The sequence below is a fragment of the Taudactylus pleione genome, unplaced genomic scaffold (genome assembly GCF_031769625.1).
Source record: "Taudactylus pleione unplaced genomic scaffold, aTauple2 ptg000223l, whole genome shotgun sequence".
Classification (NCBI taxonomy): Eukaryota; Metazoa; Chordata; class Amphibia; order Anura; family Myobatrachidae; genus Taudactylus; species Taudactylus pleione.
Genome location: NW_028284625.1, coordinates 845,195 through 917,283, shown reverse-complemented (window position 1 = coordinate 917,283; position 72,089 = coordinate 845,195).

Genomic DNA, 72,089 nt, shown 5'->3' with positions numbered 1-72,089 from the left:
AGCTCCCATCGACTATAATACATATTTTAAAATGATATGCATTGCCTGGAAACATTTTTATAAATAATATAATTCCCAATTGTGTAAAAAAATTACATATAGTATAAACATTTAAAACTAATGCATTTGAAAATAGCCTTTAACTAAAGTGATACTTTATTTTTATTAATTAGGGACCACTATCCCTGAAGTGGTTACATTTTTAAAGTAAAATGCAGAAAAAGTTATTTTTTATAAAGTAGGATTGTGTACCCACCTGCAGAGTAAGGAACATTTGATAATGTGTGCTATGTGCGGCCTTCAAACAACAAACATTTTTTGATGTTGTCAAGGCCATTACCACATAATAGATGTTGTTTATTCTCCTTTCTGATGCATATTTTTCAAAAGTTAAATGTACTGTATTACAAAACCTTCAACAGCACTGACTGTTTACATTTCTTTTTCCTCAGCTGTTGCATCAAGCCATATGGCTCCTGCAAAAAGGCATAGCACTGAATTGAGGGCACAGGAGGCTGGTGAGTACGTAACAACAAAGAATACACTGAACTTTGCCTACATCCCCATGGGTCAGTAGTCCCCAGTAATCTAAGTACAATGTAACAGAACATTTTTTTTACCTAAATTGTGACATCAATGTATGTAAACATGATATAAGTCAATTAGGACACAAACAGATCAGTATTTTTAGTATTGTCATACTTAGAACACTGATATGTAAAGTAGATTTTTTTTTATGAAAGGGCCCCTGTAAAAAAGTTGTTTGTGCATAAATTTAATGGAGTCCCTACTGAATGCACCTGTCATCATGCATGGATATGTTTAACACATGTATGCATTATTAGGTGTGTGAAATTTCTAGGAGCAGTATTTATTGTAGAGTACAAATATGTTTACAGAGCAATTTTATTTGCTATCCAGGTCCTGCACATCATCTCTCTCACCTCCACCACTTCCCAGACCACCATTATCTCTTTCCTCCACTGCTACCCACACCACCATCATCTCTTTCCTCCACCGCTACCCACACCACCAGAGCCTGTGGTTCAGGCCACACAAATTGCCCTGGTGTCTTATTATTCTGGAGAGGAGGAGCAGGAGGATGCTGACACAATCATCCTAAATCCCATTTATACACCAGCCCACAGCCCACCCACACAGCAGCAACAAAGGCCAATGGCCACACCACCAACCACAACCCGAAGTGTGGAGGAGCTTGTGTCCTCCCTGTACAGTTTTAGGGAGCACTAGATGTAATTCATGGACCATCAAAGCCACCAAATGGATGTGATTGTCCATCAACTGCAGAAATTGAACAACACCACAGCGGTTTCACAAGCCGTGGCAGCAGCTTGTTTCCCACTGGCTCGGGACCTACACTGACTCAGAATCCAGTTCTGCTGATTACCAAGCACCGGGGATGCTGCAGAGAGTGACTCATACTCCATATGCTGCTAATTGACTGCTCCTACTATTTGTAGCTTCCAGATTCATTCCCCCTTGTCGGTTATAGAGTTTCCTCCTACAGCTCGGTCTGGTTGTTCCAGCTATCCTCCGTGATTGTCTACACTTCAGCTGCTGCTTCTATTTAACACTCTACGTCTCCCTCCATGCTGCCTTCCAGGCTTCAGCAGATAGCTCAATTATTCAAGACTGTTGTTCCACTCTGCTCTGATTGCTGTTTGCTTGCTGTCTGTTTTCACCATCCACATGCTGTGCTCAGTGTATATGCAGGCCCAAGCCTTTGGGTCAGTGCTTCCTCTGTATAACCAGCAGCTACAGGTTTCTCAGCCCTACTGTGTGTAATCAAACTGTACATTTACACCTGAACTATTCACCATCCACATGCTATGCTCAGTGTATGCAGGCCCAAGCCTTTGGGTCCATGCTTCCTCTGTATAATCTGCAGCTACAGTTTTCTCAGCCCTACTGTGTGTAATCAAACTGTACATTTACACCTGAACTATTTTTCAGAATGTGTTATCCTGTCCTCCTGGCAGGCAACTCATCTAGCCAAGAAATCCTGCCCTCCTGACAGGCAACTCATCTACACAACTATATCCAGAGTGCTGGAAATGTGTGTAGTAGACACCAGCGCACCCTGCCTGTTGTGCTAGAAGGATATAGTCAATGGTGTGTGTACAATACTGATTATGACAAGAAGACTTATGTAGGGAAAATGTTGTCTTTTATTGATAAAAGCAACTTGCGGGTGTTAGATTACTGGCTATCCTGTTCCCGACGTAGCCAATCCTGACAGACACCGCTGTTTGTCAGTCACCTTCTGGATATATACACTGCTCAGATGTCTATATATCTGTATGATGCAGTGTGGGCAGTGATGCAAACACAAGGAAGGGGGGGGAGAAATGGGGGTTGGAAGTTCTGGTAGGTGCAGTGGGCCCTGCGACCTCAGGGGCTGGGCTGAGAGTGAATGTAGTTAAATATGTCCATGAGTGCTATGCGAGGTGTGTGAGTAGTGTTCTGGTAGGGCGGCGTCCCGACTCCCCCAGGTGCACAGTACTCACCCTCAAGCATCCTCTATGACCACCTCCTGGTGGCCTCCGGTGGACGTATCGGCTGTCTTCCTCTTCTAGTCCTTGAGCTCTCTGGCACGGCGCACCCTCCGAGTGCTAACGAAGAGAGGGAGCTCCACGCTGCTGTGGCGCGAGACTTCCGAGTCCCACGATCTTGCGAGATCACGCGGTCTCCGGGCTGTACCAACTAGTGCTGCGGCTCAACTCAGAGGGGGGCAGGCTGAGGAGACTGATGGACAGTGCTAAACAGGGGTAATGAGGTGGTGTGGATCCAACGCGTTTCTGCCTTCTTAGAGGCCTTTCTCAAGGATAACTGTCATGTTATGCCCTCGTGTTATAAAGCTGCTGCTGGCCAATCAAATGGAGGAATGACATGCAAGGGTGTGTGTGCAACGAGATGTGCTGATTGGTCCTTGAACATTAGGTCTTAGTCTCCTAAGGTGTGCGTTCAACACACAATGCATGTTTCTCATAATAAGAGAATAAATATAAATGTAAATGTCCTGCGTAAAGACAGGAGAAGGGGACAAAGGTGAACAGATGAAAAAACATTAGTATCTTTTTCATGGTGCTAGGTAGGAATTCAAGGCGAATAGGGGAGAAAAAATGGAAGGGGGGCAAAGGGGGAGAAGACGACATCCACCCTCCCTCAATAGTACCCATATGTTGTGTATTAGGGGTCACTATTAGCCTCTGTCTGCTCTTATTCATATTTTATCATAATGATAATAAAGATAATAAAGATAATAAAGAAAACCTCATTCTACAGTAAGTGTTCATATCAATGCTCCCAGGTTGAAATCGATGTTCAAACCCAAAGGAGACATCGTTTTAAGTAAAAAAATCCTTTTCATTTCTGCTCTATTGATAACATCAGTGTGGTTACCACCTCTCCAGTTGAGTTTTGGTTGTTCCAAAGTTACAAATTCCAGAGAGGCAGGGTTAGAATGATGATAATCTTTAAAGTGATTGGAAACACTATGCTGGGCGAAACCTATTCTGATGTTCCGTATATGTTCGTAGATTCTGACCTTCCGTGCCCTTGTGGTCCTACCTACGTATTCCTTCCCACACCCACATCTTAATATGTAAATGACCCCTTTGGATTCACAGGAAAGATCTTGTTTAATCATGTAAGTGTCATTGGTTGTAGTTGACGTTATTGAAGTAATTTTCTTTGATGTTATACGTGTTGTCCTGCAACCCATACACCTCCCACAATAGTGAAAGCCTGTCTGGTGTGTTGCGAATGATAATTTAGATTGCGTCGGTTCGATATGACTCTAGACTAGTTTTCGTTTAATGTCAGGGGCTTTTTTAAAAACCACTTTAGGTTTGTCTGAGAGTATCTCCTGTAGGTCCTTATCCTGAAGAAGTATATCCCAATGTTTGGATAGAGCCTTCTTTATATGAGAGGAATGAATATTATATTGCGTGATGAAGTATGTCTCTTGTATGCCAGTGGTTGCAAAGTCTTTTTTTTGGCTTAATAAGGTGGTCCTGTTAGTATCCTTAATCTCATTGAATGCTGCGTGAACAAGTGATTTATTGTACATTTTGTCAGTTAATTGTTTTTCCATTATTTCACCATACTTAATATAATCAGTTTGTTTTGAACAGTTCCTTTTGATACTATGTATATGGAAAGGTTCAGAAGAATCAGTAAGGGAATTTTTGGAATATATCTCCATTAATAACAAAAATCTTGTATTTAGCACTGATATTAGTCAAAAGAAAGTCAATTTCCTGGATTTAGAGATCTTTGTTGAGAAAAACTCCATACAGACAAGAATATACAGTAAGGAGGTTGATGTAAACAGCTACATCTTGGCCACTAGTGCACACCACAAAACATGGATAGACAATATTCCTAAAGGTCAATTTAAACGTATCAAAAGGAACTGTTCAAAACAAACTGATTATATTAAGTATGGTGAAATAATGGAAAAACAATTCACTGACAAAATGTACAATAAATCACTTGTTCACGCAGCATTCAATGAGATTAAGGATACTAACAGGGCCACCTTATTAAGCCAAAAAAAAAAATTTGCAACCACTGGCATACAAGAGACATACTTCATCACGCAATATAATACTCATTCCTCTCATATAAAGAAGGCTCTATCCAAACATTGGGATATACTTCTTCAGGATAAGGACCTACAGGGGATACTCTCAGACAAACCTAAAGTGGTTTTTAAAAAAGCCCCTGACATTAAACGAAAACTGGTCAAGAGTCATATCGAACCCACGAGTCAGACGCAATCTAAATTATCATTCGCAACACTCCAGACAGGCTTTTACTATTGTGGGAGGTGTATGGGTTGCAGGACAACACGTATAACATCAAAGAAAATTACTTCAATAACGTCAACTACAACCAATGACACTTACATGATTAAACAAGATCTTTCCTGTGAATCCAAAGCGGTCATTTACCTATTAAGATGTGGGTGCGGGAAGGAATACGTAGGTAAGACCACAAGGGCACTGAAGGTCAGAATCTACGAACATATACGGAACATCAGAATAGGTTTCGCCCAGCATAGTGTTTCCAATCACTTTAAAGATTATCATCATTCTAACCCTGCCTCTCTGGAATTTGTAACTTTGGAACAACCAAAACTCAACTGGAGAGGTGGTAACCACACTGATGTTATCAATAGAGCAGAAATGAAATGGATTTTTTTACTTAAAACGATGTCTCCTTTGGGTTTGAACATCGATTTCAACCTGGGAGCATTGATATGAACACTTACTGTAGAATGAGGTTTTCTTTATTATCTTTATTATCTTTATTATCATTATGATAAAATATGAATAAGAGCAGACAGAGGCTAATAGTGATCCCTAATACACAACATATGGGTACTATTGAGGGAGGTTGGATGTCGTCTACTCCCCATTTCCCCCCCCCTTCCATTTTTTCTCCCCTATTCGCCTTGAATTCCTACCTAGCACCATGAAAAAGATACTAATGTCTTTTCATCTGTTCACCTTTGTCCCCTTCTCCTGTCTTTACGCAGGACATTTACATTTATATTTATTCTCTTATTATGAGAAACATGCATTGTGTGTTGAACACACACCTTAGGAGACTAAGACCTAATGTTCAAGGACCAATCGGCAAATCTCGTTGCACACACACCCTTGCATGTCATTCCTCCATTTGATTGGCCAGCAGCAGCTTTATAACACGAGGACATAACATGACAGTTATCCTTGAGAAAGGCCACTTGGAAGGCAGAAACACGTTGGGTCCACACCACCTCATTACCCCTGTTTAGCACTGTCCATCAGTCTCCTCAGCCTGCCCCCCTCTGAGTTGAGCCGCAGCACTAGTTGGTACAGCCCGGAGACCGCGTTATCTCGCGAGATCGCGGGACCCGGAAGTCTCGCGCCACAGCAGAGTGGAGCTCCCTCTCTTCGTTAGCACTCGGAGGGTGCGCCGCGCCAGAGAGCTCCAGGACCAGAAGAGGAAGACAGCCGATACGTCCACCGGAGGCCACCAGGAGGTGGTCATAGAGGACGCTTGAGGGTGAGTTCTGTGCACCTGGGGGAGTCGGGACGCCGCCCTACCAGAACACTACTCACACACCTCGCGTAGCACTCATGGACATATTTAACTACAGTCACTCTCTGCCCAGCCCCTGAGGTCGCGGGGCCCACCGCACCTACCAGAACTTACAACCCCCATTTCTCCCCCCCCCTTCCTTGTGTTTGCATCACCGCCCACACTGCATCATACAGATATATAGACATCTGAGCAGTGTATATATCCAGAAGTTGACTGACAAACAGCGGTGTCTGTCAGGATTGGCTACATCAGGAACAGGATAGCCAGTAATCTAACACCCGCAAGTTGCTTTTATCAATAAAAGACAACATTTTCCCTACATAAGTCTTCTTGTCATTATCAGTATTGTACACACACCACTGACTATATCCTTCTAGCACAACAGGCAGGGTGCGCTGGTGTCTACTACACACATTTCTGAATCAGGGCGGGCTTCTTTTTTTTAGTTGTGGCATCCTGGCCACTTGCATACCTGTGTGTGACCACCCACAGCTATTGCAAGCGGCCAGGAAGATGGTCGCGATGGTCAAGACCATCGCGACCATCGGGCTTGCGAAAAGACCCTTGGGGTAGGGTCTCATGGCCGCAAGCCCCAGAGAGCTTCTGGCTCTAATAGAGCTGGAAGCTCTCTCACTGACATCACTGGTGATGTCAGTGGGGCCGCCCACATACGGCAGGCATTCGCTTGGGAACGTCTCCATTTGTGAAGCCACCCCCCGGCCACGCCTACAAAACAGGGCGAGCTGTTGATCAACATCGACAGCCGCCCCTTTTGTAGTGAGCCACGGAGCGAGTGCTTTTTGCGCTCGCTCCGGGGCTCGCGCACGCCGCGCGTGCGCACTGGGCCACCATCGACCCACTTACGAGTGCTATGCACTTGCGAGCGGGTCTGAATCAGGCCCTCAGTATTTTATTGTGCTGCAAAGGGAGCTGGTGGAACAAAGAGCTATTAGGGAAGCATCCTCAACCTGAGGGTGCGCCGCGCCAGAGAGCTCCAGGACCAGAAGAGGAAGACAGCCGATACGTCCACCGGAGGCCACCAGGAGGTGGTCATAGAGGACGCTTGAGGGTGAGTTCTGTGCACCTGGGGGAGTCAGGACGCCGCCCTACCAGAACACTACTCACACACCTCGCGTAGCACTCATGGACATATTTAACTACAGTCACTCTCAGCCCAGCCCCTGAGGTCGCGGGGCCCACCGCACCTACCAGAACTTACAACCCCCATTTCTCCCCCCCCTTCCTTGTGTTTGCATCACCGCCCACACTGCATCATACAGATATATAGACATCTGAGCAGTGTATATATCCAGAAGGTGACTGACAAACAGCGGTGTCTGTCAGGATTGGCTACATCAGGAACAGGATAGCCAGTAATCTAACACCCGCAAGTTGCTTTTATCAATAAAAGACAACATTTTCCCTACATAAGTCTTCTTGTCATTATCAGTATTGTACACACACCACTGACTATATCCTTCTAGCACAACAGGCAGGGTGCGCTGGTGTCTACTACACACATTTCCAGCACGCTGGATATAGTTGTGATGTTTTTTGCCTTATCAGATACTCCACGTGGGCCTTAGGACCGCTGACGACATCTAGCTGCCCCTACCTTTTTTTAATCTGCATCATATATACTACGGCTCAGAGCCCTTGTCTCGCAATATTTACCAGGCAACTCATCTTGCCAAGAAATCCTGCCCTCCTGGCAGGCAACTCACCTAGCAAAGAAATCCTGCCCTCCTGGCAGGCAACTCATCTAGCCAAGAAATCCTGCCCTCCTGGCAGGCAACTCATCTAGCTAAGAAATCCTGCCCTCTTGGCAGGCAACTCATCTAGCAAAGTTATCCTGCCCTCCTGGCAGGCAACTCATCTAGCCAAGAAATCCTGCCCTCCTGGCAGGCAACTCTTGTAGCCAAGAAATCCTGCCCTCTTGACAGGCAACTCATCTAGCCAAGAAATCCTGCCCTCCTGGCAGGCAACTCATCTAACCAAGTTATCCTGATTATCTGGTGAGACACTTTTCCATAACAAGCGGTGGCCCAGGGGACCCATACACAGATGGCCAGCAAAATAAATCAAGTTTGTTTGAGCTCACACAGGCCATGCCTGAGCAGACACAGGCCCTGTGAGAACAGATGCATGCCTTCCGGAACCAGTCTCAGGGCCTGATTCAGAGGCACTCGCAAAAAGCGAGTGCTCGTTCTGAATCAGGGCGGGCTTCTTTTTTTTAGTTGTGGCATCCTGGCCACTTGCATACCTGTGGGTGACCACCCACAGCTATTGCAAGCGGCCAGGAAGATGGTCGCGATGGTCAAGACCATCGCGACCATCGGGCTTGCAACGAGACCCTTGGGGTAGGGTCTCATGGCCGCAAGCCCCAGAGAGCTTCTGGCTCTAAAAGAGATGGAAGCTCTCTCACTGACATCACTGGTGATGTCAGTGGGGCCGCCCACATATGGCAGGCATTCGCTTGGGAATGTCTCCATTTGTGAAGCCACCCCCCGGCCACGCCTACAAAACAGGCCGAGCTGTCGATCAACATCGACAGCCGCCCCTTTTGTAGTGAGCCACGGAGCGAGTGCTTTTTGCGCTCGCTCCGGGGCTCGCGCACGCCGCGCGTGCGCACTGGGCCACCATCGACCCGCTTACGAGTGCTATGCACTTGCGAGCGGGTCTGAATCAGGCCCTCAGTATTTTATTGTGCTGCAAAGGGAGCTGGTGGAACAAAGAGCTATTAGGGAAGCATCCTCAACCTGAACAGCAGGCTCTCAGCCAGCAGCCCCCAAACGGTGACAAACCTTAGTCCCCTGAGGCATAGTGCCCATACATGGGAAGGTACAGTTAAAGGTTCAGAGAGAGAAAGAGGCACTTTGGCCTCACAATATTTTTTTTAATATTTCCTTTATTTGCAGATTTTTTTTGTTTAATCAGAATTTTTTGTTTAGTAAACAGTGTTAAAAAAAATTGGTCGGTCTTTGTTTATAAAGTAAAGATGGCCACACATCTAAAGATTATCTGTCCAACCAGCCAACTAGTTGATTGTTGGAATGAAAATCTGGAAAGGTATGAAAGCAAATGACAATCAGCAATTTGCTCCCAAATGCCGGAAAATGGCCAAAAACTGTTGTTTGAACAAAATGCTTAGATCAAACATTAACAAACTTGTCTGAACGACCATTTTCATCTGTTTTCTGGCATTTAGGAGTAAATTGCTGATTGTCATTTACTCCCATGCATTACCAAATTTTAATTCCAATCAATCAACTAGTTGGCTGGTTTGACAAATAATCTTTAGATGTGTGGCCAGCTTTAGTTAAGTTATTAGCATGAATTGCTTTGCCATTTTTGTAAATTTGTTCTTTTATTGTTGATGTAGCTACACTATTTAGGGGTACATCATACTGTAGGTAATGGGTTTGTCACATTTACATGTAGGTACACTACTTATAAGGGTTACATTATTTTAAACTGATTTGTTAAGTTAGATATGATAATTAGAAATGTTTATTTAATGTAACTGTGCTTTTACAGTGTATTTTTGTTTTTCAAAGTGTCACATATATCTTACCTATTTGAACCAGGTCTATTTTTTAGAGAGTATTTCGTAATGTTTAAGTAGAGTTGTATGCACAAAATTGATAAAAACATCTGGTTGCGAATTTGTAAAATACAAGTTTGCATGTTCTCGGACACTATTATATTGGTCATGATTTCAAGATGTGTGGGTTTAGCACTAAACTCGCACATTTTAAAAATTTGAACCCTATTATATTTGGTCCCAAATGTTAGTCACAAACAGAGAAGAAGCCACAAAGAAGCATCCGTCTGCATATTATTTTTCAAACTGAACCCATACAGTAATTCCTGGGCCACCTTTTAATGATCTCTGAAATTCAGGAATCTCTATATCACATTTTCAGCACACTTTACACTTTGTGGGCTGAATGTTATACTGTGTATATATCAAACAGAAGAAAGAAATAATAGCAGCACAGGTCTGCAGACAGAAGGCCTGATTCATTACTAGAGTAGAGATGAGCGGGTCCGGTTCTCTGAGAACTGGACACACCCGAACTTCCAGATCAGAGACGAGAACTGAGCTAGGCTCAGGTTTTCCTGTCTGACTTGGATCCGAAAACAAGGCAAAATGCCTCATCCTCCCGCTGTCGGATTCTCACGGGTTTTGTATTATATAAAGGTCCCCATAATCGGCACCTTTCCCTTCAGTTGTAGAGAGAGAAGCTCGCAGATGTAGTCAATCACTGTAAGGCACTCAGTGTGTGAGTCCAGTCTGGATCTTGGCCTGAAGACTGCCGCTAATGTTAGCCGCCGGGACTGAAGTCTGCTCATTCCCACGAGAAGACAGTAGTGCAATGTAACAGCATGCAGTAACATGCTGTTACATTGTATCAGGGGCCCGTCTTGGATTTCTGCAGAGAACATTGTGGGACATAAAGGTGAGTATTGGATCTTTTTTTACAGGTAAATCATGGGGATACTTTGACAAGTGGACGTGAACATCTGGAAACAGGTGAGTATGTATGTGTATTTATGTATGCATTAAAGCTTTATTATCACTGTGTGTTGTGTGTTTTTTTAACCATTTCTTTACAGGTGAACTACAGGTACCAGTGAGCCTTAATGCCCTGCATGCTGGTACTTGTGGTTCTCAAAGAACTAGCATGCGGGGAAGCTTGCTGGGACCTGTAGTTCCACTGAAAATACAATGTTGAAAAATCTATATTTTACACTACACGTGACCTAACACAATCAACCCACCACCCAGGGGTGGTGGGGATAGTCCCGGGCTATCAGCCTAGGCCAGGGGTGCCCTGGAGAGGGTGACCCCTTTATTGGGGGGGTCACCAACTTCCCAGGGATCTCTGGCCTGGGCTTACTAATGGTCAGGGTTGATGCTGTGGCTGGGGGGCCCAGTGAAAGGGCACCCCTTGCTGTGGCATCAGCCCCCCATTAGAAAGGGTCCAGGGCTGAGTTTAAATATACGGTGGAGCTCACGTAATTTTTTTTCTCTGTATATTTAAAACCAGGTCTGTCCCTGCTGCCTTGTGCTGGTTCTTACATTATAGGGGATCCCTACACATCATTTTCCCTGTAATGTTAAGAACCTTGACAGACTGGCAAGCACGGGGCTGGTTAGTGATTTTGGGGTGGACCTCACATCTTTTTTTTTACAAATGAACCCTATTATTACAAGTTACAGAAAGATACTTACACACATCACAATGATTTGTGTATGTTTCTGACCATCTCGCAGCTGAGGGAGTTGAGAGTTTGAAAAGTGATTTTGACAGAGAGTTTGCTCCTATCTCACCAAAGCTTGTCTTGGTAAATTTGAGAGATGTATGTTTTAGATGAAAAGTACTTCCAATTTGGCCTGATGGTGATAAGATTCGAGATTGCTATCTCACCCGAGGTTTACGAGTGAGATGAGAGAAATCTCTCTCTAACTCACCCGACTTTGCCTTTAGTAAATTTGCAAGCAGGGAATAAATGTATAAATCACCCACGATGGTCATCTCGACCTATCTCGATTCTTAGCAAATTAACCCCTAAGTGTTAGCACACTGTGTTATTCTTATTAATAAATAATTAATTTTGTGATACTGTAAGTGGTAGCACAGTGTGTTATTATTATTTATAAATAATTAATTTTGTGACATTAAGTGGTAGCACAGTGTGTTATTATTATTCTTAAATAATCTTGTGACACTGTAAGTGGCAGTGCAGTGTGTTATTCTTTTCTTATTCATAAAAAATCTTGTGACATTGTAGGTAATTGATATCGCAGGTACAAATTGACGTGTGTGCTGTACCCCACTTGATTTGTGTTTGTTGATATCGAGAACGATCAGTTGAGACTTGAGAGGAGAGCTGGAACCACATACTAGTGCTGGAGCAGCTGCCAGTGCTACCAGTCATGATGATACTAGTCCATCTACATCATCTACTAAAGCCGATGCCCATAGGCATAAAGAGCATAAGTCAGGGCATCTAAAATCAAGAACCAATCTTTTATACTGGTAAAGAAGAAAACATCAAAGAGAAAGTTAGCTACAGTAAGATATAAAATTGGCAATATGCCAGTTTCACCACATGAAGTGGCAAGGAAAGGCTAAGACCTTAGCTTTTATTTATGACTGGTGGTTCTGCCTTTTTATGATGATGTAAGCACAAGTGAACATGCTGACATAGAATTTGAGGATGTTTCTGTGGAAGTGTACCAGGATGAGTAGGGTATTTGTGTAGCTAACGCTAATGAGGATGTTGATGATGAGGATGTTGATGATGAGGATGTTGTTGATGAGGGTGTTGTATTTGTAAATTAGGCACCAGTGGATGAAACAATTGTTTCCCATGATAAGGCAAAGCCCATTGTCATGCATGGGCACAAGACAAACAACTTTGGTTGTGTTAACTCATCTGCATCACCAGTGGTTTTTTTTCTTGGCAGATGCACTTGCTGGAGAAACTAAAGGAGAAGCCACCGCTGCATCACGTGCCACTTGAGCTGACAATTTGCTTACCAACAACTCTTTGCATGTCTTCAGATCTGTGTCCATTGGGGAGAAAAACACAATGTCCTCATTCCTTCTGTGCTGAAAATCCACTCCCAGCAGCAGCAGGCATTATGCTCAAGGATTTTTAAGAAAGACACAATGTAAGACTAAAATAATAAATATAGCATTTTCTCTGTTTGGCTTTTCAGCATATCTGTGGTTAAGTGGACAGTGGGTACAATGGCATTTTGGAAGCCACCAATTACATTTTTTTATTTCCCTGATGGGGAATTGGGAAATGCTTTTCTAGTGAAGTGGAATCTTTGCAAATGATTGTATAACAATCATTCAATTGTTTTTGAAAGCACTACTAGTAGTCTTCCTGGTCCTCTTCTGGGATTAAAAACCACTCCCATCAGCAGCAGCAGGAATAGTGCTCAAATATTCTCAAGAAAGACAGAACATAAGAATTAAACCTTCAATCTTAAATCTTACATTTGCTCTGTTCGGCTTGTCCACATATCTGTGGTTAAATGGGCAGTGGGTACAACAGCATTTTGGAGGCCACTAATGAAGTTTTATTTTAATGTCCCTGTACAGGTTGGGAAATGCTTTTCCAGTGAAGTGGAATCTTTGCAAAGTATTGTCTAACAGTCAATTGTTTTTTAAAGCACTACTAGTAGTCTTCCTGGTCCTCTTCTGAGATGAAAATCCACTCCCAGAAGCAGCAGCAGACAAGATGCTCAAGGATTCTTATGGGGAAGGACTGATGTGAAAGAGCAAAATGTTTTATAAATGCCTCCATTCCTCCCCTCCCCTCCTCCCTCATAAATTTGCTTCAGAATCAAAAAATGAAATTAAATTTACTACCTTTCAATCTTTCCTGACCCTGCCTTCAACTGCATAGATACTCCAACTCCCTCAGGCCTCTTGAATAATAAAAACATTTGTTTCCTGATGTGCCATGTAGGAAGTTGAACTGCCACGTGTTTGTGCTGCCCACTGCTGCTGCTTAGCTTACTCAGCCAGCTAGCTTGGTGCAAATTTTAGGCCTAACCCAGATTAAAACAATATTGTGAGCAGTGAGGTGGTCAAAATTGACTGGAAACAAGTGGAAATTAATGTTATTGAGGTTAATAATACTGTAGGAACTAAAAAAAACCAAATGATGTGATTTTAGCAGATTTTATAATTTAAAAAAAAAAGATACAGATCCAAAACCAAAACCAACACTAAAATATGCAAGGGCAGTTTGGCAAAACCAAATCCAGATCCAAAACACAAGGCGATACAGAATCAAAATCAAGACTCAGGGGTCGGTGCACATCCCTATTCATGACCGATCGATATTGTAATCACAGCTGCAATTAAGCACACTGACCCACTACAAAAATATGCTAATGTTTGCAATCACAATGTCATCATAGCCTAACATAAGGATGCCCACTTCCCCTTACTCACATCCTTAATACATTGCAAGTATGCAAAACCATCAGTAACATCAAGTACCATTGCAGACTCATGCACAATTACAACAGGTCTGACCTTACTCATAAATTGCTAACCTCATCACATGCAGTGATAGCTCAAGCTGCGTATCCCATCACAGTGGCTAATTTATTCATACCTCTGTAACGGCATTCAAATGCACTGACACACCTGCGTTTCGCTGACCACCCCCGTCACCACCCCCAAATGGTCACTTCCTGTCAATTACTCTGCGATGGGTCTTGGTGGACACTGCAATCACAGTGTGATCACAGTGAAGCCTTTGCGTGTGCACACACTGCGATGCACGTGCAGTACGGAACAATCAACCACCTGTATGCATAATCGCAGTTGTGATCCATAATGAATCAGGCCCAAAATCTTCTAATACCCTCTCAACACATTTATTGATTTGTGACAACTAAGAAGGTTAATTTAAGTTGCCTTTTTTACTCAGAGTAAAAATTTTACTCAAATGTTATATCTGTAGTAGTTAGCAATTTCCTTATTACAGAATAAACTAAATTCTGACAAAAAACATTCTAAATATTTTAAGTCAGCATACACTTAATTTTCTAAATTGTCAACATCAACCTAAGTAATGCTCTATAAAATAAAATCCTCATGTATAATTAACCTTGGAAATATTTGATCAAAAAACATGACTACAGAAATTAGGCAAAATATTGGGTACATTTAATTATACATATATTTATACCTTACGCAGAGAATACTTACCCCCTGGATCTGGCATTCCACTATCGAACAGTGAGTGTTATATAAAAGACAAAGTAGGATGTGCTCACCTTTAGACTCTCTTGTTTGGTCAATAGGAGATGCCAGGTCCTCCAGTGGGTGTGTGTCTGGAAAGTTGAGGACAAGATCCTAAAATTATGTCTTTTAAATTAAAATGTAAATTTTACCATAAAAACTATTAGTCCAGAACTGAGGAAAAAAAATAATTGTATTTATTAAAATTAAAATCCAATGCATATAATACACATAATGCATGTTAATACATATATATATATATATATATAAGTCCAAATTCAGCCCAGCACTCCCCTCCAATATCCGCAGAAAGCTTGCTCCTGGTGCCCTCCACTGGGGTACGAATCCCCCACAATATAGAAATGAAGAACTGGCGGCACTCAGGAGACTTTTGTAGAAATAATGAAAAACTTAGTGCTTTTAATCAACTTGTACATGGCGCAATTTGAACAGACACACATTTTACCTCTGTTTGGGTCTAAAATTTTATTTTACAAACCCTATATTGATGATTTGTTTTTGACTTGGTTGGACTCTGAGGCTCAATTTATGGACATGGTCAGTTTTTTGAATAAATTGGATTCTCCTATAAAATTCACTAGTCAAATTCATCACTGTGAAATCAATTTTTTAGATGTCACAATTTATCGTGATGGTAGCACCCTTGGCACCACCCTCTACAGGAAGGACACGGATCGTAACACTTTCCTTTATTCTACAAGTCAGCATCCAAGCCATTTGAAAGAGAGTTTGCCAATTTCTCAATTTTTGCGTATCTTCAGGAATAACTCTTCAGCTCTACAAGCGGAAACACAGATTGCTGGCAAGACCCAGCGATTTTTGGAACGGGGTTATTTGGACATGACTTTACGCAGATGTCTATCTAAGGCAAAAATACAGCACTCACAGACAGGTCTGATTGAAAATCCCAGATTGGATTCAACAAGAATGCTATTTACGAGCACCTTTAATGCAACTTCACATTATGCTAACAAAATTGTTCGTAAACACTGGCCGATAATCAAGTCGGATTGTGAATTAGGAGCACTTGGTAAGAAGCCGCCTTTGTGTGCTTATCGATGTGGTCCCAATCTTTGGAATCTTCTAATGTGGCCCACTATGACACCAGAAGTTAGAGCTAACACTTGGCTGTGTAATTAGAAGCCGGGATGTTTCAAGTGTCCAGATTGCACAACCTGTCGGTCATTACTGACTGGGCCTACTTTTGCTCATCCGCACATGGCAGAAGGATAAGAATAAAACATAAGTTGCATTGTCTTATGGACATTATTATATACATTCTTATTTGTCCATGCGGACTTTATTATGTCGGGATGACAAAAAGATCCTTCAGGGAACAGATGGCGAATCATCGCTCATCCATCAGAATGGCACTAGACACACAGAGAACCGATAAACTTGTGGCATTACATTTTTTACAAGTTGGACATTCGGTCTCTAGTCTGAAATGCATGGTGATAGATCATATCCCTGTTTTGAGAAGAGGTGGTGACCGGGAAGTTGCTTTATGTAAATGTGAAGCAAGATGGATTTTTGAGTTAGATACTCTAGTTCCTAAGGGACTTAATGAATCCAATCCTCTTAACATTTTTTTTAAATGAATTACTCCTCTACATTCCTATGGGAGTTTTTTCATTTTTTCTTTTTTTGAATGACTTCTGTACATTATATTGTTTATATTATGCATGTTGTTTTTTTCTTATATGTTGGGTGTCATGTGATATGCTGACATATATACCGATATCTTCTTTTTAAAAAAAAACAATATTCTTTGCACTATAGGTATTCATTCATCTACATATTTTTTATATGATGTAATTATCCTCCCAACCATTAGGGGGTGTGATTAGTATTTCTGATTGTGCTGCATGCTCTCTATTTTTGGGGTAATGCATGCAGCTTGAGATGTTAGAGTTGTGGATCTCTATTATGATGGCTACTATATACACAGATCGGCGTTTCCTGTATGCTTGTGTAGGTGCCATTTATTTGTTGTGAGCGGCATGCCACTTTCGCGATTGTGCTTGTGTTCCACTGAGTTGGAGCGCATGTGACTTCTGGGTTGATTGGCTTTATTTCTAGTCATCTGTGTGCGATTTCCATTTGAGGGTATGTGTTCCATTGCTTTGGAATGCATGGAACTTCCGGTAATAGCACTTTCTCTTTCTTTTCTCATTTATTGATTTAATTTGGGAGTTATATCTAACGCTACCATAGCGATCATACTTAGCGCTATTGAGGGGTTTTCTTTACTGTTGTTCTGGATGTGTATATTTTGATTTATAATAGGTATACTGACTATGTCCCAGCAGGCTTTGTGTTCTGTGTGGGTGGAGTCTTGCCTAATAGATGTTGGTATATATGTCAGCCAGTGGTAGTGGTGTTCAGTCTATCCTTGGTTGTCAAGCTGTACATGTCTGCTGCTATGTCCTGATGAAGGTCCATCATTGGACTGAAATGTAGACTACTGCACTTTATGGCTCTATGCACTTTTCTTCCCTCAAGGATGGGTAATTAAATTAAACATTTTTTGTCAGCTACCTGGTGAGTGCTGATTCCAATTTGTTATATATAGAGTTATATATATACATATATAACTCTTCCGGTAGTGCGGCACTCAAGTACTCAATAAATACAACACGGTGATCTTCAAAGTTTCAGTTTATGTGATAAAGTGTCTTTAAGATTTAAAACAATACAGACATATTTATCTTATATAGTCCCTCCACCAACACCATGTGCAAATAATCAGCATCTCTGGCATCCTCGCCAGGGCCCATAGAGATGACATCATCAGCAGCCGCCGATGATGCTCCCACGTGCCTCCTGACAGCGCACACCACGTGACATAAACACACTCACCTAGCAACTGTAATAAACAAAGTCATGGCTATACTAATAATAGAGCACATAGGATCATTTAAAAACATTACAGCAATCTCTAACAACAGAATGTTTCATTAGGCACAGAACATCATTACATGGTTAGCAGACTAATTTACACAATTGTCAAGAGAAACAAACAAACTTGCATAGTATTAATTCCCACAAAGCACCTATGACACTTGGTGTGCAAACCGAGACTCACTTGCAGCCAATCTATATAGGGGATACCAAAACCATAGAGGACTTACGGGAATTTAAACGTCATGCCCGGGAAATATAACCTGGAGAAATCCAAAGGGACCTCTGGTGAAAGCACCAGGAGAGACCACCAAAATCATGACCTAATTGGAACTAATGACAATCAAGCATAACAAAAGCTGGAAAAAGTCTATTGAATGACAACCTTCTAAGAGAAGATGTCCACATTCAAAACTATATCACGTCCACTCTTAATGTCATAGAAAACATGTTAATGGCAGATATTCATTAAGGCCCCGTGGGGCTATGACATCAAGTCTATAAATCCATTCTGCCTCATGTTTTAGAAGGGTTTTATCCTTAACTCCACCCCTAATTGGTTGGACCACATGGTCAATCATCCTATATCGAAGTGATGTCAATGGGTGGTTATTTTCCATAAAGTGATGGGCCACTGGTTGATCACTTCTTTTATCTAGTAGTGCTGCCCTATTCGAGGAGCGGTTGGCCGCCATTCTCTCCTTAAATTTTCTTTTGGTCTTGCCCACATAGGACAGACCACATGGACAAATAATTTGATAAATTACATAACAACTATTACATGTCAAATGATCGCGTATCGTATACCCCTTACCCATATGAGGATGATTGAATATGTTACCTGGGATCAAAAATTTGCATGTTACACAGCCACATCTAAAGCATCCCATCTGTTTCACTGCCAAAAAATGTTGTTTGGATGTTTTAAGGTTTTTTTTTAACTAAACTGGGTTTTTACTAAATGATCTCGTAAGTTTTTTCCCCTGGAATAACATTGCATTAGATCAACATTATTGAGGCCCAGATCCTGATCCATAGTGATCATTGGCCATAATTTTTTAGAAATGTTATTGATCTCTAGAGATAAATCATTATATCTTGTTACCCAAGGGAATTTATTTCTCTGCTTGTTTTTAATATTCTTTTGGAGTAATTGTTCCCTATTCATTTTTAAATGTCTCAATTTGGTGAATTCAAGATGTTGTCTACTATAACCCTGGGCCACAAATCTTTGTATCCTATTGTCAATCTGACATGTAGCTATATCGATGTCATTGTTTATTCTATGGACCCGGATCATTTGAGAGTATGGTAAACCTTGTTTTAAATTTCTAGGATGTGCACTTTGATAATGGAGAAGGAAATTCCAATCTGTTGGTTTGCTAAACTGAGTAGTATTAACCTTTTTAAAATTTCTACTAATCCTTACATCCAAGTAATCTATCTGTTCTTGACTCATTACATAAGTAAACTTTACTGGGCAAGTAGTGCTGTTATGTGTCTCAATTAGGTTAACAAACTCAAGTTTTGATCCCCTCCACACAATCAACAGATCATCTATAAAACATAAATATTTTAGCTGTTATGTCTGCCTTCTGAATAAATAATGTATCCTCAATACAAAACAAATAAGTGTTGGCATAAGCTGCGGCCACTGATGAGCCCATTGCACACCCAGTTAGCTGTTGGTAGAATACATCATCCAACATTAAATAATTTTTCATTAGAATAAGCTCCAACAATTGTAAATAAACGGTCACATGTTCCAGATCAAAATCACTATTTTCCAACAACAATTTCTTTACAGCCCTTATTCCTTCAGAATGAGGGACAACTGTGTAAAGGCTAGTTACATCTGTCATTATGAATCATATTGACTCAGCTCCTAAATCAATTAATTGTAACTTGTTCAAAAGTGTGGTCTTGTCCAGCAAATATTGGGGTTTCTCTTGTATTAAAGGTTGTAGGATTGTATCCAAGAAAATTGAGGTTGGTTGAAACAAGGATCCCCTTGCCAAAATAATCAGTCATCCTGTGGGAGGGTTTATTCCCTTATGTACTTTTGGGAGGGTGTATAGAATAGGTGTAATAGGGCACTCTGGTAACAATATTGCAAACCTCTCATCATTAATTATAGATGCATCTCTCGCTATACATAGGATGTTGAACAATTCCTTTTCAAACATAGTAGTCAGATCCCCATTCAAAATCTGATACACCTTTTCATCACTCAGTTGATTTTTAATCTCCTGTACATAATCAAGGGTATCCTGTAGGATGATACTATTGCCCTTATCTGCAGGTCTAATAGTTATTCTGTTATTATTGGAAAGTGCATGTAGCGCTTGTCATTCCAATATTATTAAATTAGGATATATCATCTTGTTCTTTGTAACCTCATTCATAACCTCCTGGTCTAGGGATCTAATGAACATTTTAATTGTTGCATTCATTGACAAAGGTTCAAAGGTTGATCTGGTCTTCAGTTGTTTAAGTTGTTCTGGAATTTCATGTTGCTGCACTGTGGATTTTGGATTTTTATAATAATACTCTTTGAGTTTTACATTTCTCTGTAACCGGTGTTTTTCTTTTTGCCATTCGAATTTATTAAATGAACCAGACGGTACAAACGACAGACCCTTATTGAGCAGGCTAATTTCACTTGTGGTCAGACAATGGGATGATAAGTTAAAAATAATTTCCTCTGAGGTATTGGTGGTGAGGCAGTATGGATTTATAGACTTGATGTCATAGCCCCACGGGGCCTTACTGAATATCTGATGTTAACATGTTTTCTATGACATTAAGAGTTGACGTGGTATAGTTTTGGATGTGGATATCCTCTCTTTTGAAGGTTTTCATTCAATAGACTTTTTCCATCTTTTGTAATGTTTGATTGCCATTAGTTCCAATTAGGTCATGATTTTGGTGGTCTCTCCTGGTGTTTTCACCAGAGGTCCCTTTGGATTTCACCAGGTTATATTTCCTAGGCATGAAGTTTAAATTTTCGTAAGTCCTCTATGGTTTTGGTATCCCCTATATAGATTGGCTGCAAGTGAGTCTCGGTTTGCACACCAAGTGTCATAGGTGCTTTGTGGGATTTAATACTATTCAAGTTTGTTTCTCTTGACAATTGTGTAAATTTGATAGTTTGCTAACCATGTAATGATGTTCTGTGCCTAATGAAACATTCTGTTGTTAGAGATTGCTGTAATGTTTTTAAATGATCCTATGTGCTCTATTATTAGTATAGCCATGACTTTGTTTATTACAGTTGCTAGGTGATGGTGTTTATGTCATGTGGTGTGTGCTGTCAGGAGCACGTGGGAGCATCATCGGCGGCTGCTGATGACATCATCTCTATGGGCCCCGGTGAGGATGCCGGAGATGCCGATTATTTGCACATGGTGTTGGTGGTGGGACTATATAAGATAAATATGTCTGTATTGTTTTATATCCTGAAGAAAGTTTATCACATAAACTGAACCGTTGATGATCACCATGTTGTATTTATTGAGTACCTTAGTGCTGCACTACCAGAGGAGTTGTGAGTACTTACATTGTGGTGGCACTGGGCCAAGTTACTTGAAACAAATGGAGTGCCGGATTTTCTATTTTGTTGTATATACTGTGTATGTATATATATATATATATATACTGTATATAAATATATATATATATATGTATATATATATATACACTAGTTATCTGTTCAAGCCATATCATTATTGTATTACTTGATGTTGCTTTTGCTTTCATTTTCTCTTAATTTATATGTACTGTTTTTACACATCCATTTTTTTAAACTTCACCTATCTCTAAAATCTGCATTTTCCATATTTTAGATATTAAATATAATGTTCAAACTTTCATATAATTCACTAATACTTATTAAAATATATTTAGTCTCAATATATCTTTTTGTGTATTCAATATTATTATTACTGTGTTCAAATATAATTATTCTAACTGCATAGATTTAATGAAAAAATAGTCTAACAGATGCAGACACTTATATCAACTTTATCACATCTCAGGTATGGCAGCATAGCGGCACTGCCATAGACTAATGCGAGGAGTCGATGTTTGCCTTTCCTGTGTCCGATGCTGCATATGATTATGCTGATGCAGAAAGCTACGAATGCTCCATTGGGCATCTTAGTACAGCTTTATGTGGCTGTTGCATTTGCATATTTTTGCACATCCACAGCTGCGAAAAACACATCTGCAGCAGCATAAGCATACAAATCTGAATCAGGCCCATAGATCATAAATGCAAAGAAGAGAAACTGAAACAACCAAATATACTGGTGTGGAGTCTAAGGCCCGTATTTAATTTGAGCCGAGCCACGATAATTTAATGCGGCTCGGACTTAACGCTGCCTTCACCTGTTTTGTAGGCATTAAAGTATCGCGTGCGTGCCCGTGCATCCCGTATTCAATTTGAAAGTAGGCGAAAACTGGACCAGGCGATATTTGGATCGGTGATAGAAAAACAGGAATTTACGGGAAATAATCCTAGGACCCCCCTAAAGATGTCCAGACGTGGGTGATCACTATGGGTACCCCAGTATTTGGCTGCAAAAGAAAGTTGGGTTTTTAAATACCGTGGCAGGTGTTTTTTTTTCCTGACTTTGAAGAAGTGATGCAGAAGAGCATTTAGCTTATTTTTTTCATTTTTAAAAATGGTCCCATCAAATTTTGGGTACATGAAAATGGATACTAGCATATTTTTTTGTCCCAAAATGCATTTTTTTTAAATTCTGCAAAAATGAACCTGCCATGGGTATTTGAAACCCCAACTTCGTTCAGGAGTTAAAAAATTGGGGTACCTATAGTGATCCCCCATGTCTACACATCTTTAGGGGTGACCCTAGAATATTTCCCGAAAATTCCCAATGTGTTGTACCTGTAAAAAAAAAAGAAGTACATTTTTTTTTCAAAAATAACAAAGGGCCCCCCCCCAAAAAAAATCCAAACCAGCCCCAGGCATGTCAGCCAGTGATGGTTTCTAAAAACATGGTGAACAAAATGTGTAGGGTTCAACCGTATTGTTGTTCCACAAGTGCAAAATGGCAGGCATGCTGGCACTTGTAGTTCCACTATAAAACACAATCATTTTACATTGTTTGGCCCCCCATTACCCCCATACCCACAGAACCTGGGGTATGGGGAAGAGCCCGGGCTTCAGCATAAGCCTGTGGTGCTCAGGAGGGGGGAGGACCTTCTTTGGGGGTCCCCGACTCTCCCGAGATCACCGGCTTGCAGTGACCCATTTAGGGTGCTAATGCTTTGGACCTGGAGCCCCGGTGATTGGGTCTCTGGGCTGTGGCATTACACCCCAGTTGGTTGGGTCTGGTGCTGGTCTTAAATATAGGAGGATCCCCACTTTTTTTTTACCCCTATATTTAAAACCAGAACTGGTCCCTGCAGCCTTGGGTTGGTTTCTAAAATACGGTGGAACCCTACACATTTTGTTCCCCATATTTTTAGAAACCACCTCTGCTGGCAAGCCTGGGGCTGGTTTAGGTTTTGGGGGGGACCTTATGTCATTTTTTTTGTGATTTTTTACCTCGTTTTTTTACAGGTTAAACAAAACGGGAATTTTCGGAAAATATTCTAGGGACCGCCCTAAAGATGTGTAGACATAGGGGAGGACAAAGGGTACCCCCATTTCTAACTGCTGAAGGAAGTTGGGGTTTGTAATAGCCGTGGCAGGTGCGTAAATGCGGCTTTGACTCGGGTGATGCAGAAGAGCATTTAGAAGTTTTTTAGGGCAAAACAACTATGCCTATCACATTTGGGGCACTTGAAAATGGGATTCAGCATATGTTAAACTTGCTAAAGTGACCTAAAAAAACTGTGAAAAATCCACCTGCTGCAAACACCTGCAATAAAAAAAACACTTGGGGCATACTTGGGGACCCCTCCAGAGTCAAGTTTGCTAGTTTTTAAGTTTGTACCCCAACATTTTGTTTTTGCCCGCTTTTTCAAAGTACATTTTTGGGGTGTGCTTATGTTTTGTTTTGTTTTTGACACAAATTACCTTTTGGGGACTGTCTGAAGGCTGCACGGGGGTTCCTGAAATGTTGCACCCCAAAACCCCAATTCTGCACTTTTTAACACCTGCCATTCATAGGCGATACTTTACTGCCTATTACATTGCACTGACTTTCCACCTAGGCAGAAAGTCTTTCAAATTGAATACGGGGTAAAACTAAAACAGGCGATAATGACATCATCGGCAGTAAATTACCGTAAATGCAGACTTATTGCTTCAAGTTGAATACGGCCCTAAGTCTGGACCTTACTAGAGATCCACAAAAGAGCATTTGGACTTTAGTCATAGAGGAACAAGGTCACTGCTCACTGTAGTTGGTTCCAACCATAAAAACAATAAAGTACTTAGCTGGTATGAGGACTTTGCCTGGAAACACCTCCAATGGAAATGCAGGTATGGATGTGCTGCTGTCATGGAGACCAAACATCAAAGTTGAAGCGACACTGGAAGCAAACTTTACTGGAAAGTATAGTTCTGGAGCAGGACCATCAATGTTGACAAAATTGATAGTTATGCACTGGTTAAATGCAATGAGCATACTTTTATTGTGGTTGGTAGGTGATTCCCTGCATGAGTCATCAGTGCTGGAGGTTAGTGGTAACACTTAAGAGAAATGTTCTGTCATCTCGAGCCTGAGGCTGAACCCAGGTGGGTTCTATTGGAGAATTTGATTGGGAAGGCCAGCAATCAGTGACCTGCAGAGTGATTGGAAGCAGGCCAGTAATGTCCATGACTGCTGATATTGACACTACCTCCCTCAGAAGGATGTCCACCAGACACCAGAAAATCCTTTTATGGAGGACTTTCCACAGAAATTTCCTGATAACATGTGGAGCATTGACATCTTAAGCTGCCACCGAGGTTTGTTCCTACAGACCATATCCCTTCCAGTCTAACAGATATTACAGAGTGCCTCTGTATCTGTGGCCATCTAAAACCTACTTGATTTTATTATCTAAATGTGTTGTCAGCACAACTGGTGGTGGTGGTGTGTACTGAGAGGAATGTTTGTTGATAATAAGTTGATAATCAGCTAAAACACCCCCAGGTTGATAAGATGGGTAATTTTGGAAGGAACTATGTACCTGGGAGCAAATTTCATAGAGGATCCTGAAGATGAATGTTCCTGGTTGACAACCAGACTTTGTCTGCAACCATGGGCCATTCCTTCTCCTTTATCAGACACTGTTTTATATGCAGATAAGGATTTAGCCAGCAGTTACTTGACACTAGCCTAAATGTAGTGGAGCTGCTGGTGTTCACTACTGGTACTTCTAATTTTGACATGACATGAGGTTTGGGAATTCAGGGTTGGTGCCCATGGAGATCAAAAACTGGTGTGGATCCTGTACTTGAGTGGTAGACTAGGTTATGGGTAAATTCTGCTCATGGGAAAGAGTCTACCTAGTCCTGAGATGTACATTTGCAGTAATGTCTTGAGGTCCTAGTTCACCCTCTCAATCTGACCATTAGAATGAGGTTTATGTGCTGAGGAGAAATAAGTTATATTCCCACCTGCTTGCAGATCACACTCAAGGTAAAGCCTGTGAACTGATGTGATGTCCATGGGGCAACTGTGGAGATTTCCTGAATAAATATTCATGTCAACTCCATGGCAGTGGGTATGCACTTGAGTGGGTATAAAGTGGGCTTCCTTGGTGAACTGATCCACTATAACCCATATGGTGTTACACTTCTTAGATGTTTGCAGCTCACTGATAAAATCCATGGAGATGATGGACCAGGGTTGACTTACAATTGGGAGTGGCTGCAGATGTCCTTGGGTCTTCATCCTTGGGATCTTATCATAGGCAGGAATATATTACTGCACATTTCTTGAGAGAGTCAGTCACTAGTAAGATCTGGAGAGAAAGTGGGTAATTTTCTGGGTCCTGGGATATCCCAAAAATTGTGATGTGTGGGCCAAGAGGAGTAATCTAGGTCTTAGCCATTTTGGCATGAATTATCTGCTGGGTGGAACTTCTGTTGAAATAGTAGCAGTAACTGCTAATGTACTAGTTGGGTGGTTTGGGCTTTACATCCTCAACTCTGTACTTGTTGTTGAACGAGTGGGATAGAGCATCTACTTTGGTGTACCGATAGCCTTGCTGAACAGTGATAATGATTTGGAACCTGGAAAAGAACAGTGAACAACATGCTTGTCTTGGTTTCAGTATGCTGGCTGACTGCAGATATGCCAGGCTTTTGTGATATGTAAATACAATCACTGGGTGTAAGGCCCACTCTTGCAGATGTTTACACACCTTGAGTGTCAGTTTATTAGTTAGAAGTTCCTTGTCCAAACTTCTGTAGTTCCTGTCTGCAGGCAGTATTTTGTTAAATTATAACCTTAGAAGTGAAGCTTCCCTGTGGCATCCTGCTAGAACAGTACTGACCCTGTGCCAATGTAGTATGCATCTATCTCCAGCATGAAGGGTCAAGAAATGTCCAGTTGTTAGAGGATGGTAGCCAAAGTGAAGGCTTTTTTTCTGAGAATTGAAAGCTTGAATTGCTTCTGGTGACCATTGTCTGTGGTTTCTCCCTTTCCTGTTGAGAGCCATTATCGAGGCAACCACTGTGTAGTAGTTTTTAATGAACTGCTGGTAGTAGTTTGAAAACCCCAGGAATTGTTGCATGACTCTGAGGTCAGTAGGCAGTGGCCAATCCTTGATAGCCTGGAGTTTTACCTGATCCATCTCCAAACCCATGTCCAAAATAATCTACCCAAGGAAAGGTAGCAAGGTCTACTTGAACTGACCAATTTGCTGTATAATTGGTTGGCTCTTATTTATTTAAGCAGCTCTTTTAATTGTTGATGGCGGGTCCATAAGACAGAAAGAAAACATTAAAATGTCCTCGTACATCTAGCCTCAATATGCCATGCAGCATGACTTACCTACATGATTGAGCCACCAGGTCCTGTGCTACTCCTCTAGCATCAGACATCTCATCTAAGTTGCAATGCGATGTGACACGGACACACCAGACCACTGTGCTGATTAATTTGATATGTTACACTGGTATATCTGTGTGCACCTGAAACTGTATAAATTTATTAACCACTAAATTGGTAATATTAGTTAAAATTTGGTCATGACACAATAATTGAAAAAGGAATATTATCAATATTCAATTTGCAAATATATAAGGCCTCTATGGCCTTTACATAGACAATGTATTTATAATTTGGGATGGGGATCTTGACACTGCTTCACAATTTGCTAATTTTCTCAACACTAACACTTATAATTTGGTTTTCACTTCTTCCTTTGACAAGAAGAAAATTAATTATTTGGAAATCTCTCTTGAGATATGCAATAATCACATTTTGACCTCTATTTACATGAAAGAAGTAGGCAGTAATGCCTACCTCCATTTCCATAGTGCCCATTATGCACCATGGAAGACTAATATACCCAAAGGACAATTGTTACATCTTAGACGGAATTGTTCCATGATGGTTGTTATATTGGACAGTTGTTTTGACCCTCTGTGAGTTTAGTGCATTTGAACATGGATTACAAGCCTTGAAAAAGGTCTGTTTGTAGACCGAAATGTTGGTGTTATTTAAATGCAACTTGGAATGATTTGTCTGCACAGATGAAAAATAAATTTTGAATAGTGTTTATGAAGAAATCTGGTGAGTGCCCTTGTGACTACGCACTTTGGTATGTGGTACATATGGATCTATATAAATATATATATATATATATATATATATACATATGTTTAGCATATGGATACCATAGAAATTAATTTATGTGTAGATGATATTATATTGTGTTTTTATAATGTGGCTTGATTATTGGTAAATTACACGTTTAGTTGTAAAGAGCAGTATATAAGCTGGTCTCATTTTGGGACCTGTAAACATTTGCTCCTGAGGAACGTGTGGGTCTATTATTATTATTATTATTATTATTATTATTATTATTAATAACCTTTATTTATATGATGCCACAAGTGTTCCGTAGCACCTTACAGAGTACATAAACTAATAAGTGAACAAGAAACTAGTAACTTACAGTACATTACAGTGTAGGACAAAGACATGGTTTATATACATTGCTGCAATAGCAATTAAAACACTCACAATAAGCAGCAGGGAGTTAGCAGTCAAGTCTTAGGTTCCCTCGTGGGGAGTAAGGAGTAGAGAAAGTATAGGGAGAAGCACATGAGTGAAGGGGTCCCTGCTCGTGAGAGCTTTCATTCTAAAAGGGAGGGGCTGACAGACAGGCATGACATGGAAGGTGTTAATAGTTAGGAAAGAGCAATAAGTGGGTTAGGATGAGAGCCAATAGACCTTGAGAGTGGTTCTTGATAGCCCGTTTGAAGATTTGTTGAGTGGTGGAGTGTCTGATAGGGAGAGGAAGAGAGTTCCAAAGGTAGGGCGCAGCACAGGCAAAATCTTGGAGGCAAGAGTGGGAGGAAGTAATCAGTTGGCAAGAGAGGTGGCATGCATTTTTTGAGTGAAGTGGACAGGTGGGAGTGTGAAGGAGATGAGGTCAGAGATGTAAGTGAGAGTAGATTGGGTGGGGGCTTTGTAGGTGAGTGTAAGAACTTTGAATTGGCATCTAAAGAGGAAGGGAAGCCAGTGAAGAGCTTGAAGGAGAGGGGTAGCAGATGTAGAACTTCTGGAGTGAAGATGATCCGAGCAGCAGATTTGAGGAATAATTGTAGCAGAGAGAGGTGGGAGACTGGGAGGCCAGCTAGGAGAAGGTTACAGTAGTCCAATCTGGAGATGACCAGTGAGTGGATGAGGGCTTTAGTAGCATCCAGGGTGAGGAAGGGTCTAACCCTGGAAATATTTTTGAGATGGAAATGGCAGAAATGAGAGAGGTGCTGAATGTGTGATTTAAAGGAGAGGAAGGAGTTAAGGATAACTCCAAGACAGCACACTTTTGGGCTAGAGGAGATAGTTGTGCCATCAATAGATAATGAAATTGTGGGAAGTGAGGTAATGGAAGAGGTTGAGAAGATAATCAGCTCAGTCATAGACATGTTAAGTTTAAGAAAGTGCTGGGACATCCAGGAAGAGATAGGAGAGAGATAGTTGGAGAATCCGGTTAGGAGAGAGGTGGAGAGGTCAGGGGTGGAAAGGTAGTTTGAGTATCATCAGCATAGAGGTGATATTGAAGGCCAAAATAGTTGATGAGTTCACCTAAAGAGGACATATATAGGGGGAATAGAAAGAGCCCGAGAATAGAACCTTGGGCAACTCCAAATGTTAGTGGCAGTCTGGGGAAGAGGATTCATGAGAGGAGACAGAGAAGGAATGATCAGAGTGGTAGGAGGACAGGCAGGAGAGGGCAGTGCCACGTTGACCAAGAGAGTGAAGGATTTTCCAGAGGAGAGGGTGGTCTACAGTGTCAAATGCAGCAGAGAGGTCAAGGAGAATGAGCAGAGAGTAGTGGCCCTTGGAATTAGCAGCAAGGAGGTCATTGCAAACTTTTGTGATGGCAGTTTCAGTGGAGTGGAGAGAAAGGAAGCCATATTGAAATGAGTCAAGGAGGGAGTGGGAGGAAAGAAAGGTGGTAAGGCAGTTTTAAAAACTCAAGGAGCTTGGAAGTAAAAGGGAGGAGAGATGGGTCATAGTTGGAGAGTATGTTACAATCAAGGGTAGGTTTTTTTTAAGAATGAGGGAGACAAAGGAATGCTTGAATGCAGAAGTGACAGTGGCAGATGATAGGGAGAGATTGAGGAGGTGGGCAAGGGGGGATTAGGGTTGGGCACTTGGAGCGAGGTTAGGGATAGGCACCCCAAAGGGAGGGTTAGGGGTTAGAAATAGGTTAGTGAATACTTACTTTCAATGATCAGGATTTCCTCCTCTGCCAGGATGCAGCTGTCGGGATTCCAACTGCCGGGCAGGGGTCGGGCGGTAAATCATACCGATTCTGAAAGGACATGTATATTGCAGTCTTTTGTTTATATTTTCAGCCAGCACCATGGAAAGTAAATCAACGATAAGTGTTTTCAGCCAAGCCACACAGGTGTGATTGCACATAGAGCAGAGAACAAAAGACTATTACTTTTCAGATTAATTATGATGTAAAATTGATATTTCAATGATAACTGGAAGTTTAAAAGATCATCTGTAAATAGCTGAAATCCATTTGCAGTTTAAGTGTAATTGATGAATCACTTAGAAACTTATTACCCAATATATGAAATATATTTCCAATACCACTTCACAAAGGTGTAGCCATTATAAGGATGAATAAAATAAACACCCCATATCTTAGGTAATCATTACTCAGAGGAACACTTTTCTGAATTTCTGGACCATTTGTTATGGTATAAAATGTAATATGATCTTCATCCAAGTCACAGTAATAGACAAAGATTGTCTGATTAGACTAATAACATAAAAACAATTAAACAGTTGATATTCTTTATTGATCATGCCATGTAAACATTCATAGTGCATGGATAAAAAGCATATGAACCATTGGATGTAATTACTAATTGATCCTTCTTTGCAGCTATAACCTTAACCAAATGTTTCCTGAACTATAGTTGTAAATAAGACCAGCACAACATTCTTAGGGAATGTTGGGCCATTCCTACTTACAATTGTTTCAGTTGATCAATATTCTTGGGGGGTCTGGTTCAAATGGCTTTCTTTAGGTCTTGCCACAGCATCTTAATTGGTTGAGTTCAGGACTCTGACTTGGCCATTCCAGTAGATGAATTTTTGTCTGAAGCCATTTAGTTGTTGATTTACTTCTGTGTTTTGGGTCATTGTCCTATTGCATCACCTAACTTCTCTTGAGCTATAACTGGCAGATAGCTAGCCTTACATTCTCCTGCAAAGTGTCTTCATAAACTTTGGAATTCACATTTCTGTTAATGAAGGAAAGCATTTCTTTAGGCAGCAGAACTAATATGTTTCCTCCATCATTAGTTACATTTAGTTACAAAACATAATGTTTTGATATAGCTGTGTTGTGCCTTTTTTTTCTGCATACGTAGTGAATGGTGTTCCTTCCAAGCAACTCAACTTACAATTATCTGACTACTGAGCATACAGATGATCTTTGTCAACTTCAGACAATATTTTTAGACAGCAGTAGCATTTTTGGTGGTATCCTCCCATGAACATCATTCTTGTTCAGTGTTTTACATATTATAGACTTGTGACTTAATATATTTGCCAGTTACAGAGTTTTCTATAAATCTTTAGCTGGCACTCTAGAATTATTCTAAATCTCTTTTAGCATTCTTCACTGTACTCTTACAGTTATCATTGCAGAATGGCCACTACTATGAAGGGTGGTAACAGTGCTGAACTTTCTACTTTTATAGGCAATTTGTTTTTAGCAAGGATTGATGAACAACAGGGCTTTTATAGATAATTTTGTAACATTTTCAGGTTTATTGCAAGTTAACAATTCTTAATCTTAAATATTCTCAGATTTAATTTCTTCAAGGCATGAATCAAAGTTTCTGGAAATAGCAAACTCAAAATGTGTGAGTTATTTTTCTAGGGAAGGGCAACTCTAAAGCTGGGCATCCACTATACAATTTTTTTGTCAGATATATGTCCGATATGGCTGGTTGGAATGAAAACCTGGTATTGTATGGGAGCAAATAACAATTGCCCATTTGCTCACAAACACTGGAAAATAGCCAAAAATGGTTCCTCTGACAAATTGATTAAAACAAACAAATTTAACCAATTTGAACAATTTTTTGTCCTTTTTTCAGTGTTTAAAACCATATGATCGACTGTCATTTGCTCCAATAAATTACCAGGTTTTCATTCCAAACAGCAAGCTTGTACAGATATCTGACAGAAAATTGTATAGTCGATGCCCAGCTTAACTGACCCTTCCAATCTTGTCTCATTGATTTGACTCCAGGTTAGCTAGCTGCTGACACCAATTAGCTATTTTAGAAGTCATTAGCTTAGTTATTTATATACTTTTTCTAACAAACTTTGAAAGATAAAAATATTCTTTTCCATATGGACAAGAAAGTACTGTGTTATGTGAATAATTAATTTAAACACAATGTGTTTATCTATTCTCATGACTTAAAAGTTCACATTTTTTAACATTTTATTTAAAGAATCTTTCTCATTAATAGCTTAAAAAATGAATACCTATGATGTTACTGATTATTACAGTTAAGGTTTAATTATTATAACACCTGATTTTTAGATACTAATTAGCATTGATTAGTCAAAATCTGCACAATAACTGGCATGCAAAGAGATTTTAGCAAGGTAATGTCATCTTTTTTGGAAATCTTGAAGGAAATTGTTAAAGTCAATTCTGTGATAATATACTGTAGTTAAATAAAGTGATATTTGATGAAAATTCTGCTCAGTATTGAAATTCTGAACTTTACATGGCATTAGTTTTTGTATTAGACTATTGTTTCTTTTTTGTTGAAATAAAGTTCCAAACTTTTACAAATTTGGGGTAATTTAATTTTACTAAAGTAATATGGAAGTCTACAAGTAGCTGCATCATGATTTTTAAACTGTTGAACAAAGCAGCAAGAGGCAAAAAAAACAACATCAGACTGTAAATAAATCTGATAGAGTAATGATAAATATGTATACCAACTGGAAAATATACTATATGTACATAAACAATAAAGGGTTTTACAAACATTTCTTAAACAACTTAAAAAAAATATATAAAACACTACCCTGAAATATGTAAAACTTACACTGAAACGTAATCTTTAAAATTATATATATATATATATATATATATATATATATATACACACAGTCAGGTGCATAACTATTGGGACATTGACAGAATTTTAATATTTTGGCCTCTATAAACCACCACAATGGCTTTGAAATGAAACAAACAAGATGTGCTTTAACTGCAGACTTTCAGATTTAATTTGAGGGTAATTAGATCCAAATCAGGTGAATGGTGTAGGAATTACAATGGTTTCTATATGTGCCTCCCACTTTTTAAAAAGCCAAAAGTAATGGGACTGTCAACTCAAAAGCTATTTCATGGACAGGTGTGGGCTATTACCTCGTTATTTCATTATCAATTAAGCAGGTAAAAGGTCTGGAGTTGATTCTAGTTGTGACATTTGCATTTGGAATCAGCTGCTGTCGACTCTCAATATGAGATCCAAAGAGCTGTCACTATCAGTGAAGCAAGCCATCATTAGGCTGAAAAATCAAAACAAACCCATCAGAGAGACAGCAAAAACATTAGGTGTGGCCAAATCAACTGTTTGGAACATTCCTAAAAAGAAAGAATGCACCGGAGAGCTCAGCAACACCAAAAGACCCGGGAGACCACGGAAAACAACTGTGGTGGATGACAAAAGAATTATTTCCCTGGTGAAGACAAACCCCTTCATAACAGTTGGCCAAATCAAGAACACTCTCCAGGAGGTAGGTGTATATGTGTCAAAGTCAAAAATCAAGAGAAGACTTCACAAGAGTGAATATAGAGAGTTTACCACAACATGTAAACCATTGGTGAGCAACAAAAATAGGAAGACCAGATTAGAGTTGGCCAAACAACATCTAAAAAAGCCATTACAGTTCTGGAACAACATCCTATGGACAGTTGAGACAAAGATCAACTTGTAACAGAGTGATGGGAAGAGAAGAGTATGGAGAAGGAAAGGAACTGCTCATGATCCAAAACATACCACCTCATCAGTGAAGCATGGTGGTGGTAGTGTCATGGCGTGGGCATGTATGGCTGCCAATGGAACTGGTTCCTTTGTTTTTACTGATGATGTGACTGCTGACAAAAGCAGCAGAATGAATTCTGAAGTGTTTTGGGCAATATTATATGCTCAAATGCTTCAGAACTCATTGGATGGTGCTTCAAAGTGAAGATGGACAATGACCTGAAGCATACTGCAAAAGCAACCAAAGAGTTTTTTAAGGCTAAAAAGTGGAATGTTATGCAATGGCCAAGTCAATCCCCTGACCTGAATCCGATTGAGCATGCATTTCCCTTGATGAAGACAAAACTGAAGGGAAAATGCCCCAAGAACAAGCAGGAACTGAAGATATTTGCAGTAGAGGCCTGGCAGAGCATCACCAGGGATGAAACCCAGCGTCTGGTGATGTCTATGCGTTCCAGACTTAAGGCTGTTTTTGCCTGCAAAGGATTTGCAACAATGTATTAAAAAGTGAAAGTTAGATTTAGTATTGCTTAGTTTGACCCATTACTTTTTGCCCCTTAAAAAGTGGGAGTCACATATAGAATCCGTTGTAATTCCTACACCGTTCACATGATTTGGATGTAATTACCCTCAAATTAAATCTGAAAGTCTGCAGTTAAATCACATCTTGTTTGTTTCAGTACAAAGCCATTGTGGTGGTGAATAGAGGCCAAAATATGAAAATTCTGTCAATGTCCCAATATTTATGCACCTGACTGTATATACACACATACTGTAAGCACAATGATAGACTGCAAACACATCAGCTGTCCCAAATAGAATTACTGTAGATTGACAGATCCCTGTAGGTATCTTATTGCAAAGCTAACTCAAATCCATATAAATTACACAAATAGTCCTAGGATACTGATCTTGTAAATTATGTTAAAGTGAAAAAGGAGGTAGTGTGCCGATTTTGCTGATGAATCTTAGCAGGTGTAAAAATACAATGTAAAATCAAATCCTGAGGAAAGGAAAACTGCAAATAAATGTATCCTTGAAAAGTGTGGTCTGGCTCAGTGCAATGAAAAATAAATTCCTAAGCACAATGAGAGACTGCATGCAGAATTTCACTGTGAATATTAAAAAGCATACACAGCCTCATTTAGAGCATATGTGTAGATGAATTCTGTTGCACCCTTATGTGTTTCATTTGTATAAAACGTATTTATTCTGAGAAGAAAATAATAGTAGACTATAACCAAATATCATTCATATATATTTCAGTATAAATTATCATGTATTTATATAGCACCAATCATATTTTATGCAGCACTGTACAGAGAATATGTAATCACTTACAGCAATCCCTGCACCAGTGACGTTTGCATTCTAGATTTACTACCACACACACAATGTATGTGTCCATTTTTTTTAGAAACTAACCAAACTATAGTCCTCAGGAACATCTAACAGTTCATGTTTACAGATCTCCTCAGTATCACAAGTGAAATAATTAGTATCTCCTTCGGAGCTTTTAAAAAGTCAGTTAGCAAGCAATGAATACTCCTGTGAACCAATGAGGACATCTGGAAAACATGCTCAGTTAGAGATCCTTGAGGACTGGAGGGTTGCAAAACACTTATTTAATTGACCAGATGCATTTGCAATCGTGTAAGGAGCATATAATACACAGACACGCGGGAGTCCCATGCAAACACGTTGAACACTAAACACAGATTCACTTGTACGGTACTTCCTCTCAGAATCAACTATATATATATATATATATATATATATAAATAAGACAAAAAAGCTGCACTCAGAGATTGATATTTTTGAAAAATGTATTAAATAGTGTCACATGATAAAAATCCAATGTTTCGAAGCTTTGAGCTTCTTTTTCAAGGTTCTCAACTTGAAAAAGAAGCTCAAAGCTTCAAAACATCAGAGTTTTATCATGTGCCACTATTTAATACATTTTTCTTAAATATCAATCTTTGAGTGCCGCAGTTTTTTTGTCTTATTTTGAAAATTCCCCCATTGCTGAGGGCACCAGATTAAGTTGTCACTTACAGGAAGAGTGCTGGACCACAAAAGTTTTGGTATATATGTACCAGTCAAAAGTTTGAACACACCTTCTCATTCAATGGTTTTTGTTTATTTAAATCATTTTCAACATAGCAGATTAATACTGAAGACATCAAAACTATGAAAGAACACATATGGAATTATGTTGTAAACAAAAAAGTGTTAAACACATCAAAATATGTTTTATATTTTGGATTCCTCAAATAGCCCCCTTTTGCGTGGATGACAGCTTTGCACACTCTTTGCATTCTCTCAATCAGCTTCATGAGGTAGTCTCCTGGAACGATTTTGAATTAACAGATGTGCCTTGTCAAGAGTCAATCTGTGGAATTACTTGCCTTCTTAATGTGTTTGAGACCATCAGTTGTGTTGTGCAGAGGTAGGGTTAATACACAGTGGACACCACTATTTGACTACTGTGATAATCCATATTATGGCACCAACCACTCAACTCAGTAAAGAGAAATGACAGTCCATCACAACTTTAAGATATGAAGGTCAGTCGATATGGAAAATTTCAACAACTTTGAATGTTTCCTCAAGTGAACTTGCAAAGACCATCAAAAGCTATTATGAAACTGGCTCTCATGAGGACCTCCCCAGGAAAGGAAGACCAAGAGTTACCTGTGCTGCAGAGGATAAGTTCATTAGAGTTAAGCCAAGTGTGGTGGTGGTGGTGATTCTGTCTGCTGAGATCTCAGTAATGCAGGGGTCTGACATACACTAATGAACTTAGGCTGGTGATTAATTACAATAGATTGGTTCAGATCTATCAATGCACATGCAAGTGTAACACTATTAATCCATTGATGAACATTAAATACTATCTTTGTTCCGGTAATAGATGTTCTTATGGGACAATTTTATTATATCTATTGAATTTCTGAAATTATACAGATCATTTTATTTTTGGTTTAAGAATTATAGTTAATCCTAGTAATATATATTGAAGTGTATTATTATATATTTGTATTTTAGTTTTATGTGATTAAATTATTATTATTGGGAAACCTGACTGCTATATAATATTTTTTTCTGCCACTTCACGAGTTGGTACAGGTTGAGTCACCCATATCCAAATATTCTGAAATACGGAATATTCCAAAATACGGAATATTTTTAGCATGACTGAGATAGTGAAACGTTTGCTTTTTGATGGTTCAATGTACACAAACTTTGTTTAAGGCACAAAATTATTAAAAATAAAGTATAAAATGACCTATAGGCTTTGTGTATAATTTGTATATGAAACATAAATTAATTTCATGTATGTACACAAACTTTGTATCAACCACAAAATTATTGAATATATTGTAAAAAATTACTTTCAGGCTGTGTATATAAGGTGTATAATAATCATAAATGCATTCTGTGTTTAGATTTGGGCCCTATTTCTAAGACATTTCAATATGGTATACAAATATTTCAAAATATGGAATATTCAGATATCCAAAATACCCTTGATCCAAAGCATTTTGGATATGGGAGACTCAACCTGTACAGTGAGTACAGTCCCATTTTTATTATATATAATTTGGGTGTACACACCCTGTAATTGTGGACTTGAAGCTGATATGGTAATTAACATTGTTTTTCTTTAGATTTGATTGTACAGTATTCAACTGCAAAGATTTTCAAAAGCTAGATTAGCGCCGAAGTCATTTAATTTTGTGCTTGTAATATGAATACCAAACATAAAATGAGGAATGTTGATGCTTCTCAGGAGATTCTATGTGAGTCAATTGTGTTACTTCTTGTATCTGTATTTTGTTACCTCTTTATGAGTCAATTGTGTTACTTCTTGTATCTGTATTTTGTTACCGCATAGCACTACAAGTCTCATCGCGGTAGCAACTTTTATTATGTTTAAAAATAGGGTGTGCAGTACAGACCCCCCTATCCTCTGTATTTGTGCATATAAAGTACACTTGAAGCTAGAGACTTCTGCCTGGTACTAGAACCTGGCCCATCCACACTTAGATGATTTTAATCAGTACATGTTCCTGCGTTGCTGTCTACCTGTTAGAATTTGCACTATTATGGTAAGTCCTTGATACACCAGTTATGTTAGGAATCCATCTGATGGGTTTACTTTGATGTAGATTATGGGCATGCATTTGTGGCCAATCATGGTAAGATCCTCATTTATACCCCATGCCAATTTTAGAGTTTTTCATAATTCTTTTGACTATCAGTATTCTCATTGCTTAGAGTGTGCACCTGCATTTTAATTTTCCATTGTAGACATTGTAAGGCATGTAGTTGAAACCATTAACTAGGATTGAGGAAAGGTGGTGAAAAACAATGAAAATGTGGTATATAAAAGTTTGAAAAGTTAGGCACATAAATAACCAATCAACTATATTAAAACCCTTGTTTGCAACCAAGACCACCACCAGAGTGGAGAGAGATCCCTAGTTGGCTTAATGTGTAATGCTAATGGTTTTGTGGGTGTTATCAGCTGCGAGGTTTCCATGAATGAAACCTATTTGATCAATTGAACCTATGTGGAAATACTAACGAGAGAGTTTAGTTTGTAGCTGGAAAATACAGTGGGGTCACACTCTTCTTTTGAGAAAACAACAATCTCGTCCCTAATGGTGGTCTCATCAAATTTCAGGCCCAAAAGGATAACATTATGCTGTATAATCTGAGGAACACAGTAGCAATGACAGGCTTTAACATTTAGTAGAATGAGCCGGTAAAGCCTTCTGGTCCAGGGGCTCCTTGAAGCTTTAAGAGATTTAAGTGCATCCTCAAGATCCCCAGCAGATATATTTTTACCCAAGGCCAAGAACTGTACCAACAAAAGTCTAGACAAATCCCAGGAAGCTACAGTACATAGTCAGATATTTTTCCCAGAAACCATGGCAAGGGAGAGGGTGTGTCTCTGTAAGTCATATAGAGAAGTGTAAAAGTTGCAGGACCTGTTGGTAATTAATTGATGATTATATAATGAGCTACCAACAGGATTCTTAGTGTACAAAACCCTGATTATAGTGCATTTGGCACATTATATGACATATCAGAAATGTTTTAATCAACTGCACATTTAAAAATTATTGTGCAAACACACCTAGATGCTTAATTTTCATACAGCACATTCCCAGATTGCAGAGCTAGAAACTGCATCACTTGAAGGAGAAGAGAAGATATTTGTGAACCTATAGTTATTTGAAGTTACATCCCCTCAACAACAACAAAATGACAGTGTTACAGCTGAGGAACCACCCATCCAACCCCTAGAATGGATCCAGGCCTGGAGATTGTTGACACTGTAAAAATATAACCCTGGTGGAGTATTTTTACTGCATCAATTCTAAAAACCTATTATAGTTTCCAAGAGAATGATAGCAGGATTTGGGGAAAAAAGGAAAAATACAGTAACACGTAAAAATAATATACTCAACTTGCTGTAACAGACAATTTATCCTAAAAAAATGATTTACTGTATTTCAAATCTCCAAAGCTACAAAAACTGAGGGTAATTACAAATCATTAAAGCCACATGTATCTAGCAGTTTTGTAAACAATTCACTTCTTTCAACATGTTATTTAATGAATAAAATAAATTGCTTTATATATCAAAATGTTCCTACAATTATGAAAGCAATATTATAAACACGGAGTCCCCGGGAGAGTAATTCACTAAATTTATTTTGATATTTTTATAACTGAATATTGAATAGCAGCATAATATAATATGCAGACTAGGGTTTGTGATTGTATACAAACATTAAAGAATTATATAGCCTGCTAGAATATATTGTAAAGTCTTATGAAACTCCTATGATTCACAGTAGCCTCCTATTGGTAATGTGAGTCCATGAGGTTTCTCCTGGTTATACAACTTTATATTGAATTTCAATCCAATAAACTGTCCCCTGATGTTTTCACAGAGCTGCTATTCAGTACAGGGAAAAAGCAGTGGACTTTATGCTGATAAATTCCGACTCCTAAAGGTTTCTGTATTGTACATACTTTTCTCAAAGGCAATGAAGAGTCACAAGTTGCTGAGTCAATTCCTGCTTGTTACTGAGGCATAGAGATAAGTAAAAAATCAGTCTCTCCACAAAAGCACTGTGGTGATCATGAACTAACAACATCTTCAGGCTCAATTACTAGACTAAAATGAATTGTCTGAAACCCATATTAATCTGCCTGTGCTGAGTAGTCAAAGACTAGTTTTAGTAGACAATTAGGGGCATATTTACGTGTTTTTTTAAGTGGAGATGTTGCCCATAGCAACCAATCAGATTCTAGCTACAGTATTATCTTCTAGAAGGTTATAGATAAATGTTAAGTAGAATCTGATTGGTTGCTATGGGCAACATCTCCACTTCTAAAAACACACACTTTAGTAAATATAGCCTATAGAGACAGGTCTAGGTTCAACAGGAATGGAATCATCATCGCTAATGTCTGTGTCTCCTTTACTGATGATTGCACAGCCTTATAACTGGGAGACAAACTTTATCTTCTAGAATGGCATGCTTAATACTTACACAACCACTCTATGGGCCTCATTCAGACCCACTCGCAAGCGGCTGTCCGCTCGCAAGTGGGTCGATGGTGTGCTCTGCGCATGCGCACGACGGAGGGAGCTCCGTCGTGCGCATGCGCCAGACGCGACGAGCGAAGGACTTTCCTTCGCTCGTTGTGTCTGATCAAAGGAGGCGTGCTGTCGATGTTGATTGACAGCACGCCCCCTTTGGTGGGGAACGCCTCCAGTCAGAAGCCGGCCCCACTGACATCACTAGTGATGTCAGTGGGAGTGATTTTGGCTCTGATAGAGCCAAAATCACTCCAGGGCTTGTGGTCGAAAACCCCGACCACAGGCTTCTGGTCACACTGGCGATGGTCGCGATGGTCAAGACCATCGCGACCATCATCCTGCACGCTCGTATGTGCTGTGGGTGGTGTCCCACAGCTATACAAGCGTCCAGGAGGCTGCTCAATTTTTATGGAGGACAGCCCTCATTCAGAGCGAGCGCTCTGCTCAGAGCGTCCGGCTCTGAATGAGGGCCAATGTCCTGAACTAGAATCTGACATCTGCATCTGACATAATTGACAGTGATTTAATAAATTAGACTATGAGGCTATAGATTTGCATTTTTACTTGAATTAAAATTTCACTACATACTTCCAGTTGCTGTAAATCTGCAAAAAAGGTTGAAGAAAACAAAATCTCCCCCAAGGTGCAATCTGATTCACCATGACACCAAAATCAAGCTCAGCAGCTGGTGCAACGACTGACCATTTGGAGACTGCAGCACCACTCCAAACTGGTGGAACTTCCATCAAAGTTATTTCCTATGTAAATATTGAGGACATCCCAAATCCTTTGGTTTTTAATACTGACCATTTTACAATTTGAAGAACTATTTTTTAAGTGTTTATTTACATTTCAACCCTTTGCTCTCCCATAGTAGTGGTTATAGTGTTTCCTGTGGTCCTGCATCATGATAGCTCAAGGTGCAGATCACAACCCATGAGCGAGAAGACCAGGTGAAGATAAATAATATGGGAATTTTGGATGAAATAAATATTTTGGAGGGAATTATGAGGGGAGCACTTAAGGCCAAATTTCACCTCTGGACGCACTGTGAAATTGAAAAGAATTTATAATGTATCTATTTAAACAGTTAAAACAACTGATAAAGCTAGACCTCAGTGACTCAGACATACTTTACTCACTTTTGACAAGTACATTTGAAGAACTACATGTATTCAATCCTTTAGTGCATCCAATGCATTTGAGAAAATTGTAGTTAATTTGTTCTGTGTATAACTGACATTGATGAAAAGATAAAACACAATTTCCTTGATGCCTTTGGCATTATAAGATACTTTTCTCAATGGAAAATCAAATCAGTATTTTATAGTCACATGGTTCCTAAAATAAGTCTTACATTTTAGATAAAAAAGAAAAATATAAGTGTGCCTCTGCATTTAATACATTTTGTGCTGTCTTATATGGATTCAATGTGCTAGATTCAATTATGGATTGAACAGTTGGGGGGCATGGAACCCTGCTGCAAAGCTTTAGAGTTTCACAAGAAAATCATAAGTTGGTCTCTGATTTCTTTTTAACTCAGTAATAGCCCACAAGCGTTTTCAAAGCACACTGTATTTACTTACTAACTATCTGTGTTTTCATAGTCGGTTTTTACAACTGAAATATAATGTCAATTGTTCCATGGGGATGTATTTATTCCTGTGTACTGATATCAATTAGAATTACCAATGAAGCACAAATGGAAAATATGAATATTTGCAGAAAAATCTTTGGTTAATCTGTTGGAATCAAAACTGAAGGCCTGATTCTGAAATGTAACAATGCCGGCCTTTATGCAGTTGAGCGATCATCAGTAATCTGTGCATGTGTCTGAGTGACACTGCACATGAGGCAAATTTCAATTTAGTTGTCACTGACACAGAGGATTTATTTGCAACGTTAGTGACATGCAGGGACCATTTGTCAGTGGCAATGGTGGGGTGGTGACTCAAATGCAGATTTGTCATGTCCATTTTTGGAACAGGTCTCAACCTGCAACTGCAATCCCATACACAGCCATTCTGCACAACCACAGGGTTACTTGGAAGTCTGATAATTGACTGATCTGATAATCAACTAATCTGCAACTGATGCTGAGTCTATGTACACAGTTTCTTCGGCATCTCAATACAAATCCAGGCGGTTGTGGCATTTGCATATTTTTGCACAGCCGCTACACACAAATTTGGCATTAGCGTACATCTCTGTATCAGGCCCTGAAATTTGATAACAATAGATGGTAATAATTTCTAATGTAATTTTTTATTTATTTCTATGCATTACCTACTTTATTTACTGCATGTGTACTCCCAACTTTATTAGACTCTCTTTTATTATTCATTTTGCATACATAAACGATATATTTTAGCTATTGGATACCATCTAATATACTATGGGCTGTATGTTATATCTGGGTTTGCCTTATATTGCAATGATAAGGTGGTTGTAGCTCTATAGTCCTTTCAGTTGTGTTCTATATCACTTTGGACTATACTGAATCAGATATTATAAATAAATGTAAAAGTGTATAAACAATTAAGATACCAATCAAAGAAAGTAATGTACATGTCCATACTAAAGAAGATTGGTTAGAAGAGACCTAGACAGCAGTATGGAATGAAAAATAAAATAATGACTGGAGGGTCACAGAATGTGAGAGTGTTCAGAATATATTTAATAGTGCCTGTGAGAACTCACACTAATAGCATGCAGCCCATTTAGTTGGTTTCAAACTGAATTATCATTCTTACTTCAATTTCTCTAACCAGTGAATTTTTTCAAATGATTTTAGGTCACCTATAATGTGTTGTGGTGAGAGATGCTGTCCTGCAGATACTGAACTGTAACTAGGGTAGCATAGCATGTTCTCTGTCCAGGACAGATGGAAAGGTGTGTGCCAGCAGCTGCCACATCTGCCCAGGAACGTGAACTTGTTCTACAGGGCTGCCCACCCTCATGTCTCTCCTAGATATATGGAAGATCTGGCAAATGTTTGCTCAGACAATGTCTAATTTGCTGCACTTTTACAGGGCTGGGAATAAGATGACATGGCATTTCATGGCTGCAGAGGCAGAAGGTACCTTTTAGTAACTAAAAAATTCAGAAACAAAATATACAGATGTGTCCTCACTCATGAGATGTCCATACAACGTGAAGCATGACTAGCTAGCAGTGGCGTAACTAGGGCAGGGCAAGCGGGGTTCGTGCCCTGGGCGCCGTTGGACCGGTGGCATGGGGGGGGCACCGCCGGCCACGGTACCGGCCCGCCCGCCCTAGTTAGCCAGTGTAGCGCCGACTGCAATGAGTGCGGTCAGCGCTACACATTTGCACAGGACCGGCGCTAGGCTTCCAGCACATCAGGGATGAGCTCCCTTTTCAAATTTGCCCTGGGCTCCAAATACCCTAGTTACACCACTGCTAGCTAGTCATGTTTCATATGCATGCATCAAGATGAAGTGTAATGTATTCAGTAGCTGCATACCATATTCAGTAGAAGTAGAGATAACTAGGGCGCTGAAGAGTGCTATACTGATTTCCCTCCACCAGATGTCCCTTTTGCTAATTGTCATTGTGTTTGCAAGAAACCACTACAGTATACCAAGCTCTGACAAGCAGGCCAATCACCTACTGTACTGTGTAAACAGAAAAGCGGATAGAAATTTGCATATGTAAAATATGGCAAACCACAGGATCAGCAATGTACAGGGAAGTTTTCCTGTGTAAAAGTTGCAACCTTGACAGTGAATATGTTGCATGTTCAGTCCTTAAGAAAACAAGATGATGAAGCTTGTACTCTAGTTAAATGCTGACACATCCTCTAACAACGTACAGTACAGTATATTTCTGTTTGCAATAAAGTCACAGACAGCAAACTTATTCCAAGTGCAACCTTACCATACTGCGCAAGCCCCTATGCAATAACAATGAGAATAATCAGGACCATCAGAAAGGGAGGTGTGCAGCATCTGAATAGTTGGCTTCTGTGGCAAAGTGTTATTTTGAATGCTTAGCATGACCTTAAACTGGGGCTTGATTCCGGTTGAGGACAGGGGTATTGAAGAATAATTTTCAATTTGATTTTGTTATCAATAATAAATTATATGGAGTATAACTTTTAAAATATAAATTTTAGATTGCACTTCAAGAGAACTATTAACATTCAATAAATAATTAAAACAAAGTATATGCACTTTGTACATCACTGCAAAATTGAAATTGCAGTAAAATATTGTAGTAGTATGCAGCAACAGTTACAAAAAATACATTATGCAAATGTAAAATAATACACAAAATTTGCCACTGACTGGATAAAAGAAAAAACACTCAATAGCACGACATGGAAAAAAAAAAGTCTGGGGCTTAGGTAAATTTTTAGGTGCTGAAAAATGTTTCAATGTCTGATTTGAAAACCAGGCCCTAGAATGAACTGTTGTCACTGCAGTGATAGGCACCTAAAGTTTAAAGCAGAATTTGGGACATTTCTGGAAATGTAATTGTTGGACAAAATGGATGGTCCAGGCTACGGGAAGATTTTATGTGGAGCCAAATTGTTTCCATCTCCCATTACCACTGACAGGGTGAAATAAAAAAACATACAATGGCCCTCTAAAGTCATTTTTTGTCTATTTCCAATGAGGGGATCCAGTACTGATGTTTGGTCGATGGTTAATTTTGGGAGAGTTTTTGCCTCTAGTGAATACCTGATTTGCAAACTCAACTTAAAATCAACTATAAATACACCAAAAAGCCAAAATCAACCTTTAGTAAATATATCCTATGATGCTTTTACGCTTCGTGGACATTCATCTTGGATATCAGTATATATATATATATATATATATAGTAGACTTACACTTTTGGCTATCATAACTTGCTTTAGGATCATGGAGTGTCTTAGGTACACACCAAACAAGTACAGCAAGCTCATCACTAAACTTTTTTTGGAGGTTCCCATCGTTGATCCTCATGGAACATCTGTTCCCGAATGGTTGATTACAATAGTTATGTCACTTTCTGACACAATGTCAGCTCCAGGCATATTTATCAACACAGGTCTTTGTGGCTGTATGATACTCCTGTGTTAACACTAATTGAAGTAGTCTCATTAAACACAACATCCCATGATAGTATGAGCTTCCTGTTGTTAGGGTCCTATAGATGGTTATCTTAGCTCGGATTACAGTATCCTAGCATGATGCACTCAATGGATTTGAAATCAAGTTTGTGTCTTCTCTCTTTAGGTAGCTCTACTTCTAACTACATGTAGATGACTGATATTTGGATTTTAACCAGTCCACGCTTCCGATGGTGTCATTTCCATAACAACCACTGTAGGTGATTGATTCTTGAGATAAACTGTACTAACTGTTTCAAACCAAAATTTCTTGTCAAGATTTGAATCATATACCATAGCTAGAGTTCTCTTAACTATTGTTCTATTTGCTGTTTCACTGACACCATTTTGTTCTGGTGTATATTCAATAGTTAGCGTATGTTGCATGCCATTTTCTTTTAGGTACTTAGAGCCTGATTCAGCATGGATCACTATTCTGCTGATACGCACACAATGCAGTTGCTAATATCAGTGTTGATATGTAAATAATTGATTTCGTATTGCAATCGCATCCTAATATAAGGAAACCCAATTCCCCTTACTCACATATGTATACTTGGGCAACATAGCTAAACAATCAGTAATATCAAGAAACATCGGATCCATACACACAGTTAAGGCAGATGAGACCTCACTCAGGAATTGCTTACTTCAGTGCATGCTATGAGGCCTCAGGTGCCATCTGGTATCGCAGTGGCTAATTTATGCACACCCATGTAACAACATCCCAATGCACTGGCATGCCTGTGTTCACCCGACCACCCCCCCATCACCACCCACAGCACTTCCTGTCACTCTGCCATGGGCCTGCGTATCCATTGTGATTGCAGTCCCAAGCGCAGCGGCCGGCTCATGCACTGCGATGCATATGCATGTGTAGTACACAACATTTGGCCGTTTGCGTGCATATAAGCAACTGTGATCCATGCTGAATCAGGCCCTTAGTTCTCTATTCTCTTATACTCCACCACTGTCAGATCTTCAAACTTTCAGCTTCTGGCCTGTTTTGTTTTCAGCAATATTCATGTACACTTAGATCTTACTTGTTACTTTGTTTTTTGTGTCTCAAGAAACAAATATGTGTCATCCTAGTAGCATGGTATATGAGTGTCATGAAATAATGTTTCCCACTCATGGATTAAACCTCCATTGCTCCACATATCAGTATTCATTTCATTATGCACTAACTCTAATAACATTTGTGCTTTGAATCTAAACTTAGGAAAGTTGCAAAGTGTTTGTTTGCCCTTCACACAGCTCTGATATGTGTATCTTATGGGACTATCTATTGACATCCCAGTACCATAACACCTGGAAGCTTCTGTACATTGTCATAGCCTAGGTGTCCTATCCACCTGTACCACTGTTCCATTGATTGGTTGGATTCTTCAGCAACCATTGCACGGCACTCCACAGTTTCTTCGGTATGTAGTTGTTGTTATACGGTTGCTGCAGCAATTATAGTCCCACTTTGGTTATACACAATGCACAACCCTTTGCAAATTGTACTCTGTATCCTCTCATTTCAAGAAACTTATCTAAATTAGGTTAGTTCCAGGGCTAGGCACAAATAGTATTTTTTCCATATCAGTGACAATTTCCTTGCCTCCAACTTTCAAGCATAGTGTGTTTGTCCCGACTTTAGTAGAATGTAGGACCTTGACTCCTAAACCTCAAAGTTTGATTGACTTGCATGAATTTAATGACTTAACCCAAATTTCATTATAGCTGGAATGCTTTGTATCTCCTAGGTCCATGTACTAGCAGTTCTTACAGTTGATATCTGCTACATTTAAGGCTGACTCATTCCTCCTGTCACACTTAAGTGACGAGGTGTCAATTGATACATTTTATTTGCATTCTACGGCGTTATGTACCAACTTGAGACACTTGAAACATCTGATCTTAGGCTTTTTGTGTTTTAAACCTTTAGACAGTAAGACAGAATTCTCATTATTTATTTCTTTAGGTATACTCTCTTGAGACTGCAATAATTTAGCATGTACAGTCTTTATGGTCAGCTTAGTAGTATTTGACTTTAATGCTACTGCCAATAAATCGTATTATTTCAAAATATTTTGTAGCACATTACCATAGCAACCCCTTCATCATTTATTATAATGTCAACTGAAGTCAATTGCTAAGAAATTAATAACATTTTATCTATGTATTCATTCATGTGCTAAGCATTCTTGCATACAATGTGTGCCTTAGGTTAATTTTCCTCATTAAGCATTTATCTTCATAAGCCATTTGTAGAGGTATCCACATATAAGATGTTGTAGCTATTTCATGGATAATAGAATAAACATATGATTACACTGCTGGAAAAATTGTCTCATAGCAGTAGCTACATCTTCAGGATATTGATTATCAACAGGATTGCTAGTGAACTTTTGCTTTAACTGCATCTCCATGACAAACTTCCATGTAGCATAGTCTTCAGCACCTGCTCATGCTGATCACACTGTACATTTCTATCGTACAGGTGAATAATGGTCTGTCTGTATTCACTCAGATCATCCTATTCCTTGTTATCTGCAGTTTTGATGATCTACTGTATGTATCAAGGAGGTCCACACCATGAGTGTCTGGACTTTGGGCACCTAGAGTTGTGCATGGTGATGGTACAGATACCACTTGCATTAGACATGTTTAATTAATGTCTTTGGATGATGGTATCTGTTGCCATGTAGGTGCTCGGCGGATAAACTAGAATAGAGTAATCTGTGACAACACTCTGGCACTATAACCTATTGGCAGAGTTTAGAATTACCATGGTGCTGGAGATCTGGGCACTGAACCTATGACCTGTCAGCAGAGTGTGAAGTGTGAGTGGGCATGATGGGTATTGTAGTCCTACAGGCAGATTGCTATGCCAGCATACAATATACTTGGTACTTTGTCAGTGAGTACAGTTCAACAGTTCAATACCACCATCAAAAGGAGACTACAGGAAGTGATCCACCAGAGCCAAATTCTCAACAGAAGCAGAAGACAGGGTTCTAAGAGTCAACAACTTACATTAGAGGCAGCTCATAGGGAAGCAGTGTCAAGCACAGCATAGCAGTGGTGGAAGTTTCTGCTCCAGCTGTGAAGTGAAGAATTAAAGCTGCATGTTTGACAGGTCAAGTGGCAGTAAGGAAGCCATTGCTATGATGGCAAAATATGAAAAAGAAGCTTGACAAGGCCAGTGGTCTAATGAATACTGGAATAAGGTCTTATTGTTTTATGATGTCAGAAATGTCATATTTTGAATTTGGTTCATTCTGCATGGTATTTGTACTCCATCAAGTAGACAAAAGTATGGTTCCTCAGTGTGTGACATTGGTAGGTGAAGCATGATGATATGAAGCTACAGTATTATGTTGACTCCTGAGTGACTGCAAACCTGAACTAAAAGGGCTACCACAACATTTTGCAACACCAAACAATACTATCTGGTCAATGCCTAGTGGATCAAGGGTTCAAGCTATATCAAGATAATGACTCAAAACATACCTGCAGGCTATGTCAGGACTATCTGCAAGGAAAAGAACTAGATAGTATTCCTCAAATCATGGAATAGCCAACACAGTCTCTAGACTGGTCTGGGAATAACTGGAGACAAGATAGAAAGTAAATCAACCTGCAAGAGAAAAACATTTGTGGGAACTTTTGCAACAATGTTGCGAAGAACTTCCCAAAAATATTTGATTTCCATTGTAGAAAGAATGCTACAAGTGTATTTAGTGGTTATAGTATACAATATTTGCAAAATGTGGCTATATTAATGAATCAAAATTTTTGATTACATTTTGTTAAACAAAATGTTTCCAGGATTTATAAAAAAAATTTAATTCTGTATTTTTTATTGATTTTAAGAAAATATAAATGAACTTAACAACAAATAAAAAATAAATACCCCAAAAATGTGGTAAATAAGGAAAATAAATATATAAATGCGGGAATGATAATAGCATATATCATAACAACATGTTGAAGAATATATGTGAGCAACAGGATATAAATACAATCCCTAACAAATAATTGGATAGAACAGGTACCCGAAGGCACCATCTGGATACCAGCATCTTGAACAAGTATAAGAAAAAAAATAAAGTTCGACATAAAGAATAACCACACATTATAATATAAAAAATACTTAAATATATGTAAAAGGAAAAACAAACCTCATCTACAGTACAAAAATTAAATCATACACCCAAAACAAACCACTCAATTACCCCCCACCCTGTATAACCTAACCCAAACCAAGGAATACTTGGATCCCCATACCATCCAACCCCCCAATCTACACTAGCTACCTAAGAAACTAAACACCCCTCCCTCCATCCCTAGTACAGGATATTAGAACAATGTAAATAACCAGGGCTATAGATTAATGACCTTAAACTAGGCCAACTCAGCTTATCCACTTTAAAGAAAATAATTATGGAGCTCCTCCCATACAAATTACTTAACACAGCACATTCAGATATATAAAAATCAAGATTATATAAACTATAATATTTAATCTGGCCAGGCCTCAACCTCATGCCAAAATGAAAACAGAAAAATTGACCCATCCTACTCGGAAACAAATAAAAAAACATGTAATATATTTGGGTTTCAAATCTTGGAATCTTAGCTCATCTAATTTTAATAGAGACAGAATTTGTGGAAAACCATTGTAAACCCAACACCCTCAGACTCAAAATAGTTGACAAATATAGGGAGGACCACAGCCAGTGGAGAAAATAAGTCAAAAATATCATCTTTTGGAGAGGGTATAAGGACAGCAGGAACAGGAGAGTTAGGCACATCCTTCTCAGCCCAATCAGATATCAACCAAGAAGCAGAACAAGGAAAATTGGTATCCACCTGTAAGTTGTCAAATTTACTGAGATTCTTCTGAGTCGATATTTCAATTGCCCAAAAGATCAGATGTAAAGAACTGTCCATCCTTGAAGTGAACAAGCATAGATATATCCAAAATTATATAAAAAAAAATATATATATATATATATATAATTACAGTATGGTAATTGCGCCAACCCAGTACAACTCTCCTCTATGCAATGGTGCTATAAAGATAGATACATATGGCAACCACACTCCCTTAAAATAACAGGTGTCAGCTAAATCAACTGATGTAGGACATTGGGTTAAAATGCCCTCAGTAAAACATGTGTACGTAAAGTTAATTAAAGCGCCTGGTGTGCTGCATAAAGACAGACCTTAATATAACAACTTATTTAGTGAGAGGAAAGTGTATACGTGCAGATATATGAAAGAGAAGTGTTGACTTTCACAAATGGCATTTATAAACAATTTATTTAAACATATAACAAACATAAAGTAAATAGCTCAAATAGACCTGGTCTATTCGTGCCACTATTACAGAGAAATTGAGATTATGCTATACCATCTTCCTAATACCATATATGTATGACTATGTTGAACTGACGTCTTGAGAAAGGTCCAGAATTGAACCAAAATGTCGACCATGATCACAGATTTACATCCATTGTTTCAAGATGTTCCAAGATAATAAATCCTAAAAGTTTTTTTAAAGCTGCGAGTGCATTTTTCCTTCCAGGAAATCTATTTCTATTTTGGGACTTGCATGTCCTTGGAAGCACCCTGATGATGTATTTACTTGGTTGTGAGTGCAGGACTTTTGGTGATATATATATATATATATATATATATATATATATATATATATAGAGGGGCAAAAAGCATTTGGACAGCCACCGATTGTGCAAGTTGTTGCACTTTAAAATATGAGAGAGGTCTGTAATATCCATCATAGGTACACTTTCACTGTGAGAGACAGAATCAGAACAAAAAATTCCGGAAATCACATTGTATGATTTTTAAACAATTTATTTGTATATTCTTGTGGAAAATAAATATTTGGACAATCATAAAGTTTAACTCAATACTTTGTAAAGTAACCTCGGTTGGCAATAACAGAGGTGAAATGTTTCCTGTAGTTCTTGACCAGGTTTGCAAACACTGCAGCAGGTATTTTGGCCCATTCTTCAATGCAGATCTTCTATAGATGTGTCATGTTTTTGGGCTGTCGCCGGGCAACACGGACTTTCAACTCCATCCACAGATTTTGGTTGAGGTCTGGAGACCTGCTAGGCCAATCCAGGACCTTGAAATGCTTCTTACGGAACCACTCCTTAGTTACCCGGGTGGTGTTTTTGGGGTCATTGTCATGCTTGAAGACCCAGCCACATTGCATCTTCAATGCTCTTACTGAGGGAAGGAGGTTTTTCCCCAAAATGTTACGATAAATGTCCCCATTCAACCTCTCCGTAATATCCTCATGTGCTTTGGTTTTGGTTCTGGATTTTGTTATATATGGCAAAAACAGATACAAATTTTAATTTGAAGCTGATTTTGTTTGTAAATTACAGAATAGGCTTCCAATGCCCCTGCATAGACCATTCTGTGTTGATTTACTACACAGAGTTTGTTACATGGACCTCCACCAACCAACACATTTAAAAGTGCAATGAATTTTGTACACAGGATTACTAGTAGCAATTCAGGAACATAAAAATAAAGTTAACAAGGAACAGCATTCACATCAGTACAGAATTCAAAGGTACATCTAGGTCTGCAGTATCCAGCATCCTTCACAGGAGGACAGCATTCATAGGTAATTCAGGGTATGTAGTATCCAGCACCCTTCACAGGATTACAGTGTTCATAGCTAAGTCAGGGTATGTAGTATCCAGCACCCTACAGAGGACACAGCATTCATAGGTAATTCAGGGTATTTAGTATCCATCACTTTTCACAGGATTATAGCATTCATAGGTAAGTCTGGGTCTTCAGTATCCAGCACCCTTCATAGGAGTACAGTGTTCATAGGAAATTCAGGGTATGTAGTATACAGCACCCTTCACAAGGAGTACAATGTTCATAGGTAATTCAGAATAAGTAGTATCCAGCATCTAGTATCCTTCATAGGAGTACAGCGTTCATACTGTAGGTAAGTAAGGGTCTGCAGTATCCAGGAGTACAGCATTCATAGGTAATTCAGGGTATGTACATTAGTGTACATGGGAAAGATTTCTGGACTGCACACCCTGAATATATATATATATATATATATATATATATATATATAATGGGAGGTGCTACCTGATGAGACTAATTGCAGGCACAAAAACATACAAATCTCAGGTGCACAACTCCAAATTATTAATAATATATAAATGCAATAAAATTTTGTACATTAGTATCCAGCACCCTTCATAGGAGTACAGTATTCATAGGTAAGACAGGGTCTGCAGTATTCATCACCCTTCATAGGAGTACAGCATTCATAGGTAAGTCAGGGTATGTAGTATCCAGCACCCGTAACAGGAGTACAGCGTTCATAGGTCATTGTCTGCTGCACCACTCTGTCAGTCCCTCCATTGGCTGCCAGTTTTCTACCGTATTCAATATAAAATACTTTTACTTACACATAAGGCTATTAACCAAACCACACCTACATACATCTCTTCACTCATTTCAAAATATCTCCCAACCCGACCTCTCCGCTCAGCACAAGATCTGTGTCTCTCATCCCCATGCATTACTTGCTCCCACCCACGGTTACAGGACTTTCTTTGGGCTGCACCCACTCTATGGAATGCATTACCATGCAAAATAAGACTTTCCTCTAGTCTGCAATCCTTCAAGCATTCCCTGAAAACTCACCTCTTCAGGCAAGCTTATCAGATTCCAGAACCGCCCACATAACCTTCATAGCTTCCATATCTAATTACATCCCCTTTCACAGTCCACACATAACCTCACACATTGTTTTTCGTTCACATCCTCCTGATATTTGGCCAACATTCCTGTGTGACAGTATCATGCAGCCCACCAAAAAACTCTCTCCATTCTGGCTGGACCAAAATTGCAATATATAACACCTATCCTTGTGTATCAATGCCTATTACCCTATAGATTGTAAGCTTATGAGCAGGGCCTTCTTACCTATACATCTGTGTGTTACTACCCAGTTTTGTTCTATTTATGTTTCCAATTGTAAAGTGCAATGGAATATGCTGCGCTATATAAGAAACTGTTAATAAATAAATAAATAATAGGTAATTCAGGGTATGTAGTATCCAACACCCTTCATAGGAGTACAGTGTTTATTGGCAAGTCTGGGTCTGCAGTGTCCAGCACCCTTCACAGGAGGACAGTGTTCATAGGTAATTCAGGGTATATATTTTCCAGCACCCTTCATAGGAGTACAGTGTTCATAGGTAAGTCAGGGTCTGCAGTATTCAGCATCCTTCACAGGACTACTGCATTCACAGGTAGGTCAGCATCTACTGTATATTATCCAGCAGCCAGAAGGGTGCTAAAGGTCCACACCCTCCTGTTTCTCTCACTCACACACACTAGCAGGTTTATATGCCTAAACTCCTCTTTGAGTGGCTGAGGGTGTGGTTCTTCCCTGAGCCACAGAAGGTTAACATTTTCCTCAAATGAAGGAGAGATCCTCTCTGCCACAGTTTATCAACCTCTTTTTACATAATATTGGGCATTGTTCACTATGGACATGATTTTGAGTATGAAGTAATATTTTATGTCTCAATCTACCAGTCCAGGCCAGGGGCAGATTAGAATGGAAAACCAGCCCAGGAAATTTCTGGAAGCAGTCCTAATGGAGGCAGGGTCTGTTGAAGGGGTGAAGTTTGTTAAGGGGATGGGATCCTCCTTAGATAGCCTGATTCTGAGTCACATATTGTCCCTCACAGGAAACAATAAAACACATTAGCCCTCACAGGAAAAAACACGCACATTGGACCCAATAGTAAAACACAAACAGATTGGCTCCCAACGGAAAAAAAAGGTCAAATATTGAATGAACAAATGAGCTTGATAAAACAACATGTAAATTTCCCATTATTTCAGTCAGACATTTCTGGACATCATGTACCCCAAGCCATGTGCCTTCAATATAGATTAGAAATATAGATTAGAAAGATAGATTAGAAATAGACTGAAGCATACTATATAGATGGATATATAGATTCAGTGCTATTTTTCAGCATAATATCCTCGGCCAAAATGTATTTTCCATAAGATAAGTTTTATTTTAAAGTCCCTTCTGACCTGGCAGAGGGGAGGATAGGACCAGCCCAGCGGGAACTTTACCACTCTTCTGGTGGCTCAATCCACCCCTGCTCCAGCCACAAGGTGCTCCAATAGAACTGGGAGAAATAAGAAGTGCTTTTTTATTGCAAGTTACATATAAAATATTTATGGGGGGTGGGGTGGGATTAGTATGTATTCTCTATTACTATTAACCACACTAAAATTCCCTAAATACTGTACACTCCCTAAGGGCCTTACCTAATTTTAAAGGTTGGCACTAGGCGCTAAAACTTACTTTGTAACACAATTATAAAAATTAAAAACAACAACATGTATTAGCATGTTTAGTATGATTGTCATAATGCGGTCATAGTTACCAATATACAGTACACGTATACATAGGTGTCTTTCCTGCAGCAAATTGTTACTAATAACTAAGTTACAGAAAGAAGGAGTGCAAATGACACAGACAGTGGAAGCAAAGAAACTGGCACATACTGTACATGAAAGAGGTTGAAAGACTGTCACAGACAGGGGAAGGGCAAATAGGCTTGCACAGGCATGGAAGGCTGTAAAAGCCTGCACACAGTCAGGGGAATAGTAGAGTAGCTGTCAAATAGAGATGATCTAACACAGATAGGGAAATTACAGAGGAACTGGGAAAGTGACAGGACTGTTATACCCATTTTCCATTAAAAACCCAGGTCTGGCCGGGGTTTTTGGACATGGTTCCAAACCATGAGGTATATGCAATTGTTTAATAATATAGTTTAAAAGCAATGATGTGTAGTAAAATGCACATATTAAAACAATGATCATATAACAATAATATATATACAAGGGTGCACTGATTAAAAAGTAAGTAGTCCAGTTCCTGGCATGTAATGTAAAGATGGTAAACAAATAGTAATTTGAGTCAAAAAAAGTTTTTCGATCACAGCTCTGTGATCACAGCTCGTCAGTTGGAAATAATAGATATACTGTTGCAAATGGTTTGGATGGGTGCATAACCCTCCTACCTAGTCTTTATTTACATATCTTTACTCTGGTGACAACGGGATTAGTCATCCGTGTGTATAGCTGCAGAATATCCCCTCCCCATATTTTGCCTACATCCTAATCCCCAGTAGTGCACCACACCATTATATATACTCAAATGGTTCCAAACCAGGTCAGACCCCGTTTACACTTCACCTTCAATCCGGGTTTTTCCTGGGTCAGCCCTGTTCACACTGAACCCGTATCTGCCCTGCTAAACTTGTGAGGTCATAAAAAGTGGGAGGTAACTGCTCCACAGACACCAATCAACTCATTTTAGTCAAGACCCAGGTTGGATAACCCAGATTGCTCCATTTACAATGCACCATTACCCAGGTCCATCCCGGGTCCAACCCTGGTACGGTAGCTACCTGTATTAAATTCCCAGGTCAGTTGACCCAGGTTATTTTTTCACTGTGCCACTACCCAGAAAAACCAAGCAATAACCTGGGTTATTGCAGCAGTGGAAAAGGGCGATAAATCAGTAAGGCTCACTGAGTATTTCCTCAGTACCATGATGTGCTAATCCAACACTGAACATATTATAAGTAGAGATGTGCACCAATCCCTGTGTTTTGGTTTTGGTTTTGTATCTGGATCTCCCATGGTTGTGGATCTGGATTGGTTTTGCAAAAACCTCACCTCCTTGTTTTGTTTTCGTGTTTTGGTTTTGGATCTGGATTTTTTCTTAAAAAATAAAAAACCAGCTAAAACCACATAAAATGGGCATATTTTGTTCATACAGTATTAATAACCTCAATAACATTTATTTACACTCATTTCCAGTCAATTTTTACCACCTCACAGCTCACAATATTGATTTTTTTTTCATCTAGTTAAAGGGCCAAAAGGTTGCATCCAGCTTGCTGGCTCAAAACTGATTGATATAATTATTAATAGAGTTGAGGACTGTGCAAAGATGATGGTTGGGATACCCTTGAGGATTGAAGAATTGATAGTTGATAGTTGGTGCAGCCCCTGGCTGTAAAATTGATAATAAATACATTAAAAAACAATTCATTGGTGTAGCCCGGGCTGAATAATTAATAATAAAAACAAATTCATTGGTGCAGCCCCTGGCTGTAAAATTGATAATAAATTAATTAAAAAACAATTCATTGGTGCAGCCCCAGGCTGAATAATTAATAATAATTTAATTAAAAAAGTAAAAAACAATTCATTGGGTTCAGCCCCTGACTGAATAATTAATAAAAAGAAATTCATTGGTGCAGCCCCTGTATGTAACATTGATGATAAATTAATCAAAAAACAAACCATTGGTGTCAGGTAGCAATGCTCCATCCAGCACATAATGGAAAGGAAAAAGGTGCAAGATGGAATAGTTTTGGGCCCTCCCACCCACCCTTATGTTGTATAGGAAACACAGTTTAACAAACCAATCAATTCAGCAACAAGGACTGACAATTGTGGCTGAAATGATTGGTTGGTTTGGACCCCCATAAAACAAGCTGCCAATGCGCATTGGACATGGAAATTAAAATGATCCCATACACAAACTGGCTTTACGTTACAAGTTGTCGTCGTTCTTGTCCTCATCATCCCCATCAGTGTGTACATCCTCTTCTTCACACAATATTAATTTGTCCCCACTGGAATCCACCATAGGCACCTCTGTAATTTTTTTATGTAATTGTTGGTAGAGGTCTTCCTCATGGAATTTGTAATTAATTTTAATGAACATCATCTTTTCCACATTTTGAGGATGTAACCTCCTATGCTGATCACTGACAAGGTTGCCAGCTGCATTGAAAAATCTGTCGGAGTACACACTGGAGGGTGGGCAACTTTTTTTTACCAACAGCTCCTTGCATAATTTTAGATTGCAGTCTGTTGGAAAAAACTCACAAGGTAGGACTTAAACCTAGGATCCAGAATGGTCGCCAAAATATATTTTTCAGATTTCAATAGATTGATGACTCTTGGATCCTGGTGAAGTGAATCAAGGGCTTGATCCACCAGTCCGACATAGCTTGCAGAATCGCTCCGTTTCAGTTCCTCCTTCAGTTTCTCCAGCTGTTTTTGCAAAAGTCTGATGAGGGGAATGACCTGACTCTATCTGGCAGAGTCTGAACTAACTTCACGTGTGTCAAGTTCAAAGGGTTTGAGAACCTTGTACAACATGGAAATTATTCTCCCATGCGCTTGAGTAAGGTGCATTCCCCCTCCACAGCCTATGTCATAGGCCGTTGTATAGCCCTGGATGGCCTTTTGCTGTTACTCCATCCACTGAAGCATATACAGGGTAGAATTCCACTGAGTTACTACCTCTTGCTTCAGCTGATGGAAGGGCAAATTTAACTGTACCTACTGGTCATGCAATCTTCGACAAGCGGTCGCCGAATGTCAAAAATGTCCGGATATTTGGCTGGTCACTGAGAGCATCTCCTGCACACTACTGTCATTTTAAAAAATGTTGCACCACCAAATTAATTGTGTGAGCAAAACATGGGACAAGTTGGAATTCATCCATATGTAATGCTCTCACAATATTGGTGGCATTGTCCAAAATCACAAATCCAGAGGAGAGTCCAAGTGGGGTAAGTCATTTAGCAATGATTTGCCTGAGTTTTTCTAAGAGTTTATCAGTGGTATGCCTTTTACTGAAACAAGTCATACAAAAAGTAGCCTGCCTCTGTATCAGCTGTCTTTTGGTAAATGTTTCTGCTGTTGCTGTTGTAGGCAATACACCTACCCAGTGGCCTGTCACAGTCATGTAATCCTTAGTTTGCCCTGTCCAACTTGTCCACATATCAGTGGTCAAGTGTACAGTGGGTACAACGGCATTTCTGAGGACATTAATAAGGTTTTTTTTAATGTCCTTGTACAGATGTGGAACTGCTGTTCTAGCAAAGTGGAATCTAGAAGGGATCTGGTAATAAGGACACAGGACATCAATTAACTGTTGAAAACCCACTGCAGTAATGGCGGATACTGGATGCACATCTAATACCAGCATTGCTGTTATGGTGTCAGCAATCCACTGTGAAACTGGGTGATTGCTATCATACTTGTTTGCCCTTGCAAATGATTGTTTGACAGTTAATTGTTTTTTGGAGGATACACTACATGTCGTCTTCCTCCTGGTCCCCTTCTGGGATGAAGATCCACTCACAGCAACAGCAGCAGCAACAGCCGTAGTCATCAAGGATCCATCTGAGGAATTACGGATTGGAGAAGAGTCAGTCATGCTTCAAATAACAACATTGGATGCAGCAGGACTACTCCCGATGACAAATGAGGATGTTGATGATGCAGGTGTTGGTGGAGGAGATCGAAGGCGCTTGGATCCCACAGATAGGGAGCAGGTAGGTGACACTGGACTTGTTATGTTTTGAGTTTTGGAACTTCGTGACATACACTTTGATATTTGATGACTGTGCTCCAAGTGATGTAACAAGGAGGAGGTTACTAGGTGGTCTTTAGGTCCCGACCTCTACTCACACTTGCTTGGCAATGGTTACATATGGCTTGACAACTGTTGTCCGGATTGGGGTGGAAATAATTTCAAATGTGAGAAGTGCATTTTTTGTCTGTTTCCCTGGCATGACAACAACGGCTTTGGCTTTTTCAATCCATGGGCAATAGTTGTTGCCTTCCTTAAACAAAGGACATCCTCAGCATCAACATCCTCATCATCCTTAGCGCCTTCAACTACCAAAATATCCTACTCCTCCATGTGCAAATCCCCAGAAGCATCCTCACTGACTACATCTGCAAGATATTGACTGCCATTCCCCTCATTTACAGAGGGCACACAAATGTTGGAACTTGCAGGATCCTCCATTACACTAGTATTTAGGTCTGGCTCACACATGGCAACCGCGGACACACTTGCACTCTCCTTGGGGATTTGTGATTTCAATTTCTCAGGACACACAGTTGGTTTTTCTGGAGCTGTCTTACTCTTCTTAACAACTTTACATTTTTTAATGGAACCACCACCACTACTACTAAAAGCAGAAGGGCTATCAGAACCAGCAGTCAACATAAATAAAGGCCAGTGCTTATCCTTTCTTTGCCACTTCGAGTAGTGAATGGCTTTTTGCCAATTTTTGGTTTATCTAAAGGCAACTTGTCTTTCAATTTTTTTTCTTTACTACAGTAAAAGTAGCTTTACCATATCGATGGCATGACTTAAGCCCTGGGGCATGGGCCTTCATAAAGCACAAGGAAGTTGACGGCCTTGCATTATCAAGATGACTGCTGGTGGCAGCTATAACATGTGGTTCTAGGCCTTGCTCTCCTGTCATGTGACAGCCCTACATATTTTCTGCAGTCTTGAAGCAGTGTCACAAGCACCAATATTATAGCCAAGTTGCGGTTACAAAATTCACACACGTGCAGTCGTGCACACACAGAAAAATATTACACAAAAAAGACACTATTTGTTTTTTGTTTTTTTTTTCATGTCCAGAACTTGGGCCCAGAGCAGAGATTGATGATGACTGGAGTCGGGCAGCGCTAGGTTGCTTTGCTGTATCTTGAGCGGCTAAGCCTAATGCCCACACACAGAGAAAAATATTAGATAAAAAATACACTATTTGCTTTATTTTTTTTTCACGACCAGAACTTGGGCCCAGAGCACAGATTGATGATGACTGGAGACGGGCAGCACTTGTTTGCGTTGTTGTATCTTGTGCGACTAAGCCTAACACATACACAGAAAAAATATTAGACAAAAAAAGACAATATTTGTTTTATTTTATTTTTTTCACATCCAGAACTTGGGCCCAGAGCACAGATTGATGACGACTGGAGTCGGGCAGCACAAGGTTGTGTTGCTGTATCTTGTGCGGCTAAGCCTAACACACACAGAAAAATATTAGATTAAAAATACACTATTTGCTTTTTTTTTTTTCGCATCCAGAACTTGGTCCTAGAGCACAGATTGATGTTGACTGGAGTCGAGCAGCACTAGGTTGCGTTACTGTATCTTGTGCGGCTAAGACTAACATGCACACACACACAGAAAAATATTAGACAAAAAAATACACTATTGTTTTGTTTTTTTTGCGCCCAGAACTTGGGCCCAGAGCACAGATTGATGATGACTGGAGTCGCTGTATCTTGTGCGGCTAAGCCTAGCATGCACACACACACAGAAAAATATTAGACAAAAAATACACTATTTGTTTTATTTTGTTTTCGCGTCCAGAACTTGGGCCCAGAGCACAGATTGATGATGACTGGAGTCGGGCAGCACTAGGTTGTGTTGCTGTATCTTGTGCTGCTAAGTCTAATATGCACACACACAGAAAAATATTAGACAAAAAAATACACTATTTGTTTTATTTTGTTTTTGCATCCAGAACTTGGGCCCAGAGCACAGATTGATGACGAATGGAGTCAGGCAGCACTAGGTTGTGTTGCTGTATCTTGTGTGGCTAAACATAACATGCACACACAGAAAAATATATATATTTTTTTCGGGTCCAGAACTTGGGCCTAGATGGACGCAGCAGACAGCACAGCACCAGCCCAGATGGATCAGCATCAGCCCAGAAGGACACAGCAGACAGCAAAGCAGCAGCCCAGATGGATCAGCAACAACACCAGCCCAGATGGACACAGCAGACAGCACAGCAACTGCCCAAATGGATCAGCACCAGCCCAGATGGATGCAGCAGATAGCACAGCACCAGCCTAGAGGGATCAGCAACAGCATCAGCCCAGATGGACACAGCAGACAGCACAGCAGTGACAACACCAGATGGATCAGCAGTGCACCAGCCCAGGACACAGCAGACAGCACAGCGACAGCACAGCACCTGCACAGCACCAGCACCAGCACAGCACCAGCACAGGTAAGTACCTCCCAGGCCTACACTACCAAACCTCCCTGTTCAGTCTCCACAGCTGGAATGAAATGGCGGCCACTGCATGGTCCCTTATATTTAGAGACAAAAGCTCGCGAGCCGTGAGATTTCATCTCTATGGTTTTGCCTCGGTATGAGATCCAAAATTCAGGTGGGTTCGGATCTCTGAGATCCGAACCCGATCATCTCTAATTATAAGCATTACAAATATATGCTACAGTACGCCAAATTGCTAATTAGTCATAGCATTCCTCCTACTCATTATATTTTCCTATAGCCTGCATTGAAGAACTAGTTGGTGCAGTGGCAAATAATCTCTATTTCTAGTGCAGGTATTTGTAAAACTGTTTTTGCCAGTTTAAGATCAATGTAAAATTCCTTCAATTTTTTGCACTGCTTGCCTTCATTTCACATCTTCAATATACAGATATTGAAGATGTTAGGCCTCTGCAGATTGCTGAGCAATTTAAGTCAGACGCACAAAATCAAAATCATTATATGTGTGTCTCTAATACCAGAATCTCATAGAGATTACTAGAGATTAGTAACTTTGAATGTCTATGAAGTCATGTGAAAGTTAAGAAGTGCAAGTTAATTTGCCCAGTATATATATGAGAATGGTGCTTATCAGTTATGATGTCCTTTTGCAGTAATAATAGTCCATTAACAAAATTTCACACAATTATTTAATTCAATCCAGGTTGCTCTAATTGGAGAGTGAGGTTGTCAGAAGCAGAACATTTTTTTATGGTTGAATAGGTAATTTGAAGCATTTGAGTTATTTATGAATGTTGTTCTTGGATATGATACAGCTAAACACTTTGCTTTATAGTTTGTAAACAGCACAACTGTATTCACAAATAAGTTTTGTGTCATATCCAAGAGCAATAATAAAAAATACATCTGACTATGGTCACCAAGACTTTCTTGAAAAATTAACATGGAAAAAGACAAAAAAACAATGTATTTAGAACATTTGCAGGAGGAAATTTATACGCCAATGAGGTAAATAGTTAAAAGGTGGAAAACTATTTAAATAGTAATATTAGTCAGCTAATTGTTTCATTACCACATACTCAGAGTTGCTTAAATATAGTATTTATCCCACCAGAAAAATATAAAAATAAACATGGATAAATAATAAATTGCAATAGCCTTGTGGATTCTATGGTACATCCTGTACCTTCTCTAGTTTTCAGATTATAATTTAATGTGCATTGGCTTTTTCTCAATTGCATTGTTGCATCTAAAATATTCTCATGGCAATTTCAAATTAACTAAGGTTGAAAAGCACATTAAAGATTTATGTTTGCTTGGGGTTTAAACAGTCTCGAAAAATGTGAAAAGTCATTTTATAATTATTTTCAATTCCATGTACCCAAGTCTTTATAGGCAGTCATGAACATCTGGGCAGGCAGTTTATATTATTCCTTTTTGCTGATGAAATTTGATTCAATTAGCAGCAAAGAATTTAAGGGATTCAGAGAATCAATTCTCTGTACACCTATTCAGATAATTGTTTTCTTTGATTGCACACCTTCTAATGAAGCTGTGTCCTGCATCTTGCTTCGAATTTGCATTGCAGATGCTGTTAGTACACTGTAAATAGACTCAATGGTATTATACTGCTTACACTCATTACATAAACCCCATGTCAAATATATTTCTTTTAAACAAAATCTCACACAGATTAGCGATGTGTCATAGAAATGTGTATTATTTACTATACCATGGATATTTAGTTTGTTTCCTGCCTTAAAGCACTCCTAAAGGAAAGGGATAAAAATAGTGCTTCCCTTGCAGGTATTTGTCTGTTGCTCTAGTAGTACTTGACCATAAATCTGTAGACTTATACATTGAACCACACTAGTTTTTTTAAAAGCACATGTGTACCTTTATGTCCAGGGCCGGATTAAGGTCTGTGGGGGCCCTTGGGCAACAAATAAGATGTCCCATGAGTATTGCCCCTAGTAGTGATGTCCCCCGAGTATTGCCCCCAGTAGTGATGTCCCCCGAGTATTTTCCCCTGTAGTGATGTCCCCCAAGTATTGCCCCCAGTAGCAAAGCACAAAAAAAGAGAAAAAAACGAATACTGTACTTACCTTAAGCCCCACTCCGACGTCCGCTGCCATCAGACTCCGGTCCGCATGCCTGCTCCTCTGCACAATGGGAGGGACATCATGACATCTCTCCCATAGTGCACTGCGGGAGCCAGAAGACGGAGCTCAGAAGTGAGCTCCAGCCTCCGGCTACTGCTGTGGGGAGGGAGCCGGGCGCCCGCTGGTTACAATCTCAGCAGGCGCCTGGCAAATAGAATCTCCCTAACCCACTTTACCCCAATGGGTGTGGTGGCTCTTTATGTGCGGGGGCCCAGGGACAACTGACCCTGTCGCCCCCATTAATCCTGCCCTGCGTATGTCCATCAAACCCATCATTGTACACACTCACTTCCCAGGCCTTAGATCTCCCAGGAAAACAATACATGTCTAATACACCTTTCACATAAAAAACAGGGTCGCGCCTGACGTTATTGACCCAGCTTATTGCCGCGTTGATGATGTCACCACCATCATGTGGTGAGCCAGCACTTGGAGATTATCTCATCTCCAAGAACTGGCTCTTTCTATGCAGTGAACAGGATCTGGGTTGCATCGACCTGGGTTACTCATTCACACTGCCCTGCGAGACGGGTTGAACACATGTTCAACCCTTCTCATGACCAGGCTTGAAATGCAGGCATAACTCATCTTATTTCAACATGGCCCTTTCACACTACACTGTAACCCAGGTTGCTGCACGTCCACGTGCAATAATCCCGGTTATTGCTGCAAGTGTGAAAGGGGTATAACTTTGCAGTTTTGCATATGGTGGTTAGCAGGGATTAACTGGGAAGTTAAAGTAGTGCTAGAAAAATTTCATTTTGAAAGTGACCTCATGAACAAGGAACCAAAGCAACTGAAGTCAGGGCAAACATAAAAGCTTTTGGTGTTACCACATCATTATTTTACATGTGGGGAGGTCAATGTGACATGTAATGATAGATGGATTTATATCAAAAGATTTATTGCACACAATACAGAGAACATTGCTCCTATCATAACAATCACCATACACTGCAGAGATTATTGTAGTGACTAGAATACAATACAAACAGAATCCTAATTGCTGACACACAATAAGGAAAGCATCGTAATGACCACCACACAATACAATGTAGCATCATAGTAACAAGCCATAATATTCAGGGAGCATCCTATTGCCCACTATATAGTAGACACATATCATAATTAATCAATACACAGAGCATCTTTGTAACCACCAAACAATACAAACAGCATCCAAGTCATAGCAACACACTACATAGAGCAGTGTAATGACTGCCATAAAATACAGAAAGCATCCTAGTGTCCACCACATAAGAGAGTATTTTTGTTTACTCTAAAAAAACAATTCCCTCATCATTAATTAACCCCTTATCTTATCAAATTTCATTAACTCATTTAGCTTTCTAATAACAACCCCATTTAATATAATTAACACCTGTATAGTCATTACCTTCCTCACCCTCATTATTAATTAACTCCCACATAATCAGTTAATCCCAATTATATTCATTAACCCCTTAATTATATACTAAGTTTCATTACTTAAGGAACCTCATTAAAATCATTAACTCCTTCACCCTCCTAACAAGACTCTAAAAAAACTTATATTTTTATTTTATTCTCTCTTTATTTTTTTCCTATTAATTTCCTGTTTTCTTTTTAAAATAATCCTAGCATTATTATCAGTGCAGTATGTATTAAAGTGTGAATTGTTTAGTGATTTTGTTTTTACTAAAAAACTATAATATAATACTTCTATTAATTTGCTAGGGTCAGACTAACTCACATATCATATCTCTTCTCCCACTCAGATAGATATTTTTATTATCACTGTTTTTTTACTGTTAAAATTTTTCACATTTTGGTCTTTAGTTTTCAAAAAATTGCTATATAGTATGTAGTTGTGAACATACATTGAAAAAAAGGAAGCCTTTAATGTATTGAACAAATCTCAGTAAGTCTATAATGAAAACAAATTATTTTTTAAAATACTGGTGAAGTTATGTTGGATGTTTGTGTATATATACATATATATATATATATATATATTTATATATAGCAAGCAATTCAGTGGCACTATGAGACAGTAGAATTTAAAATGAATGCCTTTAATATCCTACGTTTCAGAGGTTAGTCTGTTGTCAGGGAAGCTGAGCAAATGAGACAATACATACATTTATATGTGCACAAGAAATTACTTGATTGTAGACAGCTGGCCGGGATCACCTTCCGACACCCCCAGAGAGTCACGCTGTATCAGAGTAGACGGATCACCTGGTGACATCATCAGGATGCGTCCCTCCGGCCATCCAATGAGGCAGTACATTAGTTGCTATGGTGATCCATCATACATACACAACAGACAGATCTAACATAAAAAACAAAAAAACAATAAAAACACAGTTAAAACAAACTAGTGGCTATTAGTGTCATATATAAAATGAAACTGATTCACCATATAATGAGGAAATGGTGTTAAATCCACTTAATAATATATTACAAATAACATTGCAAGCCAAGATTCTCATTTAACTCTTTAGGGCAGCGTTTTTCAACCGCTGTGCCGCGGCACACTAGTGTGCCACGAGCGGTTCCCAGGTGTGCCGCGATGATCCGATCCCGAGTTTCCAAGTGTGCTGCTGGGACTTGAACAGTGGACTTGAACAGCGCTGGGATTTACCAGGTGCCCAGACGCGACCCACAACCTATGACTCATAGGTCACGCATGTCACGTCGCCTTACCACCTGCCCAGTGCTGCTCCTCGCCTGCCTTCCCACCCACCCAGGCCAGCACTGCTCCTGCTCCAGCTCCAATGCTCCGTAACATAGAAAGACGGGCACTCTAACAGTCCCTCTGCATAAACTACTGCCGCTGAAGGAGGGAGAGGAGAACAGAGCTCCTTCAAAGTAGGGGCCAGTGCATTTTTATTTATTTTATTACTGTGGGGGACAATGTGGGTGTAATTACTATGGGGCCAAAGTGTTTGTTTTATTACTGTGGGGGCCAACGTGTGTGTAATGTCTGTACTGTGGGGGCCAATGTGTGATTACTGTACTGTTGGGGCCAATGTGTGTGATTACTGGACTGTGGGGGCCAACGTGTGTGTAATGTCTGTACTGTGGGTGAGTGTAATTACTATGGGGGACAATTACAGTAGGGGACAAATCTTTATTACTGCAGGGGCCATTTTTTGCTGTAGGGGCAGCAATGTGTGAGTTTGTTTTTCTGTGGGGGCCAATGTCAGTGCTTTTTCTCTGAGGGGCCTATATGTGGGTATTTTTTTCAAGTCGCGGCCAATGTGTGTGTTTTTTCCCATGGGGGCCAATGTGTGTCTTTTTTTCCCCGGGGAGGACTGATGGTGTGCCCCAGCAATATTAAAATCTTGTTCAGTGTGCCGCGAGTTAAAAAAGGTTGAAAATCTCTGCTTTAGGGGCTAGTGTGTTCAATTGGAAAATCCATCTGCATTCTAATTTAAGGAGCATTTTATTTCTATCTACCCCTCTTATATTCATGGGAACATGATCTACAATTTTAGAATGCATACTGGCTACACTATGTTTTGCAATAGCACAGTGACGTGCTACTGGCTGTTCACTAACTCCTGTAACAAGGGCTGCTCTTATAGCAGAGCGGTGATTCACCATGCATTCTTTGAATTGAGTTTTTGTTTTTCCCACATAACATAGTCCACATGGACATGTTAAAAAGTATATTACAAACCTAGAGGTACATGTCAAAGGATAATTGATCGTAAATTTTTACCTGAATGTGGGTGATGGAAAAAATTACCCACCATCATGGAACTGCATGTTAAACATCCTAAACAATGATAACACCCTGTCTTCTGTACAAGGAAGCTGGTATTAGACATTTTTTTCTTTTTTGATGGAGCTATATCATATTTAACTAATTAGTCTCTTAAATGTGAACCTCTTTTATAGCTAGGTAAGATCTTAGAATTCAACAACAATGGTAGCTCAGAGCCTGTATTAATCAACGGCCAGAGATGTTCAGCTTTTTTAACTAGCGTGCTGGTTCTCATTGTAGAAGAGTTTACCCAGGGAATTATGTCATGTGGCTGTTCTTGATGTATTTTAGGGGACAATGGGCCTGATTCAGAGATGGATGCTCTGAACAAGCGCTCACTCTGAATCAGGGCATTTTTTTATTTTTTTTGGTTCGGCCTCCTGGCCGCTTGCATAGCTGAGGGTGACCACCCACAGCTTTTGCGAGTGGCCAGGATGATGGTTGCGATGGTCAAGACCATCATGACCATCAGGCCTGTGATGAGACCCTTGTGGTAGGATCTCATGGCCGCAAGACCCAGAGAGCTTCATAGGCAAATGCAGGGGGGGTTTCCATCTGCCTGGAATCCCCCCTCCCCAGCCCAAAATAGAAATAGTAATGTTATAGAATTTTACTAGTGCTGAATGTTCTTCTCAGTATCACAAATAAATAACCTGTGCACCAACTAGGAGATCTGGAAAACATGCACTGTTAGGGATGCACTGCTATAGAGCTCAATATGTACTTATTTGTCCAGGACAGTGCTAGGTTATTCTGCTGCTCCCCCAGAATCCCGGACTTGCTCTAATACTCTGGAATGGTGCCCACATATAAAATAATAACATTCAGCTTAGGCAGGATGGCCCTACTGCCACATTTAATGGCTTACTGTGATTGCTGGTCCTCTATGCTGGAATTATGACACACAATATACTTTGTATGATGCATATTAAAGATGGTTAACTGCTAACTCTACCCTCTTCATGGACTGGCCACACTCACTCGGAAACCCCCCTCTAGAAATCCTGCGTTTGCCAGCTTCTGGATCTAATAGAGCTGGAAGCTCTCTCACTGACATCACTGGTGATGTCAGTGGGGCCACACACAAATGGCTGGCGTTCCTCCGGGAATGCCTCTGTTTGGCCAGCCACACCCTGCCCACCTACCAAACGGGGTGAGCTGTCAATCACTATCGACAGCTCGCCCCCTTTGGTGTGAGACCCAGAGCGATGGAGCAACCGTCACTAGCTGGGTCTCGTGCATGCCCACGATGGAGCTGGCTCCATCGTGCGCATGCTCAGTGGAAAAACATTGGCCCGGTTGCAAGTGCTCAGCGCTTGTGACCAGGTCTGAATCAGGCCAAATGTCTCTTCTCTGGGTATTGAAAGAACTCTTTGTTTAGTGTCCTTCAATAATTTTTTATCATAGCCCCTTGTTTTAAGTTTGTTTACCGTCAATTCCATATCCTTCTCCATTCCATTTAGTTATATGTTTAACCCTCAACAATTGGGAATAAGGTAGTCCTTTGCACAATGACGTAGGATGAAAACTATCATTCCTAAGAATTGTGTTTCTGTCAGTGGGTTTCACAAATAATAAAGTCATCAGTAGATTATCTTTTAACACAATGTTAACATCCAAAAATTGGATTAATGTGGGCTGGATATTATAAGTTAGCTGTGCTGCATGTCCTGAGTTATTATGTCTATCCAACATTTCTTGCAATTTAAGCTTTTCACCCTTCCAGATGATTAATAAATCATCTATGAATTGTAAGTATAATGTAAGGTGGTTTTGAATATCAGGTACTGTAAAAAACAAAGACTGTTCAACCATATACATGTATCCTTTAGTGTAGGATGGGGCCATATTCCACCCCATCGCTACACCAGCTATCTGTAAATAAAAACGATTATCATATAAAAAATACGTTTTTGTCAATACCATCTCCAGCAATTTAAGGAAAAACTCAATATTAGGACCCTTATAATTATCATTATTTTTGATCAGTGTTTCAACTGCTTTCATGCTTCAGTATGGGGAATACAGGTATACAGGCTATTTATGTCAGCTGTGCATAATATTGTATCTGTAGTTAATGGACCCTTATTTTTGAGTATATTAATTAAGACTATTATCCTTTAAGTACGATGGAATTGTCTGTACACACGGGTTAAGGTAGCTGTCCAAATAAACTGATATCTTTTGGAATAATGTCCCCCTCGCCAATATAATTGGGCACCCTGGTGGGTGGTATGGGTCTTTATAAACTTTTGGTCACTACAACTCCCCTACCTTTATTGGCTAGTTTAATAACTATTTAATTATCCTTTTGTAAGTCTTTTAAGGCTTTTTTCTCCTTGTTGGCCATATTGCCAGGTTTAGTATTTCTTCCATGTTTTTTGTCTTTTTCCCTAGTTTTTCCTGATCTTCTTGAACAAATGTGGAAAATGTTTCAATGAAATTTACTTTGCAATGGGGGGGATAAAAAAATGACTTTTTCTTAAATTTAGATTTGTTTAGGCTGATCTGTATCTTTGTTGATGTCTTCTTCCTGATTGTTTGCAAAGAATATTCTAAGTGTGAGTTTCCTAGTATATTTTTGAAGATCATTGAAAGTATCAAAGGGATCATTTATATGGGTCGCAGCATACTTTAGACCCCTCCATAGTATATTCTCCTCTTCTCTACTGAGGATTCTTGATCTCAGATTAAAAATGTTGGTTTCCTTATCCCCAATGATAGGGATAATTTTAGGACTCTTAGATCCTTCAGGATGTTTATTCTTTAGTTGTGTTCCTTTATTTTTCCTCCCTCCCCTTTTTTCCCTAATCTTTTGGGGTCATAATCTATTATACCTTGGAGTTGTCATGTATGTGGAGGGTGTCTCTTCCTGTTGTCTGTCATACCTATTGTACAGCTGTACCGGGTTACTTCTCTGCTGGTCATGTGGTCTTTTTGGATTCCAGGGCCTTCTGCTTCTTAATTTTCCACCCTTCTAAGGGGATACCGTCTCATCCAATTAGGTATATATTTTTTTCTTGTTTATCCCTGTGTTCTTCATATCTTCTATTTATCCAATTTTCTTGATATGGAGCCTCCCTTTTATTCTTAAACTTTCTAGGTGTCTCTAGTATCAGGAATCTTCTTTTTATTTTCCTTAATCTTCTTCTTCTTTAGAGGGGAATATCTGCAATTTTTGTCTCTTAATAATTTCATTTGCTTCTTCTGAATGAGAAGCATTGTTTCTTTCTGTATTCTATTTTAAATTTTTCTTCCAACATAATGAAATCCTCCTGTTCTTGGAATTTGTTTGGCTTTGGCTTTACTAAGGTCTGTATGACTTTAATTTCCTCATTTATATTTATTTCAATTTTTATCTCCTTTCTTTCAAAATGAAATCCGTGAGTGAAAAGGAGCATGTTCTCAAAATTTGACTCCATTCTTCATGGAACTGAGTATTGGTATTGGTAAAGGATGGAGTTTTATTAATTTTTAACCCCTTATGGATAAGTTGTTTCACTTGATATTTTTCTAAGGTGGCAACTTCCCACCAGATTTTGTTCTCTTTCATTAACCAGATTTCCAATCTTTTCATAGTGGTTTCCAAATTCTCATCCCTTAACTCAATATTTGTAATACAATCGTCAAAAGCATCCTTAACCATATTTTTCTGTTTTCCAAGTGAGAGAACATATTGGTAGTTGCCTGGAAGATGCCCTTGGTAAAATCTAATAAATAATGAAACAATGGTATTTTTGCACTCCTGAGTGATGAGGATCTTTAGCTGCTTGTGCACTGCCCTGAAACCTGTTCATCACATTATTGCGGGAATGGAGAGTCTAACCACTAACTTGTCATTCTACAGTAACTCACACCTTCAATCAGTTGTTCAAAAGACTCCATCATATCTACGTAATACTATGGACATTTTAAATAAGTTAGGAAACATTTTATGGCAAAATATGTTTTTAGTAACTGCGGATGTGAGCTCCCTCTATACGATAATAGTCCATGAGCAAAGGAAATCAGATGTCTCACATTTTTTAACAAAGGCTGAAATGCCACAGGATCTTAGAGATTTTATAGTTGAAGGAATTGATTTAATTTTGAAAAATAATAATTTTTATTGTAAAGGGGACTCATATTTACAGAATAGAGGTACAGCCATGGGTACCAAGTTTGCCCTCAGTTATGCAAACCTATCCATGGCCCACTGGGAAGAAGAAATTATTCATCTAGAACCTTCCTGGGGGGCGAACTTGGTATCTTGGCATCATTATATATATGACATTCTTTTTCAATGGAGAGGAATGGCAGAAGATTTAACCACCTTCTGTGAACATCTAAATCAAAACAAAAAAGAAATCCACGTTACCTTTCAACAGAGAAAAGGAAGTGTTCATTTCCTGGATTTGGAAATTTACAACAAAGAAGGGCAACTTGAAATGAAAAGTTTTAGCATACCTACGGATTCCAAAACCTACCTAAATATAAAAAGTGAACACCACAAGAATTGGTTGAATGGAATTACATGCAGCCAACTCCTCAGGCTATGCAGGATGTGTACAGAAGACTCAGTATTTAAAAAACAGTCAGAATAAATGAAACATAGATTCTTCCAAAGTGGATATAATCCCACATTAGTAGAAGAGGCAGAAAAGAAAGCTATAGATACAGCACAAGACACTTTATTTATCTCAAAATCCAAACAGGATCATAAATTAAGGAATATGGAATGGACTTTTATCTCACAGTATAGTCACCAACATAAAGAAGTAGAAAAAATTGTCAAAACATTGGGGCATTCTGAAAGGTTACCCCATTTTGAAAAACATTGTGTCTGAGGTACCCACCTTTATTTGTAGGAAGGCACCAAGCCTCAAAAACCATCTAGTAAGAAGTACACTGGAAGGTGAAGAGAGATAAAACACTAGAACTAAAGGAGTCCATAGGTGTGGTCTGT